Here is a 60,948-nt window from a genome sequence, read left to right as displayed (position 1 = left end):
TCCCCTTTCATAAACTGTTTCTATTTTGTTACATACCTAGGTATTTGCATGTTCTTTCTTCCCCTAAAAATGGGAGCTCCTTGCATGGGAAAATTTTACTTGTCAGTTCTGTTGGATAAGGGCAGTTTGGGATCAAACAAGAGATAGAGAGGATCACGGAAAGTAAAATGGGTAATTCTGATAACATGAAATTTAAGATTCTGCACAAACCTAATGCAGGCAAAACTAGATGAAAAACAGGAAACTGGGAAAAAATTTAGTGAGTTTCTCGGATAAAGGTCTCATTAATCAAACATATAGGGAACCAAGTCAGATTTATAAAAATATGCACTATTCCCCAATTGATAAGTGGTTAAAAAGGATATGAACAGGCGGTTTTCAGAAGAAATCAAAGCTATTGAGTCACATGAAAAAATATTCTGATTCACTATTGACTGAAGAAATACAAATTAAAACAACTCTGAGTTATGACTTATGTCTGTCATATTGGCTGACGTGACAGAACAGGAAAATGACACATGCTAGAAGGGATGAGGAAAAACAGGGACAGTACTGCATGTTGTGGGAGTTGTGAACTGGTTCAACCCTTCTGGAAGGCAATTTGGAACTACACCCAGAGGGGTATAAATCCGACCATACCTTCTGACCCAGCAATACGAGGTCCTACATCTCAAAAAGATCAAAGGAAAAATACCTACATGTACAAAAGTATTTGTGCCAGTTTTTGGTAGTGACAAAGAACTGGGCATCGATGGGCTGCCCATCAAAGGGAGAATCGCTGATCTAGTTGTGGTGTATGATTGATGGGATACTTGTGCTGTAAGAAATGACAAGGGAGACGCTTTCAGAAAACCCAGAATGAAAATTATGTCGTCTATCTCCAAAGAGAGAATGGATCTCTGAGCACAGAGGGAAGCACATTTTTAAAACTGATTTTTCCTGGGGATTTTTTTGGGGGAGTGGTGGGGGTTTTTTTTTGCAACATGACTAAGATGTCGATATTCTGCAAGCTTTCCATCAATGTTACGCTGCTTGCCTTCTCAGAGGGTGAGGGAGGCAAGGAGAGAATCTCAAACTCAGGTTTTTAAATTAATGTTAAAATCTTTTCACATGTAATTGGGAAATACTTGATGAAATAAGAACGTATTTTAGAAAACAACATAAGCCTGATGAAGGGCAAGAAGGGCAGTCTTTTTAGCTTGTGTTTGCGTTCCCAGCACAACACCTGCCACTTAATAAACGCTTGTTGACCGACTACAGCAATGCAATTCAATTCAACAAATGTTTATTGAAAGCCTCCTTTCTTCAAGCCGTCGTCCTAGACGCTGTCTTTACGTCATTCGGTCCTTGGACTCTGGAGGTGAACCCGTCAATAAAGGTCACTACTTACACTTGAGGAGAATTAACTTATTTTTCATTGTTTACTGAAACTGGAAAAAAAAATTCTGTACCAAAATGTACACAACTTAGTAATTGTACAAAATGTTAATTTTGCAAGACAACGGCTGGTAAGTTACATTCACCAAAATGAACACTGAACTGACCTTTCACTGCCGATCCAATGAAAAGTTCAGATAAATAAGTCACTGGCTGAAAATAGTCAGTCACAAGAAGCAGCTCAAACTCTACACACAAAAGGGACAACAGTAAGAAAGGAACATCCGTGGGCATCACACACTACCGCAGCATCACCGGAATGTGTCACAGTCAACCTCTCACATCAGACACCAGCTTTGTAAGACCAACACTTAGAATGTTAGAATGGACATAATACAAAGGAACGAGTTCTTTTCCATTTATATAAAACCTGCATGTTAAAAAAAAATACAGCATCTCTTCATCCCCGTTAGGCTTACATGTTTTTGTGGGACCATCGGAAAGTCTTGTGTCAAGTGTTTGCCAAAAACCAACTTCCTGGCTACAGGAAAAGAAAGGACATTCCCCCTCTGGTGCTCATCCCCATGGCTCCTTCATTGGCTGGAAGGCTCACTGCTTAAGTCCTGTTTATTCTCCCTCATTGGAAATGCTACAAGGAGTAGGCCAGGGCTTTCCGGACAGCATTGAAGAACATTGCTTTATGTTTCCCAAGCCCTAGTATTTTTTCAATGTACAATTTGATTTGTATTTATTTAACAGTTTCAATAAACTCCTAGCATCAGAGGCATTATTACAACATATACAGTTTGACAATAGTTTACAAAAAAACTATGAGAACTGTCTTTAGTTAAATAAATTACAATAACTTTCTTTTAAGAAAAGAAAACTGGCTTAGAGAAAGAATATCTTTTCCCCAACAAGTTGTGTTTCTCAGGCTGAGTTGCACAAATAAAGGCCATGGTCCTACACCTGATCCTATGAAACACCCTAATGACTACACTTAAAAGGTTTGTTTGAAAGAAGCATCTGTTGGAATCGCTGCATTCGAATCCTTCTTAAGGAAGTGGCTCAAAGCTTCTCCTGTGTTTGCTAAAGCTTCACACAGACAGGTGTATACCAGCCTACCTGCATCTGGACACAGTAAGTTCTAAAAAGGAACTTAACAGCTTGTATGAAGAAACAGAGTGATCTTTGGTGCTTCTGGCACAGAATTGCTATGTACTATGTGTAGCACATTGTACTATGGTCTGGTAAGAAAAAAAACTTTCAGAAGCTTTTTCATTAAAAAAATTAAAGCCGAGCCCCCTTCTTAAGAGTCATAGCTTAATGCTGCCAAAAACTGAATTAGACTGGCACCCAATGGAGTACAATGAAAAAGTTTTCTCTTCTTTCTTAAAGTTCTAAGACTTGAGCTTAATGATTTGAATATCAAAATCAGCTACAAGTTCTGATAACTATAATGTACTTGGAATTATTACTTTAGGGTAAAAATTCTGTTTTCTACCTGGGGGGAAAAAATCTCCCATTGATCACCATGAAATTTGCATATTTATGAATCCCACCAAAATCAAAACCATTTTTCCAGCCTATTCTTCCTTTCAGACATGAGCTGGCATCACCAGCTGCGATACTTGGATGCATTAATACCTAAGTTGATATCTTTCAGAAAAACACAAGTGTGCAGACACTAAACTGCTATCAAACCTGGGAAAGAAACTTTTCTTGGAGAAGTGATCCTGAATCCCTGAAGCCAGCTGCCTCCCTGAACACGTCTAACTGTCCTTGTGACCAGACACTGTGCTGTTGTTGGAAATTCACAGATTTTCTACATCAGTCCTCGTTAAGATCCCATTCTTCTGAGAATGCTTGAGTTGGGAACTTCAATGACACTCAAGCCACTTTGTTGGTGCAGGTTCCTTGGAGATCCTGGAGGTTTACTTTTGACCTAGAACGGAAAGGACCAAAACGATGAGCCGCAAGACACCGGTAACATTCACTTGGAACTCTGTATCCTGTCTGATTTACAGGTGAGAAAAACATACTGAACATTGTCGTCCTACCTGTTGTGGATCATGTGGCTTTTGACCAGGTGTCCTGCAGCCAATGCAGCCATCAGCGATAACTCCCCAGCCATGACGGTACCACACACTATTTTTGCAAGCTGACGGGCATTTTCACCAGGGTTGTCTTTGCATGCTCCTTGAACGCCGAGCATCTATGGCCAGAGAATGTATTTAACCCTTTGCAATCACTGAACAGGTTTTCAAGGGTGGAAGCCCTTCCCACAGAACAAATGGTACAGAGCTGACAAGTATTTTTTCCAGAGAGGTGTGTGGCTATCACACCGTGTGAATCCATTTTGTGGTGAGCAGTGTATTCAAGTGGGTTCAAACTACTCTCATTAGTTCTGCCAACTTATTTTTAGAACTGGTTAAGTGATCACTCCTTGGGAAGAAGACTGACTGGCATGGCATGTGCATACACAGGCTCATAGGAGACAAAGGGATGAAATAAATAAAATGCGCTGAGAGTGTTCAGGTGAGCTCAGTGTGTTGGGTCCTGGCTATATCATATGGATACACAATAAAGTCTGGGAAACTACTTGGGAATGTGGCCGACGTGTGCGTCTGATGCTTTCATACCTGTAAACAGGCCTGCTGGGGGAGCAGGTTGGTTCCTCCACCCACAGTTCCTATTTCGATGGATGGCATAGTACAACTGATATACAGGTCTTCATTTAAGGGGCCAGTTGCTTCCATAAGAGTGATGCAATTCGAGCTGCACACATTCTGCGCTGCATCCTTTGAAAGGAAACACAGAAAAGAAGACATAAGAATGAGATACAGAATCCACACTTCCCTGAGATTCGGAGGAGGAAAACAGAACAGAAAACCATTCAGGGAACTCACCTGCCCACAAGCAATGAAGATGGCGGTCACGATGTTGGCGGCGTGTGCATTGTAGCCTCCGATGCTGCCGGCCATGGCCGAGCCCACCAAGTTCTTGCTTATGTTCACGTCAACCAAAGCTTCGGTAGTGGTTTTTAATACCTAGGAAAGAAACAAGTATTTGTAAATTCTCACCCAGGTCTTTTAATATTTGCCCGTTTTGTTTCGTTTTTTTGCAGAAGTGGAAGAGAGGGAGATGTCAGTCAAAAGGGGCACATTTCGCAGACCCACGAGGGACGGACAGCAGAATTTGAGCCCTAAGGAATCCCTGATTTCACAGGAATCACTAATACAGGTCATGATGCCATAAAGGCCATAAGTAGGAAACTAACCCTCTTTGGTGTCATCCTCCCACATACGTAAATAATCTGCATTAACTTTCCTTAAAATAACATAGCCCTTGAATTTGATTCAAGCACTTACTTCTCTGACAACCTTTGCTGGGATAACAGCTTCACAAACGACAGATTTTCCTCTTCCCTCTATCCAGTTTATAGCAGCGGGTTTTTTGTCTGTACAGTAGTTACCGCTAACAGCGAGGATTTGCATTTCAGGAAAAACTTCACGAAGTTTTGCAAGTGCTTTCTCTGTTCCCTAGAAGGAAAAAAAAAAGACACATTAAACCACATGTCACCTTTTTCTTGACTCATTCACACAGACTTGTCATGAAGCTCTGCTTACACACATCAAGGGTCTATCACTTCACTGATAGGCACTTCACTCCATAGGCAAGATGGATAGGGGACAGAAAGCTAGCCTTTGGGTCCGGAAAACCTGGGTCCAAATTCCACCTTGTATGTTTATCTACTGATAAACAGTATTGCAGATGGGCTGCAATCTGTGTTGGTCAAGTCCCCACAAGGACAGTTCTTCACTTCAATGAAATATTGTATTTACAGAGGTGCCCCTCCTTTCACAAAGATCACAACCCTTCTATGAAGACTCAGCAGATTGTCTCTGAGAACTATTGTGACCCCCAAATTCATCACCCTGCAGCTCCTCTGGAAGAGCCTTCAGAATTCACATGGTACCATGCGGTCAGAGTCCTTCCTCTCCAGGCTACATCTGAAGCCTTCTGAGCCTGGAACGACGTGCCAAAGCTTGTGTTTTGCTGTCTGGGCCTTTGAGAGCCCTCCACATCACACAAGGTCACTGGCACAGGACTTCAGTGGTGGAGATTCACATAAACATTCTGACTTACGGCTATCCCGTACCAAGGGATACCTTGGTAATATTCAAGTCAGTGGAACTTCAATAGTACACGACCACTCGAACAAAATGCACTCTACACATGCACTACAAAGAATAAACAGCTGTTTTTAGGAACTATTCTAGTAACTAAGTATATACAAACCCTGCACCCATCACCAATTATGCTAAAGTCACCTTTTTTTTCCTGAGCAGAGCAGATGTATCTAACTCAAGTCAAAAAAGCTCTTTGTGAGAAGCTATGAACACACTGAGCTGCGGCTCAGAGAGCACTTCAGTGGTGTGTACGTGGCACAGATGGCTCACCTGAACCTAACAAATGAGCGCTGAATAAGTTATGTCTTTAAGCATACTAGGCCCTTGCCTGAGTCACCAAGCTTCCAAAAGCACATTAAGATCCTGTTCTGGTTTTTTTCCTCTAGCCCAGAATTCACATTTCTTGCCTCCATGCCTATTCTCAAACTGTCGCCCATGGCCTGAAAATTCATTTCCATTTACTGACATCTTTGCTGTCCTTTCAGAGGCTATTCTCCCTCAGACGTCAGTCTTCCCTGGAGCATCTACAGGAAGGACTGATCACATTTTCACTAAAACGGTTATTTGAATTTTTGTTTTATCTCTGCTATGTGACTGTAAATTCCAAGGACAACATTTTAGTTACCTTGTAATAAATTTTAATATGCTTAACATATGTACCTGGTGAATTATAGGAAAAATAATCCTGATATGGCAACTGAGGCTTAAAGAATAAATACACGCACTGGCACTTTTAAAGCCCCACAGAGATTTAGTCCCTTTTTTCCCTTCTTTCTTTGACTTCATTATGAAATAGAAAACCACGAAAAAAATCAGTCACTGGCCCAAGAAGCACGTACGTAAATATCAACTAGGTAAGGCATGCTGGGAAAGTAAAATGCTAGTCAAATACAGTCTTCTTGGAATAATACGGGCAAACAGCAACCCACACTGATGAGATGAGACAACGAACACACCTTAAAGTCTAAATCGATCACCATTTACTAAGGCTTATCTATGCCAATTATTGTGTTAAGTGCTGAGGATACAAGCATATATACTTTAAAAATTAAACAATACCTATTTGTAAGAAATTTATACATTCTAACAGATAGAACAAGTACTTCTGAAAGTATAAAGTTAGATACAAATTTATAACAAAGTAGTTAAATGCAAGACAGTTTGGAAGGAAGGGTACCAGTTATGGAGACCATGCAAAAGATGGTGCTTGAGGGGTGTAATGTGGTCATGAGAAGGAAGGGCACATTTTTAAGATGGTATTTGAAATCAGCACCTAAGTTTAAGGTGTGCACTATGGAGTGTTAACTTCAAAATCCTCTGCCCCATTTCTCTGTTCATAAGTTCTAGTGTTTAAAAATAACAAAGCACCAACCCTCAAGTCAAAATGAACTGCCACAAAATCAAACAGAATTGAGGGTGGCCATTTAATGTGCCTCACCAGGTACTGAAGTGAAACATACTGGTCACATGACTCCAGAGTGTACCTTTGAAATCATGTTCATCCCCATGGCATCCCCTGTCCTGGACTGGAAACGGACATAGGCATTGCGACCAGCCAGGCTAATGTGGACCTTCTGAAGACGTGCAAATCTGCAAATGAAACCACCAAAAGAACGTTAGAGTTCAAAGAGGTCTTACGACAGATCTACTGCAAATTTTCATTTTACAGATGAGTCCCAGAAGCCCAGAACTCAAATCACACTAACAAGTTCTTCTTCTGTAACCAAGGGAAATCCCAGAGACTGCCTCAGCTGTGTCTCATGTGCTGATGATACACGTGCTATGAACAGATGCACCAACAGGAAGCAAACAAAAAAATGAAAACTTAAAACATACCGGCATCCACCTGGCTTTGTTCCCAGGTATTTACTCTTGTACAGAGATTTTATTTTCTAACTTCAGTTCTCAGTACTAAAAAGCAAGCAAGCTGTCCACACTAAACCGTACAAATTCAGCCATCACCACTGTCCAGTGCTGCTTCGCCATCACTCCTGGGGATGTCAAGATTCATGCTGAGAACGGAACCGAAGACTCTGGTCTTGGCTCTCCTGAAGACCATTAACGGCCCCCTTATTTCCAAATCTCATGTACTCTCCTTCCTGCCCCACCCTTGCCACTCCATCCTTCTTGACTTCTGCAACATGACACTATTATACTTCGTTTTTAAAAGCATTCTCATTCCCCCCTTCCACACTCCCAGAGAACTATCCTTTGTAACAAAGAATACCAAAAAATCCACAAAAGCCATCAGTACTGAAAAAAAATCTGCCATTATATGCAGTGGTTCAACCCCCAAGGGGGACAAACTCTTCAAAGGATGGAGGGAAGTTTCAGACTCTTCTTCAAACCCTTTGCTCCCTTATGACACTCTCACTGCACCCCACTTTCCTCCTCCCTCTGAGAGGTGCTTTGCTGATTTACTTCCTGGCTCCTTATCCTCCTACCTTTTAAACACAGGTGTCCTCCTAGGTCTGGCTTGGATCTCCTTCTCTTTCTTACCCTTTCTGACTTGGCACTACTCAGAACTTCACTTACCGCCTCTATGAGATGCAGGCAGCTTCCCCACCTCTCCCCTCCATGGCTCTCAGTGCCTGTCAGTTGGCTTCACCTGGTCACATCAGTGTCGCGCTCCAACAAGCCCCAGACTGAAATGCCCCCTTCAGAACTGTCTTTCTACCTAACTTTTATTTAAGGTGATGACACCAGCATTCTTCTCGTTAATGAGGCTTGTAATATATCTTCAACAAGGTATGGAGAAAAACATTTAGAATTAGAGGACCTGATTAAGAATACCAGGTGACACTACCGAGGCGACAATGGATGTCTACTAACCTCTCTGCCTCAATTTCCTCCTCTGCAAAATAAGGCAGCTGGACAAGATGAGCTCTAAAGTCTCTTCCAGCTCAGTATTCTTATGAACCCGTCTGCCTTCCTCACAAACCAGCTTCTCATCACTTTCCTAGAGTGATCTAGCTTTCACAATCTTACTTTCTTCTTTGACTTTCCTTCTACTGATTCATCACTCCTGGCACCCCCAGCACCACTACCTTAGTTGAGGCTTTCATTTCCTCTCATCTGGTCTGGTACAAAAGTCTAACTAACTAGTCTCCCCCAACACCTCCAATCCTTCACACATTCTGAGGTGCCAAACTGTCATGCTGCTCCCCATTAAACCACTCCCGTGATCCTCATAATTTTACCTATTCAGTAAGGTCCATCTTTCAAAAGCCTATATTATATTATGTGTGACCGTGCAAACATCAGTTTCCTCAAACACAAAATAAGAATACTTGACTCAACTTTCAACGACGTAAAGTACTTTGTAAACATTAAAACACTTTAAAAGTCAGCTATTATTGCAGCCTTAACCTTTCTATCTTTAGAACCTAGCATAAAATCTTGTAGAGTTAAGTGCCCCTCCAACATAACTCAATTCTAAAACTCAAAATTCTCCCAGAACAAAATAATTAATGGATCCAAACAATCCTTATCAATCACACAGAACAATTAAAAAAAAATTGCTTGCCTAGTTCCTTCCAGGAAAATAAACAGCCTTCAGCTTTCCTTTTCCCTTGTTTCAATTACTATCACTGAATTTATATCAATGTTTCTAAAGCTGATTGATGTATCATACTATCTTAAGCAACTGTGATGGGAGCGAATGAATATATATTTTCATCCCCAAAACCACACACTCTCTCTCTCTCATTCACCTGCTGGTGCTGTCAAATGCCTCCTTTATTATTTTAAAGCCTTCAGGACATTCAAGCCAAGTCTTCATCCTTGCAGAGTCACAGGCACTGGGAAACCTCACAACAGGCCCTCGAGTCATTCCATCTGCTAGAACACAGCTGCTTGCTCCTCCACCAAGCTACATCAGGAAATAAGAAGCCAATCAGACAGTTTATTATTATTAAAGATTCACAGGCTAAACTTGGAAAAGAATTCTCCTGCTTCTCCCCAAACTGCCCTGACCGCCTCACCAGGGGCAAAGGAGGAAGTTACTTACGCATATTGCTCTACAACCCCTGTTGGTACTGGCCACAAGGCAGCCTTCTGTCGTGGCCATTGGGACCTGGAATTCTTTGCCGTCCAGATGGAGGGGCCCTGCTACTCCAACAGGGACGGGCATGTATCCAATAACATTCTCACAGCAAGCTCCCATTACCTAGAAGGTTAAACGATGCAATGCAAACCAACGGGGTCATAGTGACACACATTCAATTACCCTATAGCTACTTTCTCGATACATACCATCCTCCAATTAAACTCTTTACTTTAATTTTATTTTAGTTTGTTACTCTCTATATAAAACAAAAAGAGGAGTTGTATACGGATTTTTCGCTAAATCACAGGATCACAGATCCAGAGAGTCAAAGCTGGAAAGGAATCTAGAGGAGACTCCCCTCCTATTACAGATGAGCAACTGAAAATCCAGTACAATGATTTGCCCAAAGTCAATACAGTAAATGACAGGTAAAACTTGAACCCTGGTAAGTCCAAAGCCCCCTTGTTTTGGAGATGAGGAAAATGAGGTCCAGAAAAGTTAAAGAGACTTGTATAAGGTCCCACAAGTAATAAGAGGCAGAACTGGGGGGTTTAAAACCAGATTCTGATTCCAAAATCAGTTTTCTTTTCACTTGTAGAGTAAAATAATGCACTGTAATCAAATAAGCTAAAATCCACCTCATTTCTCAAATTTAGGTACTTCTTGAGCTACTTGCTATTTACTCAAATTCTCAAAATTTCAGTGGATAAGATAGGAAATTTCAAGGAACATCAATCTGTAAAGTCAGTGACAATGCCTGCTTCACCGTCCAATTCCAAACCATTCATTTTACATGTAAATGAGCTCTCTAAATCTGACTATGTAAGAACAGGAAGAGAAGAGAAAAGGAATCGCTACAGGTGTGATCTCCTAACGACTCTTTCAACACAGAATTTTTCCAGACACTTCACAGTTAGATAATTATTCACGAAGGGCTTTCCTAAAACTTAACAACCCCACGTTTTTAGAAAGTGTAAGAACAGAAAAGACCAAAACCTCAATGATTTTCTTATCTGGTCAGACAGCCAGAATCAATAAGGATTACCCTGGAGCTCCATCAGCCAAAATAACCAGCAGGAATTCTGAAAAGGCTAAGTATCTCTGGATCAAAATTAAGCTTTCCTATTTAAAACATATATGTGTGTGTTTGTACAGATAGCTATATTCATATATAAATAAATATCCCTTTATTGAATAAAATGTATATGCATGAATATGTACATGCATGTAACTGACAAATATATAACACAGGTGTATATACTAGTGACTCAACAAACAGAAACATCTGCATACGTATTAATATCAGTTAGTATGTATAACTGACGTATACACATACGTACATATCTGTTATTCAATTAAGGGAAATATTTGCTGAATGTGTGTGTATGTGTATTCCTATATGTAACAGTAGGGGGAAAGAAATACTAGGTTTTTAATGTACCATAGGTACAGCATCAAACGATCCTAAAGAGCTTGGAGAACACTAGCTGTTTATAAAAAGGTCCACGTGTTACTTACATTATGAAGTCTGGTAAAGGACAAACATTTTTTAAAGCTACAAAGCATAGAAAATCTAAGTGAAAACTACTTACCAAAGAATAATTATAATCCCTGTATGGTAAATACTCTAATGAAGAAGGTTCAGGAAGCTTCTTTGACAGCATTTGTCGGCGAATAGACACACCTCGTTCATGGGTTTCCATCAAAGTTTCCAACTTGTAAGCTGGAATATGCTTAGCATTGACCAATCGGATGATCTCAGCATCACTGAGGAATTTTGCACCTTTCTTTAAAGAAAAAAAAAAAGGATGGGGTTGAAACTCCCAAGTTAGACTAAAGGACTTTAAGCCTCATCTCCCTCACATTATTATCCACAGCAAGGCATCTGATACTGCTGTATAAAGTTCTTACAAAAATGAAATACAATAGCACATAGAAACATCATTGGAATTTTGGAAATATCTGGCTATGGCCACAGGACTACACTTATGGAAGAAAAGCGTACACAGCTTGGCAGCGGTACGTATGTGTAGCTACGTTTAATGGAGGGTGACATCCTCCTTGTGTGTACTCCCTCCACTGAGGGACACTACAACATAACTCAGCAGATGGATGGGCTTGGCAAGGTGCTACGTCTAGAACTTCTCCTTCAGTTCACCACCCTGGTGAGAATAACCTTTTTCACAATTAGCTAATAAAATGGTTTTAGGGTCAATCACTGGACCTATTTACTGCCAGCTTGGCAGAATCCACCAATTTTTGCTGGCCCAGACTTCCAGAATTTAGGGTCACCTCCACATATAAGGAGGCTTCAGGAAAAAGACTTTAGTGGAGAAGCGTACATGTACGTGTTAGGGTCTAGATTTGATCTAAGGAGATCGGGTTAATGTTAGGCCTGGAGAGGAAAAGAGAAGGAACATGCAGAAATTTGCTACATTCCCACCAAATCAGTACCACTGACAACAAACAGTTATTAGCACTTCCAGTGTATGGGTGATGCCCATAGGAATCAAAGGAGAACATCCTCTCTCAGATCTTAACAAGATGTAAAAAGCATGATTTTTCCGGCTAACATCAAGACAGTCAGTAAATGGAACTGGACCTCTGACTCACAACAATGAATTTGAATACATCACGGGCAACATGCCCATGTTGAAGCATATCCATCAGGCGACGTATTTTTATCTTAACTAAAATTTATTCATGTTTTTCAGGAAAATAAATCTAGCAGCCAAACAGTCAATACACTATTCATATTAAGGAAATCATAAATTTCAAAATGTGTCCCTTTGTGTGATCAAAATAGTAAAGGAAACTTATGTTCTACTAATCAGTCCAGAGAGTTGGGAGTGTATTATGGGTAAAATGACCACATGTAACAACTTAAGAAGAGGGAGTAAATATAGTGTAAGCAGAACTGATTTAGTTTAAGGATCAAGTGAGACTGTGAATGTGAAAAACAATCAAAAAGTTTAAAGCATTAGAGTAAATGTAGGGTATTATGACCTTACATACATATATGTTTAAATCCATAATTGTTAAGGATATTCACACTGTGCTTTTTCATAGGCCAGAGATAAGATAGGGAAGATAATTTACACATGTGTTAAGGAGAACAGATCTGTGTTGAAGAGAAACTGACCCCCACCAAATACACAGAAAAATAGACTATACTGAGTCCCATGATTTAGCTATAAGTCTTCTCTCTTACATGCATGGGAAAACACTGTGTTCAGAGGGCAATAAGAGAAGAAAGGTACACCACTATTAATAAGCAGTATGTTTTTATAATTTCAAGCTTTAAAAATATGTTTGTTCTTACACTTCTAAACAACACAGTGTGAGGACGATATCTGACGACTGAAATCAGGAATTTCTGCCTAAAACAAGATTAGAAAATTGTGTGATTTCTTCTTACCTCGGCATTTTCAAGTATCCTGAGACATTCTTCATTAGGACGTGGTTCACTGGGTAGTTCGAGTTCAGGCTCAGTGTTCGATGATGTTGGAAGTGCAGCTGAGTTCCCCAAAACAAATGTAACCTTTGATGTTTCAGTTTCTGCCAATAAGGGCTTTATAACCTCGGCTGCTTAAAAATACCAGAGAAAGTTCCACAAAACTCAAGTTTAGTTTACAAAAACTGGGAACAGACAGAACTTATCAACTACTTTTAGTGCTTGAGAGGATGGAGGGACACACACCTTTTCTCTCCTTGTTATGCCCAGATTCCTCTTCCACTTCACTGAATTTCTGCGTATTTCTGGCCAGGACAGGTTCCCGTCTACAACAGGTGTCTGGAACCTTCTTTGGAATCATCACAGGAGATGTGATGGGGTTTTTTAATGAGAGTGTGGACTCTGTTTCTGCCTGTTCAAAGAAGATGTACTTGACAGCCAGAAGGAGAGCTAAACTAAGGGTGATCATCTGTTCAATATCCATACTGATCATCCTAAATAAAAACAAGAAAACTGGTGATAATCCTCGGTAGTATAAAGTTCCAACTAATAGAGCAATATTAGAACAGTAGAGATAGGATGAAAATAAGTGACTACGTGAGCTGTGGTTTTATCAGCCTGAAAGAACTCTTGGCACGGGAGTTCCCTCTATCAATACAAGCTGCAATCCATCTAGAACATACTTATGGAGTCCAAACCCTAAAATGCACAGAGCTTAAGTGGTTGTGGTCACACGGTAGGACCAGCAGGTCCTAGTAGTGGTAGTAGGTTACACAGGAGGCACACACTAGGACACGCCTAGTAGGTGTCATAGGTAGGATCTGAACCCAGGCTTTCCTGACTTTAAGCTCAGGACTCTATTCCACAAAAATGTTAGCTCTGTGAACAAACATAACAAAAAAACCAGAAATATAATAATTCAGGCAAAAGTTAACTTACTTAGAAAGATAAAATTGCCAGAGAGAAACATTAGGTTCAATTCTTTTGGAAACACTTTCATCCAGTCCTAAAGCAACCTTAGAATTCTCAGCAGTGCTGTTCTGAGATGATGGATCCGCTATCCAGCGACTATGAGCGTGAACAAGAACCAAGCCTAGAGACTGAAATGGGAAAAAAATTTGTTTTAATAGTGAAAGTCACTTTATCTATGCAAAGTAAAAAAAAAAAGAATTTCCTAGAGGACTAAAGCAACACTGCCAGAATGGATGTCCCTGGAGCCCGAAGGAGGTTTTTCCAAGTACTTTCAGCCAAAACACCATTTACTCTCCCACTTACCCACACACAGATGGAGACTAAATTTTTCCTATGCTCAACAAATGAATGAAGCAGGAAAGTACCTGGTCTCACCATGAAAGGAAAATACGAGTCCTCAGACCAACAGGCCTCCTCCTGGCCCCAGCTACAAGCCAACTAAAAATATCTGTACCAGCGAGCTACTAGAAAGGCCACAGGAAATCGAAGAGGAACTGACAGAATGATGAAAGAAGTGACACAGAAAGAAAGATTAATAAATGCAAGGAAGAGAAAAAAATAGAAAGGAGGAAAGAAGCAAGAAAGGGCAAGTATGTGTGGGAGGGGGATGAAAGAAAAACAGGAATGGGGCAGAAGACGAAGAAAAAAGACAACGTATGGAACATAGAACATTTTTCTTTTAAGGAAAAGAAAAACCAAAAAAAAAAAAAAACCTTACCATAATCATCTTGACCCGCTGAGTCACAGGATTTGGTTTATTTTCTTCTTCTTCTAAAACACGGGCAAAATGACTGAGTTGCCATATTGGACGACCTTCCCGACTTTCCCGAGACAGCTAAAACAAAACAAAACAAAACATCAGGTTACGTCTCACAGAAAAGAGTCTATTTTTGCAGCTAAAGCGCTAAGAAATCTCCCCCTGCCGTCACCACGGCAGCCACTCTTACCTCGAGGACCAAAGACACACAAGCTGGAAAGAACGTCATGAACACAAAGTAGTTGGCAAGCACTGACATGCATCCGAAGCAGCACATAATTTCAAGTTGTCGAACACCTGTTTGGAGAAAAGGGAAAAGTTTGTATTTAGAAAGGAACATACCGGACAGACTCTGAGGTCTCTGACTTCTGACCTCTTTTAACTGAACCTGTGACTTCATCTGGCTTCGCCAACTACCCCTACAATGCAGACCAGCGTACTTTTGGTGACTCCAAGTCAAACGAACATTATCTATGGCTTTTGTGTTTTTATTTGTTTCGTTAAACACTTTCCAATTACATTTGTACCTTGGGGAGTATAGCACCACCGGCCTAGGACACAGATTACATTGTATAGTCTATGTCCAAGGCAGGATTTGAAAGTAGGTCTTCCAAACTCCCAGTCTAGTTTCTATCACTACGCAACAACAAATGCCTCTTTTTAAATTTAAATTACATAATACATTAAAGATTGCTTGCAGTTAAAGATAAATAAAGTCTTGGAATAAGTTTTTTCCCTGAGAAACCAGCCGCTCAAGTCCAAATGCCTGTGGCTACAGCATGGGATGAATCATTTTTGTATTCATCAACAAGTTTCCTCAGCCCTTTCAATAAATGGTATATATAATTAATCTTCTCCTTCACAACAAACTTTGTGCCTCTGGGTCACTCAGTTGAGATACCCCACAAACATTATTTATCTAACTCTTCCTACAAGTTACTGAAAACAACAAAAAATGGTAACATGTCAAACCTAAAAGAATAGATGTTTCTAAAAAAACTTTACTACTGAATTTAATCAAAAGTATAGCTTATTTCCAAGGAACCATATGAAATGTACACCATCCGGAGATGAGGTTTATTATTACGAAAAGCTGAATTTCAATATATTATATACAGCAATTTTCAAGGTCCTTCTATTTCAGTTATTATGCTCAACTATAAGGACAGCCAAGCTAAATAACTACCTAAAGTTAAGAATGAAGCTTTTGCCACAAATTGGCTTTGACAAAGGATAATCTCAAATGAAAAAAACCTGCAGTTATGTAAAAAAGCTTACCTTGATATCCTTTACATGCCAATGCATGTAAAAATACTTTGAGATGTTGATGCTGATATAAGAAGTCATAAAGAATGCTTATAAATGTCCTTATTACTATCATATGCCAAAATTTTACATCTTACCATTCTCTGAGTCAGTTCAACTACCCAAATACAAATTTTTATTGCATGAAACAAAACCTTATACAAATTTTGAGACAACTCTATTTCTAAGTTCTCACTTGCAATCTTGACCTGAATTATGGGCAACTTTAAGAGAATGCTTTTGATACTACAACTCAAGTATCCTAACACAACCGATTCTTTTAAAGTGGCATTGCCAAAACTAGAACTATCAGAAAATGAGAACGCCACTTACGATTTCAAATGTTCCTTCTGTATTTTCATAGCTACTCCCTATTTTTCTGCTCTTGATCCCAAGGGCCTCTTCTATCCTACTTGTTGGATATCACCAAGTGAGCTGACTTTTCTTGTCCTAACCTGGTCTTCCTGTACCCCTTCATTACTGCCATATACAACACTAATGCCTTACTTTTCAAAGAAAACCATGCATTCATTCTTTTTCACCTTTAGGTTACAAAATCCTGCTGGTTCTGGCTTCAATATCTTGAAAATCCATCCTATTCTCTCCACCCCAGTATTTAAAGTCCTGAATTCGCCTGTTTCGACAACAAGTGCTTTCTCCTCACTTCTCAAGACTCTCCCTTCCAATAAGTTCAAAATGCCTATTATTTAGCTTCTCCATTGCTTTCATCACACAACTTAAACTCTTATACTAGCTACTCACTGCTTTGTCAAATTCAAACAAGAGATCTTTGGATTGTCCAATCTCACCCCCTTATCATTTTCTCACAGTCTACTTTTTATTTCCTTCTCTACAAGCAAATAAGTCTTCCTTGGCCTTTCAAGGCCCTTCTAACTAAACAAAATCAACTCAGGCACCTTTTTGCCAGGACAAAACACTTATTGTGACCAACAGATGTTTGGTGAATGAAAGAATGAAAGCCAGTGTTCACACAAGTAGTAAGGCAAAAGAAGAAAACGATACTTAATACAGTGCCGAGTGAACTGCAGTCGATGAGTAGGAAGTAATAATAACGGCTCAGGTTCTGTTTTCCAGTATGGCGAAACCTTCAATGCCAAGAGGAATCATTTCCACTACACTAGATTAGTGATTAACTAAGTGCGGAGAGAGAAATTCAGGTCCAATGACAATGGATCGGAAATTAAGAAAGTTTAATCTTGCAAAATTTTAAAGATCAGATTCTTTAATTCTCTTCAAATAGCATTACAAAATTAGACCCTAGAGGTATTTATCCTTAGTATAAGATAGATAGCTACTATCCAAGCCCAACTATATATGCCAGTTTATTAGTCATTTCAACATTGTGACACAAGAACTTAAGATGACAAATGATTCTCCAATCAAGCTCAATCAGGATTCTCAGGCAGGAGCACGGTTGGAAGCTAACTTAGTTGGCTACGCAATGGTTACAGTAACAACTGAAGGAAAAGGAGAGGAAAGCCGTTCGCTATGAAAAAAGATCAGTTCTAAGGCAAATCATTCTCCACTGGGGCAAATAAATAAGAGAATTCTAAATTCTAGAGAACAAATCCTCGAAGAGGCCTAGTCTCATTTCCTCATTTCGGTTCCAAACTGAACAGGTATCTACAGTACTTCAAGGCATGCTAATTTGTTACATATACATTTATTCTACTGAAAGAACGACTCACCGGACATGGTGCCCACACCAATCACAAGACATTCCACAAGGGCATCAAGTGTGAAGGTGGGGCCTAGGATGGCCATTCCACGGGCAATGTTTTCTCTTACTTCATCCTGAAACACAAAACACCCCGTGAATGTTGGTTACAGGCAAAAGAACTGGATATTTTAAGCATTACATAGGCACCAACAACAAAAAAGTCTAAACCCAGTCTTAAATCTGACTGCTTCTACAAAAAGAGTGAAGAGCCAGGCTGCTAAAACTCCAATTCGAATGCGGTGTGGAGGAGGAAAAAGATACAACGTTGCTTTCCTTTCCATCGAACAAAGCAGAAGTAACAGATTTCTGGGTATAACCTTTCTGCTAAAGGTGTATTAATCCTTTAAGCCAAAGGTTTACTGTTTACTTTTGTGGGAGTGGGGAGGAAATGGGAATGACACTGGAGGTGACCATACAGCACAGGCAGCCTTACGTTTTCTCTATTAGTACTGAGACTTGACTTACAATTTTATACTCGAGGCATCATATTCATTATTATAATAAAACCAGAATCCTCCTGCTGTCAATATACCAAGACAGAGTGTACAGGTATTATCAACCGCATACATAAATCACAATGAACTGAACTCTGGGAGAGTACAGAGCTTCTTTTACAGTTTTGTTATTTTTTAGGCAAATCAAAGTTTTATTTAGGTTGATAAAACAATTGTTTAAAATATCATATTTGAAGTCACTGGTACATCCAATATGTTAGACCTGGACAGGAAAAATGAAATAATTTGTAAATGAAATCAACCCCATAAAGAGGCTCTTTTCAATAAGCTGTTCTAAAATTCCCAATTCTTCTTTATGAGAAAGTAGAAGATTCCAAATCACAATGAAGTCTAAGTTGTGATCGCTATAGTCTGACTATAAAAAGCAACGAGAGGATTTTATCAGCTAAGCCACCCCCCTGGCCCTCCCCCGCACTGAAATCAGTCTCTGAATTTTCACAGTAACAACTATTATTTTCACAATTCCTGACTTTCAAGCTACTATTCCTTTGGTAGAGAAGCACTAGGACATAGAGACTACTAAGCTGGCTCTGGGGTCAGGAAAACTTGGCTTCATGTCCCACCTGACACACACTGGCTGTTACTCTAGGCAAGTCATGCAGCGTCTCAGGGTGCCAAACAACTTTCTAAGACCATGAAGTACAAGAGTAAAGGCTGATCCACAGGAGCTGTCCGGGCTTCTAGGACCACTGAAATCCCAGAGTCACCGCACAAGTTCCTTTACTCAGGAGCTCTACTACCCTCTTAATTCACATGCTAAACCAAAGAATCTTAATACATTCTCTGTGCCCCAAGGTAGCAACTTACCTGTGAGTTAGAACTGAGGGCAAACTTTGCTAAAGCACTGGCTCGGGAAAGGTCAATCAAGAGCAGGAAAAAGGGCAAAGCTTCACTGAAAAACATGATTGGAAATATCAAAAAATCATCGTTCACACAGTTGTTTTTTTTTTTTTAAAGATACTATGCTATCAATCTATTATCGGCATATATGTTCTTAGAGGGCAAGAGTCATGTCCTATTTCCTTTGAGTCCCCTCAAGCTGCACACAGGGAGCACTGGCTTACATCTACTGAATATCTGCACATCTGCCCATCCACATGTGATTGACTCCAGACTCAGAAATGTTGTCTGGAAGTGCTATCCTCCAATGCCATCCTCTGAATCTCTGGGTTGTTGTGGCAAATAAATGAATTTTAAAATGTTAACTTATATTTAGACGCAGAGCATGCTTGGGTATTAAATACTTACTTCAGGCCAGTTAACTCTTTATCTAAGAAATGAATAACAACTGTGCTGAAGACAAAGCTTGAGAAGATGGTAAAAAGGCCGGCAATGCCTAAAATAAAAAATCATGAACAAAATTAAAGTGACGCATCTAAAAAGAATCATACCCCCAAAACTTAGTTGTGTACTATATGCAATAATTCCATAACCATTTCTTAAGAACCTACTACACGCAAGACACTGTGCGAGGCACTGGGGACACAAAGACAAAAATGATATGGTGTCTGACCTCAAGGAAATGATGAATTTTCCAGAAAGGCCTAACGCACACAGACTAGTAAATACAAAGTATACAGAGAGCAAGACAAAATGAATTTTATCATGGGAGGAGGCGGAATGTGGAGAGGGGCTGGGGAGCGGGTTGTGACTCCTTCCAAGCTGCATACGTGATAATGGAGACCATTCAGGTCAGGGGTGAGAGGGTACCACTCATGCGAAGACACAGAGTTGCAAGATGAAATCTTGTGTAGGAGAAACAGCTAACTGAGAGGAAGGGAAGTGTCCAAAAAGGATGATTATGAATTAAGACTGCAAAGGTGGTGGAAAGAAATGCCTGGCAGAGGAACCTCCATTTTACAACAGAAGCAAAGGGGAGTCACTGAAGAGGAGAGTGACGTGGTCAGATCTGTGTTTCATGAAAGCCTCTCTGACCACTGTACAGAGGGTAGTTTAGAGAGGGGGAAGTGACTGGAAACAGACTAATGAGGAGGCTCCTGCCTCCTGTCCAGGCCTGATCATGTGAATGGAGAAAATAGGAATAATGCAGTAAATGATGTGGAGTTATTAAAAGTCATATGGGAGTGTGAGGAAGACAGAACAGTCAGGAATCACGCCACGGGTCACCGACCTATGACGAAAGATGATGGTGCATTCAACTAAAATGCAGACACCGAATGACAACCCCTGTGACATCCAGCAAGCATGTGGTAACATGAAACTGGAGCTCAGGAGTGGACTAGGGAGAGAAAATCACTGAGCCCAGGGAAGCTGCTAGCAAGGGAGAGGATAGAGGACAAAGTCGTGGGAACACCGATATTTCAGAGGAGGGAGGAATGAGAGAATTAGAAGAAAAAACCAAAACAGAGCAGTGTTAAAGAGTTCAAAGGAAGAGAGCTGGGGTCTCAACAGAGTCAAAAACTACAAAGTGAGGTTTGGGAGTGCAATATTTCCAGGTATCAATAAACATCTTTGGCTCATTCCAATAAAGAAAAGGAAAATAGCAAATATTTCTCATATGTACAGGTAAAATTTACATATAACATGTATGGAACTAGAGCAACAGATTACATATGCCTACATGGTAAAACACAGTAGAAAGCATGACAGGATCTGATGATGTTTGAGGAAAAAGAAGCTAAAACAAACAAAAGATTACCCAAAATGTATTTTGATCCAAGCTGCCTTAGATTCTGGAACTGGAAGTAAATATAAAGGATCGCTATGCATCGTGTGATTGTCAGAATGATAATATCGCTGCTCAACACATCCTGTAATGGGAGTAGAGAGAAAAAAGAAAATATTCATTATTTTTAAAAAAATAGTGCAAAAGGGTAACTTTTACACCTCAGTATTCTGCACATTGGCATGATCAGTGGAAAAACATAAACAAAAATTCCACAAAAAGTCAGTTTAAGAAAGGTCTGTTTTGTGTAACTAGTTACGGTAATAGAGCAGTAATTTGTTACTGCAAACACCACAAGTCACTGTGCCACAGAAACCAAATTCCGCACACCCCAGAAAAAGTTCTTCTTTTCTCAAGAAAATCTCATCTCCACCCAAATGTTACTTATTTCCAGAATATCAAACATAAATTATTATTCCTAATAAATGAATGTATACAGTGGTGAAAGTGAGCCACAGTGGTGCAGTGGGAAGAAAGTGCCTTGGCATAAGGAAGATTTTGGGTCAAGGGCACAAACTAGGGGATCTAAGCAATCACTTAACCTTTCTCTGAGGGCAAATTGTCCATTTGCTTTAATGCATATAAATTACCATATCAGTAATTTCCTATACTAAAGAGTCTAGAACTTAAATCTACATTTTTAAAAATAGTAAAACTACTGTATTCATTGTATTTTTAGATTGTTAGTAAACAATAACACCATTAGGCAAAATTTTTTTAATCTCAAAAATCTCAAAAAAAAAAAAAAAGGGTATCAAAATATATTTAACTTACTTCTTCAAACTTTGGACATTCATAATTCCAGCCACAGATTTTGTCATTACCAGTAAACATGTTCATGGACATCATGCAGATGGTAAGAGTCACAGTCCCCACTATGACTTCCCATGGATGGGATGCCACAAAGAGGCCATGCATTCGAAAGAGTCTGGACAACATGGCAGCCCCTGAGTCCGTTGATCCTGGAAGACATCAAATGGGTATTCAGTTATTTTTCAATGCTAGAGCTGAAAGATTCATTTGGAGGAAACAAGGTCTAAATGCCTTGTATTTAATATAGCATGACATCCTGTCCTGCTCATGTAAACTTAATGAAATCTCACCTAACACTATTACTGAGTGAAACAGACATGTACAAGTCAAAAAGAATGGCTGCTATCTGGTACTTCTCTATACGAGTCCTTTCGTGTTTCTCTGAATGTTATTTTTGCTACGGAATGTAATAATATTCCATGACATTCATTTATCCGTACACTCACAGAAATTAAGAGCTAGAAAAGACCCTATAAATCGAGTCCCTACTAGACTCTGCTATATTTAGATTTACACCCTCATTTTAAAGATGAAGAAACCAATACTTCCTCAAAAAAGTGGAGTCTTTTGTTTTAACAACATGAATTCTATTTTACTTACAAGGAGCTATGGTAGCATTCAGAAGTAGAATAAAAAGCACGTGTGGCTATATTACGTGACCACACACTTCGTAATCCCCAAGAATCTTTATAGATCTTTTCCCCTTTGTGTCTTGGCTCCATCTCCCACAGTGATTTCCTCCAACATGCATGGATTCTCTAACAAACAATATCTGAAGCAGCCATCCAGATTAACTCATATGTCATGCAGAACTTAAGAATTACTTTAAAACTGAAAAATGCTCAGTATGATGAGTTGTACAAGTCAAGAATCTCAAGACTGACTAAATTTAGGACTTACAGTCAAAATTTACTATGCTAAAATGAACATTTATTATGAGCACATTAATCATACGTGAGAATTGAAAGACAACTACGGTTGAAAAATTCAGCCTGCAGGGGAAAACTAACAAGTATGATGGCACTAGGCTCACTGAAGAGAATGCGCCATCTGTGGCAGCAAACAGAACTGTGTCATCAGATCTATAAGGAAAAATGAAATAATGGCAGTATGTCCTGGAAGAGAAATAAACAGTTTTCCTATGACTAAAAAAAAAAACAAACCCAAAACCCAGCTTAATAAAAGGCAGTTTCCTAGAGAATTTTGTCAGCAACTTCAATACTGTTCAAAGAAATAATTTTTTAAAAAAAAGTCGCTTGGATCAAAAATACACAACTACTCATTTAAAGATTGACAGACTTACAAAGTCAATAATATTACAATTCTCTAACAATTAGAAGAATTATACAGAGAATATACCTTTCACAACCAGCTTAGCTTAAAAGATGGAAAGCAGGCCTCACAATCATGAAGACATGAATTCAAGTCCTACCTTTGACCCATGCTGCCTTTCTTTACTGTGGGCAAGTTATTTAAACTCTCAGGGCCCTAGCAAAAGTCACCAGAAGTTCTTTATACCAAGAAAATCACAGATCCAAAACAACAAAAAATACTGTTATGAAGATCTAATTCATCCACCAAGCTACAAGTAAAATCTAAAATCACTGAATACAATGCATGTGATACCTTATGGCTCAGGAAACAAGAATATAGATATGGGTGCGTACACAAACACACACACACTTCACAATGCAAAGTGAAAGCACAGCTACGCCTTTACAGTATTCCAAGTATTCTGCCACATACTTTCACATATGAATCTCACAGCACTCTTCTGAGACAAGGAGAGTTACCTATAGCAGAAGTATCTCCAGCTGGAGCCAAATGCCAACAGAATTGGGAAATATTTAACAGAATAAATTGAAATACAATAGGCAGAGAATATCAATTTGTGATGTTCTAAAAGTCAAAATGTGGCCCCTGTTTTTATTTGAGTTTGAAACTACAAGTAGATCTAATCCAATGAAATAGATAGCATTTTAGCCCACATTAATTTCTGACATCCTAGAGAACTCATTTACATCACATACTATCAATGCTAAGAAGGGCATCTTTAAAAATTGTCCGTAGGCAGCTTTTTTCCTGTGCTTTTAAGTAAGAGATTCTGGCAATCTACGTATAGGTATGATGTTTCTCCATTTAGATGCTAAGGGACTATACCATTTGCTTTCATGACTGAAAAGCATTTGTTAAACACTTTGTCTACACAATGATGCTGGGTAAGACACCTTATCAATTAGATTTAGAAATTTATAATCTATTTAGTGAACAGGACGTAAGAGAAATGGGTTGAAAATGAATCTGAAAACTTCCCTTTCAATTCTGGACCAACTTACAACATAGTGTGCTGCACGATTCCTACACTATGTAAGTTCCTCTGCATTTGCAATCACATATTGATTGGAGGATCTAGCCTAATGTGGCATCTTATGTGAATATTCTTTGAAGTAAATTAACCTTTTTTATGAAGTTGGCATAGCAAAATGATTCGCAGTCCTCAGAAAAATAAAAGTTATGCTCTGTAATTAGTTCAACCATAAGCTGAATCGAAAGCAGTAGAGATTAATCATCTGATGCCACAATTTCTCTAGAATTCTTAAGACATAACCACTACAAAGAAAATTTCCAGGGAGCCTCTCAAAATGGAAAAAGGTTTTCAATCCCTAACAATCCTGCAATATCATCTTCTCTGGCTAGAATCTTTGTAATCTTTAGGGAAAAAGAAAGGGATCTGGCCCACACTCTGTACTCCCCACCCTTCTCATAGAACCCTGTAGAACATTTACCATAAATTTTGTAACCAGATTTATTCTGGAGTGTTATAACACAATAACTGAAAACCACTTTTTTGGCATCCAAGTGCATTTACATGCCAAAGAATTAATCTTCAAACTTAGAAGAAAGCTGGTCTACAAAACTACAGAAAAATAGGATGCTCAAGGAAACTCAGAATAGATATTTTATCCAATAGACCTTGGTTTATTCATTCAGAGGGATCCGCCTTAAGGAAATGTAGTTCCAAGCACTTGGGCCAAAATTGATTTCTTCCATCTCTGACCTCCCATAGCATTTATTACCAAACATTAAGCTCAATGAATTTTCATTGAGTACTTATAACAAAACTTACATTCACATAATATTTTGCAAGGGGCTTTACATAATAAGAAAAGTAGCACCGGATAATGCATGTTGAACAGACTGCTGCCTTGGGCATCAGGAAGGTCTGGTTCAAGCTTCCCTTTAAGGCACGCTATGGGGGAGATCACCGGCAGGCCATGTATCAGTCCAGCCTTCCCTGTGGCCTTTCTTCCCTTTCCTTCCAAAGCCCCTACTAGGTGACAGGGGGTAGACTTGCTTGTGGGGACATGAGGGTCCCTGCCATCAAAGGAGTTCTGTACCTACTGTTTTACGTGCCTTGTCTCCTTGAGGGAAAGGGGGGCTTCGTTCTCAGTGTCTCCACATCGTCTAACACACTGCTAGATTCACTTAAGCACGTGGTGGACGTCCTGAATACTACTACCTGACAGTGGATCTTTCAGACTTTGCTAGAGCAGCAGGAGATCAAAGCCGGCTCTCCGAGTGGTTTGCTGAGGTTGCCAATCTGCACGCATGAAAGACAGAAGACGGGAGACTTTCCTCCCTCACCCTGAGGTCAGCTCCTTTAACTCTGACTATAAAGACGCTGGCCTACGACAAGATGCTGAAGGCGATGGGAATGACTGACGCGACAGGGCATGACTCAAACAGCAGCCTTTCCGATCTTATTCATGGGCGATCGCGGCTGAAATCCGGACTGACAGACGAAGCACTTCAGCCCCTCAACAACTCCAAACTAGACGCTGAAGGAGGTCCAACCAGCCTTTACTGAGGTCTCCCCCCACTCCAGGCAGTGTCCTGGGGAGACAGAGGGCAGGAACCCCTGCTAAAAGGACGGGCACCGCGCAGGAGGTTCGCCTTCGTGCCTTTCCCTTAGATCTAATTAATTACAGGAAACTGACACTAACCCTTATGTCTGATCAATTACAGGAAACTGACACTAGCGGAACTGGAGGTGCGCCTCTCGGAACACCCCTGCAACCGCACGCACACCCATACCCGGCTCCCTACAAGACATCAGTCCGCGTGCGGGCATCCTTTCCCTCCGCACCCACCTTCCCTGCTCCACGTACAAGCACGGGCCCCTCCCGGGCTCTCCGGCTCGCCCCGTCAGTCCCGCAGGCTCTGCGGCGGGTGCGGGTGCCCAGGGCGTGCCCGCTCCTCGGCCCCGCAGGCCGCTCCGGGCCAGCGAAGCTCCCTCCTCCCGGGCGCTGTCCCCGCACAGCACAAGGGCGGGCACGGGCCGCTCGCACGAGGGACCCTCGGCCGCACGCACGCATGCACCCGCCGCGGCGGCTCCAGCGGTTGGCACACCCCGCCGGGCCCCAAGGACGGAGGGCGGCCCCGGGCCGGCCCCGGCGGCCCCGGCTCCCGTCCGCCGCCCGGGCAGGCGCCTCCCGGGCTCCGCCGCCGTCCCAGCGCGGCCACGGCGCAGACCCCGACCCCCGCCTCCGCCCGCCTCCGCCCATCCCGCCCCGGCCCCGGCCAGCCTCCCTTCTCACCTCGCCGCCGCCCTGGAAAGCCTCCGGAATCCCGGGCTCGGGCGCTCGGACAGCAGTCTCCTTTCAACGGAGACGCGGGGCGGAAGGAAGCACCCGCTTACGCACGCAGGGAGCCGAAGGGAGCGCGGCCAGTCAGAGGCGATGGTCCGATCGGCCGGCCAATCACAGGGCCGCCTCCCGGCCTGACGGCCTTACCTCACCGACGGTCTCCTTAACAACCGCCCACAGCCCGGAGTCGGCTCGGGGAAGGAGAACGCACCATCTCTCACCATGGCTCGCCAACCAATGGGGAGCCTGGCTCCCGGAGCCGCCGCAGCCCATTGGTCACACGGCCCTGGGGGGTCCGGGCATCCCAGCAGCCTAGTATAAAGGGATAAAGGATGGGAAGGGTGAGGATGGGCATGGGGAAATTGGGCTGTGGCCGGGGAAATGGTGACTGTGACGTAGGCGTGCTCAGGTCTGGAATGTGAAGGCACAGGTAGAGGCTGTGCCGGAGCAGGAGGCGGAGAAAAGGCCCGTGGAAGGAATGTGGAGGGCACGGGAGAGAGGCAGAAGGAGCTGAGGGGAGTAGGGCTCAAAGGATCGGAGGTGGTAAAATTCCATCTCAAGAACTGCTCCGAAGGCCCCCGTCGCCGAAGAGGACTGGAGAGCCAGACTTCTTTACTGGCAGCAGCGAGCATCTGTCACAATTAATGCCAATTAAAACCAAAGCTGGGTGGCCAGCGGTGCCACGTTAGCAGCCAGAAGGGTCCTTAGAGAACGTCTGGCCCAGCCAGAAGCTGAGACCCAGGGGAGCGAGATGGCTTGTCTGTTACAGGCGAGGACCTGAAAATTACAGCCCTGCTTTCCTGTGTGTGCGTACGTTGGAGCCCCACGTAGGCTAGAGTTAAGCAATAAACAGGTCAAATACCTGGACTGGGGCATGGACGCCTCACCCGCCTTCCACAATGCACCGCAGAAGTGTCTCACTTGTAGCTAATTGACACTTAGTAACCAGTAATTAACACTTAGTAATTGACATCTGGACTCTGCAGCCCAAGAGAGGATTCGTTGCCCCCTCCTCCCACTTCCCCTCACACGCTGACTTTTATGTCGAAGGCACCCCCAGTTCCCAGTCTGCGGGGTTCCCTGACCTCCCAGTCACCCTCCCGCCTCAACATCCAGCCACTTTTTGGCTGTTGTGCGTTCCTGCAGAACTCCCTGAGGGCAGGCACTGGCTTATTAGCCCATAGTAGACACTTAATAAATGCCTCTTGATGGGCTGAGCAGTTGATTCTCCCTCAAATTTTAAAAGTCCCTCCCCTCTGCAATCTCTCATCCAGTCTGGGCTGGATTTGTTATTAGACTAGCTATTAGGCTTCCTCGTTAGTGCCCCGGGCCTGTCTCTCCCCTCTCTGTTTGAGAGATAGCGTGCTATCGTATAGTGTGCTAGACTTGGAGTCAGAGAGATGCTGGGCTCAGCATCCTATCACGGACATTAGATTGATGTGTAACCCTCGGCCACTCACTTGACTTTTCTGTGCTACAGTTTCTTTTTCTGTAATAGGACAAGGTGGGAGGGAGTAAGGCTTCTAGCTCTGAAACTGGGATCCTGTCATTCCAACCTATCCTCCAGACAGCTACTAAATTATATTCCCTAAACATAGCCCGGCCACACCCTGTTCATGGAGTTCCGGCACGTTTCCGTCTAATGCGGGATAAATAGATCCCCACCCTACCCTTCCTTTGCTTCATACCTTCCATGTTCCAGCCCAGCTGGTCTACTTCGCTTCTCAGAGCTGTCCTGTATGTCTGGAATGTGCTCCCTTCTCACCTGGGCTTGCATAGAGCCTAGCCTCCTATTCCCAGCTGCTGGTGCTTTTTCCCCACTGGAAATTACTTACTGTGTAGATATTTTGCATTTACTTATCTTTGTTTACATCCTACCTCCTGCTCTGCCTCCCCACCAGTAGACTGTGATCTCTGGGATCAGGGACTGAGCCTGTATCTCCCTGTATCCTCCCCTCACAGCACAGTGCTTGGCACCTAGCAAAACTTGATGAAGTATTGATCAAATGAATGAAACCACTATATGCTTGTATTTTTTTAAAAGCCCAAATAGAAACTAGCATATTTGAGAGATAGTGGAGTAGAGTGAAAAAAATACACTCTATGGGGAATCTGGTTGGAGACTGGAATGGAGTGGAGACCCCACTATGTTCTGGTTCCAGTCGGCTTGAGCCCTGGGTTCCTTGTCTCTCCAGTTACGGGAAGAAGCTAATTGGAACTTCTAGCTCAAAAACAGAACAGCTCTCTAACGGTGGACATGGACGCAACCTCTGAAAAAACTAGCTGTGTGCTTCTCATTTTGCTTTTTTTCCTCCATTTGGAATTCAATGCCACATAGTTGCCTTGATTTATTTTGTTTATGACTGACCTAAAAGCCTCAGAACGTAGCGTTTATAAAATTTCCATTTGCTATGGTTCTTTCTAAGGAACGAGTGACACTGAATTTTCCTCTCTTAACCTACCCTTAAATATGATTTCTCTCCTGCCTTTACTTGTCTCATTTCTTGGCATGCTATTGGTCAGATTATTCATGTTACTATGATCAGATCATGCCGTCTCTTAATTCTAAGGCAACTACGTTAGCATGCATCTGCAAATATTTTGATGTTGTTTTGCAGCAATTATTTTCATATTAATTAAAATATTTTCCTTACCACAGATACCGGATAATACCAAAGATAATAGCCCCCACACTTACACAATTTTCTCTACCTCTGGCTAACCAGTAAAAAATATCCTGTTATTACTTTGAATGTGGATTTTTTTGGGGGGGTCTAACAGAATGTCAGGGAAATTTCTCACATTTGGAGAAATTTACGGTCTATAAAGAGCACTGAACTGAGAGAAGATTGGTCTCCAGGGCCAGTTCTGCCAACTGCATGAGCCTGGGCAAGTCATTTCCCTTGGTATGAATTGCTCCCTATGCACTTAATTTATATTCTTACCTTCAATACCTATTTTCTTATCTGTAAAGGGGTAAGAATACATGATCTTTCAAGAACCTCCAGCTCTAAATTCTAGCTTTCAATAGATTTTGAATATGGATTCAAATCTATATTATTCACATCCCTTTGTTTTCATCCTTTTAAAACTTCTGGGTAGATTTTGACTAAGTGAATGGAAGTTTTGTGGATATCTACCTGATACCTACCTAGTAATTCAATAAATTCAATATTTTAAAGGATCTATCATCCATGTACAAAGTTCTGTATTCTGCATAGCTTAAGTGAAGCTCTGATGTTACTGCTGTGGGTACTCCTTCCAACAGTGCAGATTGCAACCCATCCTTACCTTTTCATCCTGTGAGATTGTCTGTATAAATCCTCTAGGTGGAATGCACTAAATGTACTGCTGGCCTTTCTTTAGAGCTCTTGACATTGTATAGATATAGACATCAATGGAGCATGTAGGTTGTTCGTAAGTCAGTCCTCCATTATGTGACTAGGCAATTCTCCAGGGAGGTATATCTTGGCACAGTAAAAAGCAAGGGACATACTCAGGACATACTGAGGTTTCTCACAGCACAGGAACATATACCATGTACTTTGTCAGGATAACATATCCTTCCTTCAGCAATACGAAGAGCCCTCTGGTGTAGTATAGAGCCTGGGGACCCATTGATCCAGATTTGTCTGGGGGGGGGAGGGTGAATGAAAAATGGGATCACGGAATTACAGACTTATGAGTTGGAAGGTTCCCACTCTGACTTTGTGGTCCAAGCTCTTCCTTTTATGGGTGAGGAAAATAAGGCAAAGAAAAAAGGAATGACTTACCCATGGTTAGAAAAGTTGTGTGTGGTAGAGTTTGAATTTTCACCCAGGGCCTCTGCCTCCAGATCCAATGCCCTTTGCACAGCACCATGTTGTCTTCTTAGTCTTGGATTTCAGTGGCAGCTAGGACCAAAAGTGCGTAGCTCCTGTTCTCATCTGGCAGTGTCAGGAGAGAGAAAGAAAGGATGTTGCTTAAAGTACAGGCACACCTTCCACCCACACAAGTCCTAAGCTATAGGGACTCAACCCCAGTAGGTTGGAGGAGAGTAGTTCAGAGCACCAATCAAGATAAAGGCATGTCTCAAGAAAAAAGGGAGGATATCTGTGAGTGCTGTTCTGTCATTGGATGGTCGTTTTCCAGCTAGGCGAGACCTTAGATGTCAACTCGTCCTATCTCATCATTTTACAGAGAAGGAAACTGAGATACAGGGTGGTAAAGGACTTGGCCAAGGTCATACAGTAGGAGGAGCAAAGCTAATCAAATCTAGAACTCCCTACCACGCCACCATGCTACTTTTTCCTGCTGTTCACTAGCCATAGTTTTCTGTCTGCTCCTCCCTTCTTTCTTCCCTCCTCTTCCCTTCACCCATTTGCCCTGTCCCTGGCTTTCCTCATAAGTAGCAGCAGCAAAGAGGCTGCTACGTTAACCTACTAAAAGTAGTGCAAGGGTGTTCTGGCATTCGATCTCCCTCTTTTCATTCTGGGGCATTTTTTTGGTAAGCTGTTGCTCTTGTTACTATCTAGTACAGTGGCCAAACACAACTCAAGTTTTCTCCAGCTGTTTCTTCTTCCATTCCCCAGATCACTTTGCAGCTGTTCCCCATCCAGAGGCTTTTGCCTTTATCCAGCTTTGTCTTGCCTTGCGGCACTATGACCTGAAGTTCCATGACTATATCCAGAAGTTCATTGTACCTTACAGATAACGATAATGATAGCGCATTTATACAGCCCTTTAAGGTTTGCAAAGCTTTACTTTGTAAATAATAATATATAATTATTATAATACATTATAATATGTAAATAAGATATAAATGATGTAAATAATGATTTAACTGATCCCCGCAGTAATCCTGTGAAGTAAATGCGAGTGTTTATCATCCTGACTTTACAGATGAGGAAACTTGAGGCAGACAGAAGCGAAGTGACTTGCCCAGGGTAACATAGATAACTCAGCATGTGTCCGAGTCTGGTTGAACTCAGGTCTTGAGTCCAGATTCAGACCTCTATCTACTGTGCCACCTAGTTGCCTCTAGGCAGGAGAAAAGGCTCCAAATATTCAACAGTTTCATTGAACGTGGGGTATTTGTTACCCTAGTTTAAGTATATTTCCCAACAACTTTTTGATATTGAGAAATATATTCAAATGAAGGTGGCAGGAGATATTTTCCTTCTCTGTAAGATCTTTGGTCATCCATGCTGACTAACTTCCTAGAGTTACTGTGGGAAATGCTTGTTAAATACTGGTGCTAAGCAGGGTAAGTGTTAAGCAAAAGACAGATGCAGCAAGGATCTACTACTGCACATCTACGAGATGTATTCTTGAGTCCATGGCACATCACCATTCCTCCTCAGGCTGAGCCTCAAATTCCTAGTGAATATACACATATTTGTGAGTGCTCTGGGATTGAGGCACTTCAGGGAACTTCCAGTGTGGAGACATCTTTCACCAATGAAGATCATCTCTACCCCATTCCAATTTCACAAGAAAGTACATTTGGCCTTCCTCTCCCTTGAAGCAAGGCTTTGCTCAAGGAATATCCTCTGATAGAACGTGTCCTAATTTTGGTTTTGGAAAATATGCTTGCCACATTGGCTAGGTTGGTAGTCAACTGAATTGTGAACATTATAGGAGTAGGACAAACAGAATTTTGTATTTTCCCCCCAAAACGTACTCTCCCTCTGACTTGCCTGTTTCTGCCAGTGGCTTGACCATTCACCCACTTGCCCAAAGGTGACATACTGGTTTTGACTTTTCTCTGTCCCTCATGCCTGCTTTTTTTTTAAACTGGGATTTCAAGATTTTGTTATAGAGTCATCAACCCCTTCACCATCACCTGCTGTCTTCTCTAAATTAGAATTAGTGTCTACTCATTTGGGGAAAAAATTCTCTAGCTCAAGGATGAACACAAACGAGAGTTGTCTAGGAGGAAGGGGGAAAGAAAAGGTGATAAGAAAGAGCAGCTCTTAAGGTCCTAGTGTCTGTAGAAGTGAGGTCAAATCCCCTATAGCCAGCTTTTTGAGGGCAGTATGAATTTTTGAGTCAGAGAAGCTTGGTTTAATATCGACACCCCCACTGATGAATGGTGTGACACGGCCAGCGGCTTCACTTCCCTGGGTTTCAGAGACCCCATCTGACAAATGTAGTGACCGGATGAGTGGTGGATGAGTGATATCAAACTCAAACAGAAATGGGGACCACTGAACCAGACACAAGGATCCGTCTGCAGGCCTCCTATTGCCTTGGAAAATCATGTGTTAACGTTATCTATGCTCCATTGTATTTCGATTTATTTTGTTTAATATTTCCCAATTATATTTTAATCCGAGTCTGGCTGCCATCGGGTAGGCCTGTGTTTTATACCTCTGGACTAAACAGTCTCTAAGTTTATCATTAGAGCTCTAACCCTGCAGATATACGTGCTTGTGGATGATGGGACTTTGGGAACAGGTGGTAATGCCATGGAGTCCAGAGGACCAGAGTTCAAATTTGATCTCAGACACTTCCTACCTGTGTGACCCTGGGCAAGTCCCTTAATTCTGTTTGCCTCAGTATCCTCATCTGGAAAAATGAGCTGGAGAAGGAAATGGCAAACCACTCCAGTGTCTTTGCCAAGAAAACCTTAAATGGGATCACGAAGAGTCAGAAATGACAAATGACTGAACAATGACAAAAAAAAAGTGATCTGAGAAATAACCTATCCCATTCCATCTTCAGAAGATAACTTTTCTTTTTTGGGGGCACTAGAAGGAAGACTCGGGCTGCACAAACGGCAGCCTAGCTGTAGGGAGGGGCAGGCAAGATCCAGAACTGGAAATTGGTCAGTCTCTCCTCCAGGCTCCCCTAAGGGGACTGGGCTAGAGTTGTATCTGGGCTCTTCAGCTTAGAGGGAAATAAGAGATCATCTCAAACCAGGAAAAAGAAATTATTTCATGAGAGGGAAGGTCTACTCTTAGCAGTCTCTAGAACTGCCAGTTCTTGAAGTCAAGAAAGATTGATGTGGGCTAGTTCTCAAAATATACAAGGCCCCAAGTCTGCCATTCAAAAGTCTCTCACTGGACAGTTTCCCTGGAGGTCCTTTCTGCAAACCAGTGAGGTAAGTCCCTTACCCAGGACTGAAGCATCACTTTCTGCATTCTCTCAGCCAATTACGAATTTTTTCTTCTCCATGTATACAGCACCATGAAGAACAATATGTTTTTTAGGACACCATTCAAGGAATTGTTGCACCATAATTTGATAGTCAATCATAAATTGTGGGCTGGGTGTACCTTGGCACACCTAGCCACACCTGACCAAACCAATGTACCTCTCTGTATAATCTTAATCTCCAACACCCAAGATATAGATTCTGATCTCAGCTGCCTTAATTTACTGTGTGATTCAGCTGTTTCCCTCTGACCTCCATTTCCCTATCTTTATGAGGATAAATTTAATCTGGTGGACTGTCCATTTTCAGTATAAAAAAAAGTCCATGATTCTCTTTCTCTCCCAACTCCCTTTCAAGGGGAGACTTTGAAGGGAGGAGCATGGATTAAAACAGGAGATGGGGATGAGACTGAAAGGCCGTGAGAAGTTGGAAGAGTGTGTTGTCAGAGATGCTGGGAGGACATAGGTTTGGTGAGAATGAAGCTGGGTGGGAGGAGATGTGGAATTGAAGGAGAATTGGGGGATGTGGCAAACTACCTAGTTAGGCTCATAAATGAGGGGAGGATTAAAAAAGTTGGGAGGATGTGGGGTTTGTACCTCCAAAATTCCTGTCATTGGTTACCTTTTATGTTTCTGACATAGAACTGATATCACCCAGTTAGCTCCTTATTCCTATACTCCTAACCACCCATACTTTTGAGATAACTTCCCACTCAGCCTTCTCCACTCACTTCCTTGGTCACAACAGATTAAACTTTCTTATCATCAGACATGATCATCACAGGATCACAGAGTTAGAGATAGAAGGAACTTTAAAGATCATCTAGTCTAACCCTCTCTTTGTAGACAGATAGACAAATAATGTATTAAGAAGAATCATCTTCATGAGTTCAAATCTAGCCTCAGATACTAGCTGTGTGACCATGGCCAAATCACTTAATCCTGCTTGCCTCATGTAAGACTGATAAACACAGCACACAGGAGGGTTTTTAGCACAGGTTCTCTCTTGACTTGGTTAGACAAGAAAGACACTAAGAAGGGGTTAATAATCTTACTTTATTCTAGTCTAGTTTTCTCAGAAGAGGATTGCTGATAATGGGAGCGCAGCTCTTATAGCATTCCCTAATCACCCTTCTTGCAGGGGCTGGCAGGAAGCAGGGGCAACTATCCCTGCATCTCAATTGTGAGAGAGACGTAACTTGTGCTTTCCCTAAGTCCCCTCAAGCCTCAGTGGGGGCCAGCTGAGGCAAACACAGATCCCTCCCAGGCCTTGATGGGGGCCGATCAAAGCTTGTGCATTCAACCCTAAGGTTCCCCATTCACTGATCAACGACCACCTGCTTTATAGAGCAACAGACAAAGAAGGCATATTGCCAGCAATAGCCTCACAAGTTTACATCACTTCATCTCTGTATCTCAGTGCAGAGCTGCTGTGGGAGTTTATATGATTTACTATTATATAATGCTGTGCAAGTATGGTAGAAATGTTTTCAACCATAATTGTGGGAACTCATATCTAATACCTGAGAACAGGAGATTGTTATAGCTATGGATCTTGGGGAACCGAACTCTAAGAAATAATGACAAAAATTCACTTCACACACACCAAAATCCACCTGACACTGAAAGTTACTTTACATACATACACCTCAGTTTATAAAATGAGCTGGAGAAGGAAATTGCAAACCACTTAAGTACCTCTGCCAAGAAAACCCCAAACAACTGAAACAGCTCCCCATCACCACCAATACTATGTGCTAGGTATTGTGCCAAATGCTTGGGATACAAGCAAAAAAAAAAAAGGCTAGCTTTGGCTTGAGCCAGCCATAATATGGTGATCTAGGTCAGTTTTCTCATTTTACCAGTGAGGAAACTGAGGCCAAGAGAGGTTAAGTGACTTGGTCAAAGTCATACCTCTATCTTTCCAGTGTGATATTGCACTCATCTCCTTTATGTGCTCTATGATCTAACGAAACTGGATGGTGCTTGATGCAATGGAAGTGAAATGGAATTGGAGTTAGAAGGGCTAAGTTTAATTCTGGCTCTGCCACTTAGTATCTGTGTGACTTTGGGTAAATCACATAACCTCTCTGTGCCTTAATTTCCTTACTATAGCATTAATGAGTGATTAGATTTTTGCTGTTGTGTCATCTTAGTCCTGTCCAACTCTTTGTGACCCCATTTGGGGTTTTCTTGGCAAAGATACTGGAATGGTTTACCATTTCCTTCTCCAGTTTATTTTAAAGATGAAGAAACAGAGGCAAGCAGGGTGAAGTGATTTGCCCAGAGTCACCCAGCTAGTAAGTGTGTGAACCCAGGCCTAACACTCTATACACTGTGCCACCTAGCTGGGAGTTGAATTAGGCACCCTCAGAATTCCCCTTCCAGCTCTAAATCCTACCACCTCAGATAAATCCTGTGGTGTCTCACCTTTGTGTCTTTGCTCTGCTGCCCCTATTTCTCTATGTGGGTATCCTATCTCTGCTTTAAAGTCCTGACTCAAATATCACATTCTCCAAGTTGTCTTCTCAGTCAGTAAAAATCCTTCTCCTCGATGAGGGTCAAATGAGACAGTAATGCACTGTTGGTGGAGTTGTGAACTGATTCAACCATTCTGTAGAACAATTTGGAACTGTGCCTAAAGGGGCTATAAAGCATGCATACTCTATGACCTAGCACCAGCACTACCAGATCTGTACCCCAAAAGAGATGAAAAACCAAAAAGAAAAAGGGCCTATTTGTACAAAAATTTTTGTAGCACCTCTCTTCTAGGAGCAAAGAATTAGAAATTGAGGGGATATCCATCAATTGGGGAATGGCTGAACAAATTCTGGTATGTGATTATGATGGAATGCTATCGTACTATAAGAAATGATGAGCAGGATGCTCTCAGAAAAACTTGGAAAGACTTAAATGAGCTGAGGCAAAGTAAAATATACTATGTAGAAAGTAACAGCAATATTGTGATCAGCTATGAATGACTTGGCTATTCTCAGGAATACAGTGATCCAAGACAGCTCTGAAGGACTTATATGAAAAATGCTATCCAACCCCAGACAAAGAACTGATGGTCTATGAATACAGATTAATTTTCACTTTATTTTTCTAGACTTTTTTTGGTTCATGTTTTCTTTCACAACATGATTACTATGGAATTGTTTCGCATGACTGTATATATGTAACCTATATCAACTTGCTTGGGGAGGGAAGAAGGGACAGATTTTGGAGCTCAAACTTTTAAAAACAAATGTTGAAAATCATTTTTACAAGTAACTGGGGAAAAGTAAAATACTAAATTTAAAAAGTAGTAAAGCAGAGAAAATCCTTCCCCTTCTGCTTTAGATCTTGGATAGAATTATGCTTGCCTATAATTTTGTCTAATATTTCTTTGTGTACATGCCATCTCTGCCTCAGCCTTGGTACTCCAACTGGGAACTTGGTGCGGGCTGGGACTGCTTTATTTGCGTGAAGATGTTTGTATTTCCTCTAGGCTCTAAAACTATGCAGGGTCCCTCTCAGGTTTCTGAATAACCCAGCTCTGACACTTTTCTGTTTCAATTGTATCTTATTCCTTTCAAAGGCAAATTTTATTGCAACTTCAAAGAAAAGAAATCAACATACAAAAAAATGTTTACTGAAATTGAAGGGGCCGTGCAGGCTGATGAGCTGACCTGTTCAAGTCTGTTTTCCCTCGTTTTTCTTGTTGCCGTACCTGGCAGCCCCAATTGTTGTCATTGGTGTTATTCTTTTTCTGTTTTAGGTAGCATGCCAAGAATATTAGCATAAGCAAATGATTTTGACCTCTGTCTCAGCTTCCTAATCTATGAATTTATCTCCATCCATTAATTACTTTTAAATACCGGTTATTACATGCTTTCGTAATCTGTACCAGAGTCGTAAAAGCTTAGCTAATCTTCGTTTCATGACAAAATCTAGTATCTGATGAGACTTTTCTCAATACTCAGCAAAAGCCAAGAAAAGAATTAAATATTGCATTCTCCAGAAGATGTAGGAGGCAAAAATACTTGTTTCACCCAGACAACTCAGTCCAGTCATTTGAGTGAGAAGATCAAACTTATTTTTCCGTTTAGTATTAATAATAATAGCTTATATTTATATAGAAATATATTTACATATTCTATATGGAGAGGATTGAGATGAGTTCTGTATCATTTTCTTACTGATCACACTTACAGGTAATTGATTTTGTCCTGTAAGTGCTTGAGTAACGATTCTTTGTCTCTGAGCTTTGTTCAGAGTTCATCTGGCCGGTAATGAGCACATGTTAGAAATCCAGCTCTCCTGCCAGTCACCGATCTCTTCTTACCTCAGGGCATTTAACTGACCCTGGCAGGGTGTGGGAACGCTAAGGAGTTCGGGCCTGATCTCTTTAACACCACCAAGCTATCCTTCAAGGCTGTCTGCTTTGCTGTCTAAATGCCTGGCGTACTTCTTGCGTCTGGACTCAGACAATGAGCTCTTCTCATGAGTTCCATGAAAAAAGAGGTCTAGTCCCCATTACCAAACTTCTAACTAATCATGTCGTTGCCTGAAACTCAGCTCTGTAACCAGTCACATTGCCCTCAATCCCATGATGTCCTCTCCTTTGTTCTCTGCTCCCCAAAAAGGGGAGCAATCCCCTTGTTCAGGGTCTCTGGCATAAATGGAGGCGAGCTGTTGACATGTTTAATGACAGGCAGCATGCCCCTGCTAGTTATTTTGCTTAGAGATATGCCTCAGTTTGTTCTTTTGTTAAATTTAAATAGTGACTACCCACACATTTGACCTTTAAGGTTTGCAAAAGATTTTACACACGTCATCTTATTCAATCCATTGAACTGTTAACCATCTGTCCTGTGAGATAGGTACTATTATTATCATTCCCACTTTACAAATGGAGAAATGAAGACAGAGGTTAAGTTACACAGTTAATAAGTATTAATGGTAGATTTTGGACTTCCTGACTGTATTCACTATACCAGGTTGTCTTTGTAAGTCTCTTAACTTAGTAAGTTGCTCCCAAATAGATGGCACATTATAAGCACTTGACAGATGTTCCTTCAGAGAATGAATAAACAAAATGGTAGACTAACCCAGAAATCCTTCCCATTGGTGTTTCAACCGTATTTGTATCCACTACATCGTTGGGTCAATAAAGGAAGAAGTAGATGGAAACAGTGAACTTGCAAGCATTTTAAATAAACAAAAAACCCTTCATTCAGCAAGCTTGCAATTGACTGTTTCCAGCACGTGGATAGGTAGATATTAATAATAATAATTATAACTAACATGTATTTAGTCCTTTAAGGTTTGCAAATCACTTTATACATTTGTTGATGAAAACAGCGAGCATCAGTCTTTAGCTGTTTAATGGCATGTAAGATTTCATTTGAATGTTTGGAATGCCACTCACTGCAATCAGATTTCCTTCTTTCATTCCTTCTCTTCTTTCTTCCACTTGAATGAGACTGAATGATGGTGAGACTAGCCTTGTGATAATACCTTGATGAGAAAACTTTTAGGCAGAGGACATGAGCTAGTTAACAGATGGGCATTTAGCATGGTATCCCATCCCCCCTCCCCACTGAGAATTGTTGTAGGGGTTGCTGCACAAACCAAAGATGTGAAGAGTGAGTTCCCCCCACCCCACCTTTTTTAGGAGGTTACAACATATCCAGGAGATGGTCACGCATGAAAATCAGAAGGGAGTCCAGGGCAGGATATATCTAGGAGTCCTTGCAGGACGAGACTGTCAGGTGCAGACCTCCAGTGCTATAGGCAACTAAAGAAAGGAAAGGTCATTGTAGGCTGGGCCAGTCAGGAGCGCTTCCCAGAGGAGGCAGAATTTGACCTCTTATTCCTACTCTCTGTACAGTAATTAAACTGTTGGGGCAACACTGTTCTGAGGACCGACCTGAAATCATCTTGCCTTTTCAGATCACAACTGAAAACTCACTTCCTTCACAAAGCCTGTGTAGAAAAACCACTCATGTTATTCATGGAAACACACGTGTTACCTGTTTGTTGCCTGGTGCATTTGCGTGATTTGCTGTCAAAAAGAATTACTTGTTGCTGAATGCCTACAAGAAAGATGGAGGTGGTAACAGAGTTTGGGAGAGGAGAGATTTTCTTCTTGCTTCCTCTTCTAGAGAGGGCAAATGTGCCACAGGCCTACAGAGGAACTGGTACCTCATTATGTTCTAATTTCCTTTCCTAGAGACTTTGGGGCGTTTTCCCTTGGTTGAGATTGTAATCACTTTCTCTGTCTCTGTCTGTCTGCTGAGGTAAGGTACGTTGATCCTAGTGAGAGAGCTCATTCACTTTTTTCTAATCTGTATAACTCCAATTTTGTTTGCTACCTACTTGGATAAATGGGTTTATTCACTATTTACTATTTGTGATAGTCTTTTGTGTAAACGGAATTTGGCGGAAAGTTACTACATCTTTGGATGTGGTTATCTCTTTAGGGGATAGTAACCATGAAAATTTGAACCTAAAAATAAATTCATTTCCCCAACCTACCAATACTTAAGGAGGACCTGGTGGTCCCTTCTCCTACTCCCCCTCCAGGAAGGAATCAAAGACTTCTTTAGAGGGGGGTTGGTGAGATTTCTGAGATACCTATTTCAGCCTCCCTGTGGGCCACATTTAGACAAAGCCACGGGGACATAGACATAACAGTACAGACACCCTACGCATACATTTGCTTATGTTAAGTTAGTTTGTATTTGTCTGCAGCCTTTTTCATGTGTGGCAATTACACTGTAGAGGAAAGAGTGGCTAAAGCTGTAGTTAGAGAACCCGGGGTTCAAATCCCACTGCTACTCATCTTGGGGCAAGAAGCTACCTCTCTGAGTCTGTTTCTTCATTTTTAAATTTGGGGAGATATTAAATTGTATTACCTACTTTAGCAGCATAGTGTCAGGGATAGAGATGTGGTCCACTGTTGAGTCAAGAAGACCTGAGTTCAAATTCTGCTTTTAACACATACTAGCCCTCTGACCCTTGGCAAGTCGCTTAATCTCTTGGTTCCTCATGGTGATATTCAGTTGTGGTTTCAGTTGTGTCTAATTCTTGGTGACCCTATTTGGGGTTTTCTTGGCAAAGATACTGGAGTAGTTTGCCATTTCCTTTTCCAGCTTGTTTCACAGATGAGGAAACTGAGGCAAACAGGGTTGAGTGACTTGCTCAGAGTTACACAGCTAGTAAGTGTCTGAGGTCAGATTTGAACTTATTTCCTGACTCCAGAACTGGCACTGCACCACCTAGCTGTCCTAAACTGTGAAGCATGCACCAGTTAAAAGCACCTGTCCACCCTAGGTGAGCCAGTACCTGAATTTTGGGCTGCCTCTTTTGTCTTTGACCTTCCGTGGTCTCAGGTGATAGAGAGTTCCAGAGGTTCAGAGGCTAGAGTCTAACGGGAAGTGCTGACCAGGAGTAGAGAAACTTTCTGCATCAGGGAAGATACCCACAGGTAGGGAAAGTTGCTCAATTCCTGGCCTAACTCGTTAGAAGACAAGGACTTTGAGGGAGATAGTACAGAACAGAGGTGAAATGTAAAATGCCTAATCAGGAGCTCTGCAGATTGCTTCATGTTAGGTAGTTGTAACCGTCTAGCAGTCCTAGTCAGTGCTGCTACTTGTTGAGTTTGCTTCTGTCAAATGCCTGCGTGTGAATGTTCAGTGGTTTGCATTTCTCTTGTGTGTGGGAAGTAAATACCTGTCTCGATGTTTACTGTTTAATTGTTTTTAGTTATCTCTGACTCTTTGTGACCTCCCTTGGGGTTTTCTTTGGCAAAGACACTGGAGTGCTTTGCCATTTCCTTTTGCAGTTCATTTTACAGATGAGGAAACTGATGCAAATTTCAGTGACTTGCCAATGGTCTCCTAGCTAATAATTATCTGAGGCCAGATTTGAATTCAGGTCTTCCTGACTCTAGGCCAGAGCTCTGTCCACTGCACTACTTGTCCCATACTTGACTACAATTATACGTGCTATGCTTTTCTACTTCTTGCCCTTCTTGGAGACCCTAGACATGAACCCACATCTAAACTCTAAGCAATTTTGCCCCATAGAGATGGAATAGGGACCTGAAGAACCAAAGGGGGCCCTAGTTCACCTTCTGTTTTAGATCTGGCTTCTCCACTGAACTGCTTGGACTAAACTCATGAGTCCAGAGCTGAGAAGTCCCCTAGTGGAGAAGGGAATGGGTTTAGCCCTCACCTTTCCTCTGCTGAGCAGTGGTTTTGAAAGTTAGAGAAGGTCAAGTGTTCTGTAAATAGGAGCTAGTATGTGCTATGGCTTTTCACATACATGGCTGTGCTCCTTCAGCTGAGATGTAAACTCCCAGAGGTCAAAGTCTGTGGACAGTATTTATTTTTGCATCCCCCTTTTTTTGCATGGTCACATGGGGCCTACTGAGAGTATGAGGCATCCAGTGAGTGGTCAATAAATAACGTTCTGCTGGATTGCTGAGTGTAGTGTGAAGGTGCTACGGGATCGAAAGCTGCCTTTCCTGCCTGTATCATGGCCAGCATGACCTACATTCTTCTGGTCAGCAGAAAGGATTTTCACCGTCCAGATTATCTGACTGTCTCAGAACAGAAATGGATCTGGGGCTTGTGGCAAAGGACTTCAGAAGCTAAATAAGCAGTACAGATACTAAAAAGAGAACACCATGTATCTAGTAACCATGATTGCATCATGCTTGTCTCTCCTGTCTAGCATTTGGCTTGTTCTCTCTCAGGTGTGAGTGTGCACACAGGTGGCCACCTGGTTTAGTGAACTTGATCATAGATCTAGATCTGACTAAGTCTGACCCCCTCCTTTTACAGAGGCCCAAGGAGGTTAAAGGACTTGCCCAAGGTCACACAGATAATAAGCATAAATCAGGTTTGGAACCCATATATAACAAAAATGATGATAGCCATTTTTTTATTGTCATTTAGTTATGAATGACTCTTCATGACCCCATCTAGGGTTTTCTTGGCAAAGATAATGGAATAGTTTGACATTTCCTTCTCTAGCTCATTTTACACATGAGGAAACTGAGGCAGAGTAAAGTGACATGCCCAACGTCACACAGCTGGTAAGCATCTAAGGCCGGATTGGAACTCCGGTCTTCCTGACTCCAGGCCCAGGACTTTGACACCTTGACACCTAGCTGCCCTAGTTTTACAGATGAGGAAGCTCTGAAAAGCTCAGTGACTTGCCTGTCATCACTCAGCTAGTAAAAGCCTGAAGCCGGCTTTGAACCCATATATCGATTCCAAGCCCAGTACTGTACTCATCCACTGTTCTATCCAAGCTAACATATTTTTATCATTTCATACACAATTATATTATATGGTGACCTGGGTTATGAAGAGTTGCTTCAAGACTTAAGAACACCGATCAATGCAAGGAGCAATGGTGAGGCTTCCTTGCCACCTCCTGACGTGGGCGATGGACTCAGGATGCAAAATGAGGCACGTTTTTGGACATGGCCAATACAGGAATTTGTTTTGCTTGACTGTGCATATTTGTTAAAAGACTTTCAGTTTTCTAAGGTAGAAAGAAGAGAGAATAAATACTTTATTGAAAAAAAAATTGAACTTTTAAAATTGTTTCCTAAGAGCCAAATCTTTCAAAACTGGGAAACTACTTTTTTTTTTTTTTACTGTGCTACACTTACATAGCCTTTTCTGGTTAGCATTCGTAAGGCATCCTTAGCAGACATTCTCAATTGCCTTATTATAGGATACAGGAAGGATATGTATCAGTATGGATAGTTCTCACTTTAGTTAAGTAGGCCACTCCACAGCTATTTTTCACATAATACTAATTTGCCCAGGGGAGTGGGGTAGGGGGCAGGCACCTGGCTTAAGGACGTGTTTGGACCCAAGACAGAGAGCAGTGGGAGCAGGAGGAGGAACACATGGGAAGGAGATGATAATTGGGGGCTGGACACAGACACACACAGGAGAGCATGGGTGACACAGGGCGGGGGCCAGGGACGGACACGAGGTACCCAAGCACAGAGGGAGTGAAGTCTCCTCTCTTGGTGCCAGAGGTCTCAAGCTGAGCCCCGAGTCTGACAGTGGCAGTGGTAGTGGTCTCTCTGAGTATCTATTCTTCTGCTTTCATTTGGAGGATTTTTTCCAGGGTCTTTTTTTTTTTTGGGAGGGAGCGGCTAATCACAATACTGTACAGTAAAGTTAACATAAGGCTTTTTTTTTGGAATGCAGATTTCTTTCAAAATTGTTCATGTAAAGTCGAATATGTGTAATGAAAATTTACATAAAGCAAGAATTGTCCCTATAGGGAAATTCTGTAATCAACACTAGTCACAAATCATTGATGACTGAATAGATGAGGTCTCATCTTTACTTGGGGGACTTTTCCTGGATCATACAGCTAGTGTTAGAGGTAGTATTTCAACCTAGATCTTCCTAACGCCAAGCCCAGTACTCCATCCACTGTGCCACCTAGGTGCCGGCTACATCATACCTTACAAATGGCCATCCAGACCTTTCTTAAAGACCAGAGGTCTCAGGAGCAGCCCATTCCATTTTTTGGACAGCTCTAATGATTAGGAAGCTTTCCCTTATATCAGACCTACATCGTCGTGCCTTCCCTCTGATTCCACTTCCAACGTACTGTGTAGCTTGTTTGTGCATAATTGTTTGCATTTTGTCTCCCTCATTAGATTGTGAGCCCTTTGGGAGCAGGGACTGTTTTTTTCCTTTGTATCTCTAGCATTTAGCATCTAGAAGGTTCTTAATAAATGCTGGTTGACTGAATCCCTGACTAAATTTGCTTCTCAGCAGCTACCACATGTTATTTTGAATTCTCCCATCTTTGGCCAAGAAGAACAAATCTAATCCCTCTTCCATGTAACTGTCTTGCAAATTGAAGATCATCTTTAAGTTCTTTGCCCCAGCGTTCCCTTCAGTGAGGCTCACCATCCCTTATTCTTTTAGTAGATTCTCATCTAGAAGGATCTCAAATCCTTTCACTCTCCTAATGACCTTCTTTGCAATGTTCTCCACCTCCTCAAATTCCTTTCCTAACTTGTGGGGGCCAGAACCAAACACACCAAGGTGTGGTCTCACTAAGACAGAACACAGCAGGACTATCACCTCCCTCCTTCTGGACACTGTTCTGTATGCTTTTTAATGCAGCCTGTGTTCCTGTTAGGTATTTTCCCTGCCATATTATGCAGTGGACTTTATATTGAACCTAGAGTTCACTAACACCCCCAGATCATCATTATGTGAAATGCTCATTTGTCTTAGATTGCCCCCCCCCAATCTTATACATGCCGAATTGATTTTTTGAACTCAAATGTGGTACTTTGCATTTATCCCTACTAGGATTTTATTATTCATTCATCCTTTTGTTAATTCATTACATTAGTAAGCATTTATCATGTACCAACTTTGGGCCATGCACTCTATTAGGAACTGGGGATACTGAAGAAGACAAAACAGTCTTCTATCCTCAAAGAACTTATTCGAGGTGGCCCTCTAGGTCCTCAAGCATGGTCCTTTGGCTGAATCTAAACTTCACAAAATAAATCCCCTTAATAAAAGAATTTGTTCTATAAAACTTGGACTCAATCAAAAGGCCACACCCAAGGACCTAGAAGGCCACATGTGGTCTCAAGGCCAGAGGTTTATATCTTATATCTGACTTATATCTTACTGGGGGAATTCTGTTCTGGATACCTTTTCTGGGTATCAAAATAAGCACATGCAAAATACAAAGGAAGAAAATATCAAGTAATTTCGGGGAGGTCAGGAGGAAAGCCCAAACAGTGGCAGTCAGGAGAGACCTCAGGTGGGAAGTGGTCCTTGACCTGAACCTTGAGGGTGTTTCAAGATATGTCATCGAGAAGAGAGCATTCCAGACCAGTGGGACAGCAAAGCAAGCGTAGAGCCAAGACAGGAAACGTCCTACACGGGAAGAGCCAGAAAGGTGGGAACACAGTTTGTAAGGCGGTGTAGTGTGTGGTCCGTAGGAAACACGCATGATCAGACTTAGCTCAGTGTTCCTACCATTGTGAGGGAGGCTGTGGCCTCTTAGGAGACAACTAAAGGAGGGAAAACAAATCAGTTAACAAGCATTTATTAAACACCTAGTATATGCCAGGCAAAAGGACTTGCCTAAGATCACCTTGTGTCTGTGGAAGATTTGGGACCAAATGTATGAACTTGTTGTTTTCAGTTCAACTCCAGTTGCTTCTTTAAAACTGTGTATGTTGAGGCAGCTGGGTGGCACAGTGGGCACAGCGCCAGCCCTGGAGTCAGGAGGACCCAAGTTAAAATTTGGTCTCAGATACTTGACACTTACTAGCTCTGTGATCTTGGGCAAGTCACTGAACCCCAATGGCCTAGCTTCTCTCCTCCCCTCCCCAAGTAAAAGAACTCTGTGTTATAATTAATGCTTAGGATTGCATGGCCAACCATATCCTAATGCAAGAACTTATTCCACTGTGTCAAAGGTAGTTGGGAGTAGAGGTGAGCCGGTTTGCCATGTGAAGTCTGGAGAAGACTGTTTGGATCTTGTGGGATTCATGATCATTAAAGCAGACCTTGTGGTGGGATTTTGTGGAATGGAGACCTACGCTTTGCTTTGACCTTTTTCAAAAAGATGATTTCTGCTGACGTTTTCCATCCAACAAACATGAAGTGCCTGCCGTGTGCTGCTTAACAAGGACACGAGAGTAAACGTTTGTTAAGCAGTTGTTGTGTGCCAGGCACTGTGTTATATGTTTTCGGGTGATCATGCTCTTTGATCCTCACAACAGCCCTGGGAAGTAGACGCTATTATTATATCTCCATGTTACAGGTGAGGAAACTAAGGCAGACAGGTTAATCAGCTAGCCTAGGGTCACACAACTAGCAAGGCTCCGAGGCTGAATTTGAACTAAGAACAAGATGAACTATATTGTTTAGGCAGCACAGCCTGTTCTCATGGAGTTTTCAATCTTATAAAGGGACATAGACCCATTTTTTTCCCCTTTTTGACTGGCCCTATAATTGATCAGTCTAAGGAACTTCCTTTGCCAATGAGTTAGCAATCTTCAAAGAATTCATCGTCATGGTCACTGAGAGATTCAATGACTTGTCCATCCCTATGTCAGTATGTGTCAGAAGTAAGACTTGAGCCCTGGTTCTGATTCTGAGACCAGTATTCCACCGACTTTTCCACTCTTTCTCCACTTCAAAGAATTGTGATCTTATTGTCATAGACAGTTACTCTCCAGCACAGTGACCATTCCCTGCTCTCCCCACCCCCTTAGCTTAGTGGAGAGTCTTCAGGAGCTGTCACAGAATTCATTCATTCAACATCATAGTGAGGAACTTCCTGTTTAGCTGGACTCACCTTCACCAACAGATGTGTGATCCAGTCTGGCAGCAGACACGAATATCATTCCGAGCTCCCTAACTAACTTGGTGAAGTTATAGGATTTGAGCCTCTTTGTGGAGGCATCTGAGAGACACTTGCCTATGAGAAATGTGGGCATGCTCAAAGACTCACTTCTTAGAAGGCAAAGAGCTCCTGATTGTTTTTCCAGCAAATGAGGAGCCTTCAAGATAATGGCTGACTAGGACTCGGATTGACTGGCACCCTCCGAGGAACCATTCCTCGCCCTGTCTCTGTCTCTTTTTCTTTCTGTCTCTCTCTTTCTATCTCTTTCTCTGTTTCTTTGTCTCCCCCTATCTCTTGCTCTCCCTCCCCTCTCTTTTTCTTCTTCCTCCCCCTCCACCTGCCCTCCCCACCTCTGCCCACCTCTTGTCATGGATTGTTGAGGTTTGGGAGATCTGAACTTTGCCATTTTCTATTAGGGAAGGGGATTGCTTATTCAGGAGATGCAGAGAATCAAAGCATAAGATGGTATTATTCGTCATGAGGGGATAGGTAAGATTATGGGAAAGAGGAAGCTGCCTAAATTCAGAGCTGCGTCAGTAGAAACTCTGAGTTCCGTTCCTTCCTGGGGAAAGCTGATTTTTGTTCATGCCCTCCTGTAAGCCCCTTGCACCTTCTTAATTTTCTGGTGGAAAACCTGCTTATAAGCTGTGGGCTAGAGTTGAGATTTCATTCGTGGTATGAAAACTCCCTCTTTAAGTACAGATCAGAAACTTTTGTGGAACTGAGGGTCTTAGAAGTCACTTAGAACATTGAGTTAATTGATTGGGGTCATACAACCAAAATATGTCAGAGTTCGGATCTGTACAAAGGTTTTCTTGATTATGAGGTATGGTGTCTATCCACTATACCTTAGTACCTCTTAGATACAAGCTATACTATTAATATTAGGAAGTTTTCCTGAAGTAAGTCCAGGTGATTGCAAATTAGTCAAAGAGATATAATCTGGGTTCAAATCTGCTTTATCTGAGACCAGAGTGTTAGGGGGGCACCTGAGCCATGGGTTATACAAATAATGCACGGTCTGGCTTTCAGTGTGCAATGCTGTACTTTAAAAAATTTCCATTGCTCTCTTGAAGTTTACCGCAACCCACCCCATGCCTTATTTATTTACCTGTTTATTTGTTTAAATTTGCCCCAACTTACAGAAATTCAACTTTGTGCAAAGATGGGATAGTGAAAGTCTGTGCCATAGCAGTCTCCTCTCCCCCTCCTCCTCCCAGAAGGAGATATGGCTACCTTGGGACAGGCTGCCTGCCCCTAAAGGAGCAGTGGGAGAGTGTTTCAATACTGGGCACCAAAAGGTTAGAAAAGAAAGAGTTGCAGATACACCAACTTGGCATGTAACAATCACGCAGGCTGCACGGACCTTCAACCAGGTATCCATCATTCCTGTGAAGTGAGAAAGTCCTGACAAGGCCAGGCTTCCCAGACAGCACAGCTCCAGACCGAAGGATTAACTCCTCACCTTTTTAGTTACCTCTGTTCGCCAAAGAAACAGAACCCCAAGGAGTTGAACCATTTAATATGAAGAATAATGCCAGCTATAGAAAGGCATGCATACAACAGGTACATTTTTGTGCGTAGGTGTTAATTTTTATATGGTTAGGGAACATTGTCTGTTCTGGGCTCTGTGGTTTTTTACTGTTCTACATTTGCAGTCTTGAGAATTTAGCTAAAGCCTTTAAAAATTTAAACGCCCCCAAGCATGGATGTTCCCATGTGGGTGAACCCACCATGGCTCAGCAGCTTGAGAGAAGAGGCTGTAGTGGATTTTGTGTGGATATAGCCCTGTAAGGCTAAGCAGTGGCTGTCTTGGGTGGGGCATGGGGTAATAGATATGGGGATATGAAGATCTGACTTTCATGCTTTGTTTTGGAGTAAAACTTTGTCCTCCTTAAAAGAATGGAAATGCCTCAGAGGGAGGACAAAGAGGAGTCCAGATGGGCAGAAGAGAATCCCAATCTGTGTAATGAGTGTGGAGGGTGGAAGAAGGTGGCACAGAAGGAAGGGGCAGCTTACTTGGTAGCCTAGTGGATACAGTGTTGGACTTGGAGTCAAGGAAGGCTTGAATTTGAATCCTGCCTCCTGCATTTCCTAGTTGGGTAATGGTGGGAAAGACACTTAACATCTCTGAATCTCAGCTGGCAACAATTCTGAGCCTTAGTTGGACTAAGGGCGCTTCTTGTTCTAAATCTGTGATCCTAGAAAGGAAAGAAGGGAAAAAATTGAATGTGTTCAATTGTGTTACAGACATGAGGCTCTTCCCATAGAGGCTATATGTGGGTCATCTGAATGAAGAGGAATGGGAGAAGGGGAAAGGGTGGGGGAGTAGGAAGAGGAGGGGGAGGAGGAGGAGGAGGAGAAGAGAGTCATAGGATTAAAGAAGATTATAGCTTTACCTTTCACAAAATCCTGTTCTAACACCAATACTTCTTTGTGGTGTGGCCACAACCTTGGTCCTTGCAGAAAGTAAATTCCACTGATTTCTACCATGTTGGAAAGAATTTGAGCATATCCCTGGCACCAGCCCAAGTCAGTTTTCTGAGGACCTGCCTAACTAAATGTGGATAGGCTCATTGCTAGCAGGTCATCCACAGTTCTTTGGCCATGACAGCCTACAAAACTAAAATAAATACAAGATGTCCTGTATGGCCCCTTTGTATTTCTGTAGTAATGGTGGCAAGAGGGACAGAAAAGTAGCAGAGGGTGCTTAGAGTTGCCTAGATTTTAGATGGTCTATAAAATTTAATGTGACTTGGTTCTCCAAAGGCAAGACCCTTTTCCAGTGACAGACAGGAACCATGCCTCCACATCACTCTGGCTCTCATTGAGTGGCCAACAATAAGTCCCAGCCCATGATCCACTTGGTCATTGTTTGGGCCCCGATGGCTCAGAGTGAGTGTAAATAGCAATTTTTTATGTTTTGGCCAGAAACCCTGAGGGCCTTTCCATCCTAGACTGATTTTTTTTTTTTTTTACTATGTAAAAGGGGCCATTCTTTACCTCATTTTTTTAGCCTAGCGTTTATCACTGAGTGGGCATTGCCTCACTCAAACTGAGACCTGGGAAATACCTTAGCTTAAAAAAGCCAAGGTCTCCCACTATATCCAGGGCTATCTCTAGTCCTGGTCTGTATCTGGCCATTGGACCCAGATGGCTCAAGAGAATAAAGTGAGGCTGGAGACTTTGCACAACCTTCCCTCACTTAAATCCAGTTCACTTGCAAGTTATAACATCTTCTTGATGTCATGATCTTTGAGAAGAAACCATGACAACAGCAGCAGCTAAGTCAGGGATGGGGAGCCTGTAGCCCTCTAGGTCCTCAAGTGTGGCCCTTAGACCATATCCAAACTTTATAGAACAGGCCCCAGGTTCCCCACTCCTGAGCTAGGTATCCTGATAGAGGAGCTGAGCCACATCTATCTTAACATTCTTGCTCTAAATGAATGAGAAGAGAAAAAACAAGTTTCATCTAAATGGAGGGATACAAGTATACCTTGTAGGGCAAAGGAAGGAGGTGATTGAATTGACTTTGTCAACATGCCCCAAGGATACAAAAACATTATCTTATGGCTCATGTGGAACATCTAGGTGGCACAGTGTATAGGGCTTGGAATCAGGAAGGCTCATATACAGGAGTTCAAATCTAGTCTCAGACATTTACTAGCTGTGTAACCCTGGGCAGCTTAACCCTATTTGCCTCTGTTTCTTCATCTGTAAAATGAGCTGGAGAAAGAAATGGCAAATCAGTCTAGCCTATCTGCCAAGAAAACCCCAAATGGAGTCACAGAGAGTCAGACACAACTGAAACGACTGAAGAGCAGCCATATGGCTCGTGGTAAGTACTGGCAAAAAGGTTACCATGATGGAAATAATTGCAACTATGGACCACCATTAGTTGCAGAGGATGAAGGGGTAGAGAAAGTCTGTGAAGACATTGATAAGACCTCCCACTCCTCTCAATTAAATCAACATATACTTTGATACTTGTTGATTTCAGTGCAAAGGTAGAAATAGGGGAGGGTGTAAAACGAGGTGGGGAAAGGCTTGTAAAAACTTCATGCTTTTATATCATGATCTTTGAGAAAAGAACCGAAAGGCTGGACATAGCAATCACTGACTAAGACTTAAAAATGAAATTTACTTCATTTTAACAGATAAAAGAAGATTCATTGTTGAAGTGGGAGTTCTCTCCACATCAGCTCTCTGCGTAATCAGACCTCTGACTTGTTAGAACAAAGGTCAGGATTAGCGAGAGAGAAAAAAAAAACTAGGAGAAATAATAACGAGAGAAAGATAGGATATGCAATTGAAACAATTAAATTCTGAACTATTTAAAAAAAAGTACTTGATAAGAAAAAATGGGAAATGGACAACAGAAATAACATTGACTTCCGGTTCTAGAAGTTTAACATGGAGCTTGAAATATAAATCAATCGATGTAAAAAGGAGAGCAAAAGAAACTTAAAAAATGCATGACTTACTTGCCAAGCAGAGAGAGGCAGCAGCCAAAGGCATATGGGTTTATAATAATACAAACTAATTTGTAAAGTCTTAAGAAGAAGGAAAATACTAATGGCCAGCATTTATATAGCGCTTTACAATTTGCAGAGCACTTTACGGATATTAGCCTCACAACAAACTTGGGGGGTAGGTACTATTATTCCCCACTTTTTTTACAGATGAGAAAACTGAGGCAAATAGAGGTTAAGTGACTTGCCCAGGGTCACATAGCTAATGAGTATCAGAGGTGTGATTTTAACTTAGATCTTCTTAATTCCAGGCCCTGTGCTTTATTCACTTGACCACCTAGCTTCCTAGAAGGATGGATGATAGATTATAATAATCACTATCCCCTCATAAAGTAGACAGGAGGTGGAGGGTGGAATCAGTTAAAAGAAAGCTTGACAAGCATTCCAGTTAAGTTAGTCTGAGAACACTGAAGGATGAAAATGAAAGGAGCCTCACAAATAGAAGAAAAAAGAAGAGATATTCAAAGATTTTTAGTAGTGAGCTATTGTAACCACCAAGGCCAGTGGTCATCCCCCTTGAACTCAAATATCTCAGCCTTAGATGTGCTTATAGAGTGGTAAAAATGTCACTAAAAAGGACAAAGATGGAAAAAGCAGCTAGACAGGGCAGCTAAGTAGCACAGTAGATAGAGCTCTGGGCCTGGTGTCAGAAAGACTCATTTTCATGAATTCAGTTGGGGCCTCAGACACTTACTAGTTGTGTGACCCTGGGCAAGTCACTTAACTTCTGCCTCAGTTTCCTCATCTGTAAAATGAACTGGAGAAGGAAATGGCAAACCACTTCAGTGTTTTTGCCAGAAAAACCCTGAATGGTGTCACAAAGAGTCGGATACAATTGAGCTACAACAACCACAGGGAAAACCTGTGCTGACATCTCTACAAAATCTTCATGAGGATCACCAACATATATGCATTGAGGACATCTTTAATGAGAATATGAGTAGGGAACAGGCAGACTTTTCCAAGTGATATTCTGAAGTGAATCACATCTTTACCATCTCAGAGTTGGCAGAAACTACAAGATGCTATTGTACTTGTTTGTGGATTTTTGAAAAAGCGTTTGACAGAGTAGAACAGAATGCTGCCTTAAAGGCTTTCTTTTTAACAAAGTGTCTATCGTCTGTACAGCAAAATTATTAGAGATTCTTTGAAAGATATGACTGCAGACATAACTTTGTTTAGTCATGCTCTCATCATAAACATCAAGCAAGGCATTAATCAATGAGATGTACAATTACCACCATGATAGAAAAGATTCAGCACAGGGTCCAAGTTGGAAGGGATTCCCTGTGAAGGGTGAGGTCCTTCAGACACTCCTCTTTGGGAATGCCATCGTGCTGGTTGTATCAATCCGTGAAATATTGCTGAACCTCCTGGAAGAATCCACAGCCACTCACGAGTTCAGCTTGACCTTCCACATTAAGAAAGATCAAGGTGATGAAGAACATCTTTTTACCAGGTTATACCATGCCATTGAATAAACAGGCTAGAAAGCTTGTCTATCAGTATGAATATCTGGAACCCGTTGTGTAAGAGTTTGGCTTGACTATCCATAGCTGAAAGACCAAAGAAATGAAGAATGTTTATTTACCAGAATATGGTATGCAGTTGGAATGAACAGCTGTACACATACATGTATGTACCTAGATACATGTGTACACATGTGTGGGGAACAGATAGTAGAAACTGACGTCGAGTTGGACCCATAGTTAAATATGAGGGGGAGAGGTGGCTGGACTGCCTTCAGGAGATCGCATAGTTCCTTTAAAAGCCCTAAGATTCTCCTGGAATAGAATTCAATGGAATAAGCATTTATTAAGCGCCTACTGTGCTAAGGAACTGTGCGAAGCACTTTAGGAATATCGTCTCATTTGATCCTGGAAACAAAGACTCTTCTTTTCAAAATGTCTGTATACTACTGGTGTTGTTATATGGCCACTAAATGCAGAACACAGTCCCTGAAAAACTGAAAATGAATAAGTATCACCCAAAGGACACTGGAGAGAGGGCTTATGGTGGGAGTGAGAAGGCTGCCACATAAATAAGGGACTTAGAAGAGCAAGAGGAAAATCTGCCCTATCATTAGGGAAATGACTGGAGAGGGCCCAGGATGCAATGGGAGACCCTGGTCCTCTCAGGCTAAGGTCTTATCACATTCTTTTATTCAATGAATGGGCTTCTTTAAGTTACTCAAGTGATGGCCCCTTTAATTAAAAAAAGAACATTATTTGATATGCTTACTACAAATATTTTCCCTGCCTTTTAAGTTGTCCCCACTTTGCTTTACTATCTAGTCTGACATCCTATTTCATTCTCTATTTCTCTATTTATCTTTTTGTTGACTTTATCATATTCTGATAATGAGGTGCTATGATCTGCGATGATTTCTTTTTAGATATTCTTATAAAATTTTCATTTATTAATTGTACTTAAATTATTATTACACATATATTTATGTATTCTCTTTTATGTATTTACCTTTTTATCCTAATATAATATCCTTATTTATCTTTTATTTATAAGGAATATATTCCTCATTTATCTTTTAAAATATCCTAGTTTGAATTCAGTTTTGTCCAGTATCATTGGTGCCACTATGGATTTTTCTACATTGCCTGTAAATTTTGTACCATCCTCTTATTTTGAATCTATTTAAATATTTCTAGATTAAGAACGTTTCTTTTAAACAGTTTAATGTTATATTCTTATTTTTTAAAAATATAATGCCTTGATTAAAATCACTTGCCCAACACATGCTGCGTCTGACTGGTTGAATTCCAGGGATGGATGTTACTACTCCCAGGATCCTAGGGGTATCCTGTGGGTGTCTGTCCTAAACACCAGCTCATAAGCTGCCACTGGTGAGCTTCCCCTTAGCAATTAGGCGATAAACCCAATTCTTTAGAAAAGGCATTTACTCAAATGACACAGCAAGAAGAGTAGTTACAAATAATTTCCCCCAAGCCATTGATAGACTTTCCCACAAATATGCCCAGAGACTACTGGGGGGAGAAGTGGTCATGAAGTTAAAGTACAATGGCAGTGGTAGTGAGGCAGATACCCAGAGGACAAATGTGGCCAAAGAACTCATGGCTCCAGAACTCATCTTGATATCCTATCCAGAACTGCCAGACCTTGAAGTCCTTTCTCTCCAAAGGGTCCTCACCAAGTTCACTGTGATTTTCTCTGTTGTTCAGTTGTCTGGCTTTTTTTGCAGGGCACAGTGTCTCTATCGGATTGGTAGGTTAGCTGGACTTCTTGGATGGGCCAGTCAAAGCTGGTTTGAGCCAGTCACTTAATGACTATTCTGCATCCTTATCAGGCTCCAGGGCCATGGGATGGGGGCTAGACTGGGCTGCCCTCCCTCTGAAGAGTTCCAGGTGCCTGGAGTGGCCTGGCCGTTGCCTGTCAGATTGGGCAAGGCAGTCTGTTTTGCTTCTGGGAAGCTAATGCCAGGTTGGTCCAGGCAAACAGCTTGGCTGCTGAGTTCTTCGTGTATGATAATTGCTGGATGGGTCTTTTTTGCCAGCCTTCAGGGATAACTCTTAGACTGCTGGGATCTTTCCCCACTGTAAACCATTGGCTGGCTGGAGGACTGCTACAGTGCCCTGTCAACTAGGAGAACTACGCTTAGCTTAGAATCAGCAGGAACATCTTTGACTCCTTCAGAGACTCAGGTTTGAGGTTGTTTTCTGTCTTCTGGCAGCAGATAGGAGAAGCATTACCTCTCCTTTGGAAAATTTTTTCTCTCTCCAAAGCCTCTTTCACACAATGTTCCCTTAGGATAATTAGTTTCAGTTTGGTAATTTTCACTTCACATATTTCTTTGGAAATCTTATATAGATGAATGGTTAGGGATGAAGTTGGGAATGATGGCTACGTTCTAGAAGCATGTTCACTGCCTTTCTGGTCTCTTCATTGAAGCCTCTCCCCCTTTGTAGGGTGGGAAATATGCCTAAACCTAAAGAAAGATGTCTTTCTACCTTCACTGAAATATCCTAACTTCCCCCCTTTTTTAGAGAGATTATTTTGTTCATACATAACTATATTAGGTTTGACATGGAATCCCAAGAAGATAGAGTTTTAAATTTCTTATTTCTCATTTTTTAAAACTTAGATACTATATCAAAACAACATCAAATTTCTCTGAGTGGGTTCATCGCTGATCATTGAAATATTACATACTACACTTGGAATTAGAGAAAACAGAGTCTCCAAAAAACTTTAGAAAATTTCAAGGGCAACAGATTCTGAACCAAAGTCATGGTAAGTTAGGTGTTTGCAGTCACATCGTTAATAAACTTATGTTGAGAAGCTTGGACAGGATCAAGTTTTACTAGGACCTTTCCCAGAAAGAATAGCTGTGTTCAGCACACTGCAGCACTATCCATGGGTACTATTTTAGGATCTTATTGTTATTATAAAATATAATATTATATATTAAATTATTATATTTTATAATAACAATAAGGTCTTAAATAGTACCCATTCTATATCAATTATATGTTAAAATATTATATTAAAATATAATAATAATGTTATTATTATTATAAAAAGGGGCAGTGTGGTTTCAGTGAAGAGTACTAGATTTGGAGACTGAGGACCCCAGCCCTGCCCCTTGCCATCTGAGTAGCCTTGCACATGAACTCCTCTGGGCTTCAGTTTTCTCGTCTGTAAAATGGAGGTGATGGCTTTAACTGCTATGACCATGGACCTTTTCTTACAACCATTCTGCGCTGTTTCTGCTTACGTGTCATATTCGGTCCACCAATTCAGTTACACAGACTTCTTTATGAAGAAAATTTTACAGAGAAGCTTGAGGTACGGACTAAATACAGATTAGGTAAGTTAAGGGCACACAGCGAGTTATAGCTTTTACGGTTCCTTTGTTTAGATTCCTTATATCTTCTCCAATGTCAGAGCTATAGTTTGTAAAATCTCATACTTACAGAATCTTAGTTAGAGAGATATACTGGTAAATGTTGAAAAACTAGGTGTCTGAGGAAAAAAAAAGTAGACACGAGACCTGACTTTTAAGTTTAATCTTCACCATTCATGTTTTCTTGATCACTGTCTTAAGTATAGAGGCAGTCCACAAAACAATCAGATCTAGATGTGTGTGCTGCCAGTTTCACTAGTGTAAGTGCTCCAGAAATGAACGATCTGCCCTAACCAGTGCGAGTCAGCTCCAGCATGGCCCTAGAAATGATCAGATCCAAACTTTCAGCCGCCTTTGTTGGTAATTGAGAAATAAAATGCCTTTGTTCCTGGACTGCAAGTCTCCTCCTCAGTTCTAGGTTAAAATGGAGTCAGGTATGATGGTGTCTGCTTTTAATTCCTGCTACTGTGGAGGATGAGTTTGGTGGATCTCTTGAAGTCAAGAGTTCTGAACTACAAAGGACCAAGCCAATTTGATATCCTAACAATTGGCAACATTTAACACAGTGAACCTTTGGGAGCGGGAGTGGAGTACAAACATTACTAAGCGCCTTGTAGTTTAAGTCAATTAGGCACGTATGACTCTTCGTGACCCCATCTGGGGCTTTGTCAGTAAAGATACTGGAGTTTCTGTGCAATTTCCTTCTCCAGCTCATTTTCCAGATGAGGAAACTGAGACAAACAGGGTTAAGTGACTTGCCCAGAATTACAGAGCTCGTAAGTATTGGAGGCTGGATTTCAGCTCAGGAAGGTGAATCTTCCTGATTCTGAGCTCAGTGCTCCATCCACAACCTGTCCAATAATAATAACAGCTAGTATTTATATGGTGACTACTATGTGCCAAGTACTTAACAAATATAACCCAATTTGATCCTCACATCAACCTTAGGAGGTAGGTGCTAATATTACCACATTTTACAATTGAGGAGACTGAAGCAAATGGAAGTTAAAGTGACTTTCTTCAGGTCACACAGCTAGTAAGTGTCTGAGGCTAGATTTGAACACAGGTCTTCCTGACTCCAGGCTCAGCCCTCTATTCACTGTGCCACCTTGGTGTCCCAGGTTAAAAATGAGAATTAAATCTTTTGTCTTCTGACTCATCTGGGTAAATGACAGATTGCCTACTGCACTTATAGAGAGAGAGATTTTTCTTTACTTTTCTCCTTTTCTGGTTCATGTTCTCCAAAGTAGCTTTCTTCTCTCTCCCCAAACCTCTCTCTCTCTGTCTGTCTCTGTCTGTCTCTTTCTGTCTCTCTCTGTCTCTCTCTCTGTCTCTCTCTGTCTCTCTCTCTGTCTCTGTCTCTCTCTGTCTTTGTCTCTCTCTTTCTCTGTCTGTCTCTCTCTGTCTCTGTCTCTCTGTCTCTGTCTCTCTCTGTCTCTTTCTGTCTCTCTCTGTCTCTCTCTGTCTCTCTCTCTGTCTCTCTCTGTCTCTCTGTCTCTCTCTCATTCATCTCCATGCCAGATGACTCAGTTCTATTTCTCCACTCTCAATCTCTTTCTCAGGGTTCAGCCTAGTGTTCCAGGTGCTTGATGCATTGAGAGGGCTTCTGAGATGATACCTTGAATTATTAATCAGTGCCATCCCTGCTTAGCTGTTGACTCCACAGTGTCTGGAAGATAATGGGCAAGGACTAACAGGAGTCATGCATCCACTCTTCTAAAGGAAAATTAAACTCTTAGAAGTGCCTACTTTAGTAATTTCATGTCAAGAATTTAGTTCTTCAAGTAGGTTAACCACCCCTGAGAGGTGATGGAGACAAGGGAATAGGGATGCATATTTTTGGACACGGCTACTGTACATATTTCTTTTACTTGACTTGTGTCTTTTAAGGGCTTTTTCATCTTTCTGTCTCTTAATATTTAATAGTGAGAAGAAGGCCTGAAGATAGAGAGCAATAGTGATGCCAAAAGAAAAAGATGGCTAATGAAACAGTTTTTTAAACGCACAGAAGAAAATGGAAGGATGTTCAGAAGGAAGAATGGATAAGCAAGATGGTTTTGAAAGTAACATGTAAAATTTTTTATATACTTTTAAAAATGAATTAAATGGAGATTCAAGGTTTTCATATAGATTTTTTGTGTACTGAAATGTATATGGAAATTTTTTTGTTTTGGTGTTTAAGTTTTGGTGTTTTGATTCAAGTTTAAGTTCAGAACAAATACAAGTTCAAGTTTTGTTGTTCAAATTCAAGTTCAGAACAAAACCATTTTGGTATTTTAAGTGCAAAACAAAAATATTTTTAATAAAAAAATGAACCAAGCCAAATAATACAATAAAATGGGCCAGAATCAAAACCCTTAGGTCTTCAAAAGCCATGTTTCCAGTAGAGAAGTGATGAAAGGATATGAACAGTTCTAAAAAGAAAAATTACAATCTATGAAAAACCCAAAGGAAGAATGCTCCAAACCACCAATAATAGAAGTGAAAATTCAAACAATCCTGCAGGTTCATCTCATACCTAACAAATGTGCAAGGATGCAAATACTCAATATTGGAGGGGCTGTAGAAAGACTTATGCATTGTTAGTAGAGCTATGAATTGGCATAACCATTCTGGGAAAGCAATTTGGAATTATGCAATAAATGATAAAGGGACTAAAATGTCTATACTCTCTAGCCCAAAGAGTCTAATGCTAGGCACATATGTGAAGGAGGGCACTGACTGACAGAAAGCTGTCATGTAGACCAACACATTATTGTAGCCCCTCTTTGTTTTTGGAGCAAAAAACTGGAAATAAAGTGGATGCTCATTGCTTGAGGAATGACCAGACAAATTATGATACATGAATGTAATGTAATATTATGGTAAGAAATGGCAAACAGAGAAGCACAGAAAGACATAAATGAACCGATACAGCATGAAGTTAGCAGAACCAAGAAAACATATACAATGACAGTTACTGCGTAAATGGAAAGAACGATAACCACCAAAGAAATGAAACTGAAAGTTGTGAAAGTATAAAGACCAAGGTTGGCCTCAAAGAAGAGGTCTAAGAAAATGCCTATGCCCTCTCCTCTGCAGAGGTGAAACTCCACAGGGATGGAATACTGTACATAAGGTTAGGGGTTTGGTTTTTTTTGTTTTTTTTTTTTTTTTTAGCAATGTATTGATTGTTTTAGCTGATTTTTTTCTATTCTTATATAAGAAAAATGATGGTAAGGTGTGGATCTGGGAGAGGACAGAAAGGGACATCTAGGCAACGTGCAGTTGAGAGTTACCAATAAAAATCTATTTAAAACTTAAAAAGTGAAGTCTTATTTTTAAAAGTTTCTAACCTGTGTTTTGAACTAACTTGGGAATTTCTTCACCCCTGTTTTACTGCTGGCACTAGAATGTTCTAGAGAAAAGCCTAGATTCTGGGCAATGTGGCATCTCCAGAAGAATGTTCGAATCCGCAGAAACAGCTCAAATTCTGATTTTGATCCTTAGCACAGAATAAGCCAGTAGTTCAATGGAGGACTGCACAGTGGCTGAGCCTGGAGGCAGGAAACCTGAATTCAAATGTGACCTCAGACATACTAGCTGTGTCACTCTGGCCAAGTCACTTAACCTCTATTTGCCTCAGTTTCCTCAACTGTAAAATAGGAATCATAACACCAATGTTAATATTGTAAAGCACTTAGCAAAGTGTCTGACACATAGTAGGCACTTCATAAGTGCTTATTTCCTTCCTTACCTCTTTTCTTCCTTCCTCCCTCCTTTCCTTTTTGACTCTGGGCAATCTATTTAACCTCTCAGCCTGTTTTTCCATCTGTAAGATGGGAAAAATAATATATGTAGTCCCTACTTTCCCAGGTTGTTGTGAGAATCAGATTATGTATGTAAAGTGCTTTGAAAACTATAAATCTTTTATGAATGTCATTATTATTATGTTTCATTAAGATGAAGAGCCCACTCTCAAATTGAACTGCACCCTTGTCTTACAATGTTTTCTTACCAAACAAGCAGCAGTAATCATAGCGATGCATCTACGCAGCATCTTAGGGTTTACCACATACTCTTCTCACAACTGAAGAAGCCTGTAGATGTCCGTCCCTCTTTTACCGAATCACAGTTCATTCGGAAAGGTTAAGTAATTTGTCCAGGGTCACAAGGGACCAACGGGAAGGTGGGCTTCCTTCTTAAATTACTGCATAAGGAATCTTTATATGCTGCGCATCTGTGAGGAGCAGGCCTGGCTCAGATGAACATGTCTATCCCAGGTGCCCTGGATCCTGAGGCCATGGGTTTCCTATAGGAAGCACAAGTGGTAACTGCCAAGAATTGGTTCCACAAAGCTCACAGACAATGGACAAGTCACTCATCTTGACCTCTCCTCATCTGCTGAGGTTATCCACTCCAGAGCTGGGCTGCACTGGCTCACTAGGCTTGGCTGCTACAGCTGTAGCAAATTCTTCTTGGTCTCTGGATCTCTGGC

At 41.4% G+C, this 60,948-nt stretch overlaps 1 protein-coding gene across 2 annotated transcripts; it reads right to left on the bottom strand.

Moving 5' to 3' along the window:
* Positions 1-1,397: 1,397 nt before the first annotated feature.
* HMGCR (3-hydroxy-3-methylglutaryl-CoA reductase) lies at positions 1,398-26,542 on the bottom strand. 2 transcript variants are annotated; one of them, XM_072606362.1, is made up of 20 exons: positions 26,460-26,542; positions 21,823-22,010; positions 21,022-21,133; positions 19,611-19,698; positions 19,170-19,254; positions 17,816-17,921; positions 14,992-15,098; positions 14,763-14,879; positions 14,012-14,172; positions 13,319-13,566; positions 13,037-13,206; positions 11,211-11,405; positions 9,580-9,738; positions 9,284-9,441; positions 7,055-7,160; positions 4,749-4,919; positions 4,287-4,427; positions 4,020-4,178; positions 3,438-3,592; positions 1,398-3,322 (listed from the first exon to the last, which is right to left on the bottom strand). In XM_072606362.1, the coding sequence occupies exons 2-20, from the start codon at positions 21,985-21,987 to the stop codon at positions 3,268-3,270; spliced, it is 2,658 nt and encodes an 885-aa protein (XP_072462463.1). In that variant the 5' UTR covers positions 21,988-22,010; positions 26,460-26,542; the 3' UTR covers positions 1,398-3,267. The 2 variants fall into 2 exon arrangements, with proteins under 2 accessions (XP_072462463.1, XP_072462464.1); XM_072606363.1 differs by having other exon boundaries at positions 13,037-13,203.
* Positions 26,543-60,948: the final 34,406 nt, after the last annotated feature.

The sequence above is a fragment of the Notamacropus eugenii genome, chromosome 4 (genome assembly GCF_028372415.1).
Source record: "Notamacropus eugenii isolate mMacEug1 chromosome 4, mMacEug1.pri_v2, whole genome shotgun sequence".
Taxonomy (NCBI): Eukaryota; Metazoa; Chordata; class Mammalia; order Diprotodontia; family Macropodidae; genus Notamacropus; species Notamacropus eugenii.
The sequence above is the reverse complement of the archived record's forward strand: the minus strand, read 5'-3'. Positions and strand labels throughout refer to the sequence as shown.

Coding starts and splice junctions, on each gene's coding strand:
- HMGCR (XM_072606362.1), bottom strand. CDS start 21,987: ATGTTGTCCAGACTCTTTCGAATGCATGGCCTCTTTGTGGCATCCCAT. Junction 14,173..14,762: donor AGCGGGTCAAGATGATTATG/GTAAGGTTTTTT, acceptor TTCCCATTTCAG/TCTCTAGGCTTGGTTCTTGT. Junction 4,179..4,286: donor TCTTCATTGCTTGTGGGCAG/GTGAGTTCCCTG, acceptor TTCCTTTCAAAG/GATGCAGCGCAGAATGTGTG.